Raw genomic sequence first — 72089 nt, 5'->3', positions numbered from 1 at the left:
CATTTGGTTCCCTCATCCAAATCATTGATATATATTGTGAATAGCTGGGGCCCAAGCACTGATCCCTGCAGTACCCCACTAGTCACTGCCTGCCACCCTGAAAAAGACCCATTTATTCCTACTCTCTGTTTCCTGTCTGTTAACCAATTTTCAATCCATGCCAGTATATTACCCCCAATCCCATGTGCTTTAATTTTGCACACTAACCTCTTATGTGGGACTTTATCAAAGGCCTTCTGAAAATCCAAATAAACCACATCCACTGGTTCTCCCTTATCTATGCTACCAGTTACATCCTCAAAAAACTCCAGTCGGTTTGTCAAACATGATTTCCCTTTCATAAATCCATGTTGACTTTGTCTAATCCCGTTGATATTTTCTAAGTGTCCTGTTATCACATCCTTTATAATAGACTCTAGCATTTTCCCTACTACTGATGTTAGGCTAACCGGTCTGTAGTTCCCTGTTTTCTCTCTCCCTCCTTTTTTAAATAGTGGGGTTACATTTGCCACCCTCCAATCTGCAGGAACTGTTCCATAATCTATAGAATTTTGGAAGATGACAACTAATGCATCCACTATTTCCACGGCTACCTCTTTTAATACTCTGGGATGCAGATTATCAGACCCTGGGGATTTATCGGCTTTCAGTCCCATTAATTTCTCCAGCACTATTTTTTTTTACTAATACTAATTTCCTTTAATTCCTCCTTCTCACTAGTCCCTTGATTCCCTAGCATTTCTGGGAAGTTATTTGTGTCCTCTTCCGTGAAGACAGAACCAAAGTATTTGTTTAATTGCTCTGCCATTTCCTTGTTCCCCATTATAAATTCTCCTGTTTCTGACTGTAAGGGACCTACATTTGCCTTCACTAATCTTTTTCTTTTTACATACTTGTAGAAGCTTTTACAGTCCACTTTTATGTTCCTTGCAAGTTTACTCTCATACTCTATTTTCCCGCTCTTAATCAATCTCTTGGTCCTTATCTGCTAAATTCTAAACTGTTCCCAATCCTCAGGCTTGCTACTTTTTCTGACAACTTCATATGACTCCTCTTTGGATCTAATATTATCCTTAATTTCTTTTGTTAGCCATGGTTGGGCCGCTTTTCCTTTTGTGTTTCTGTGCCAGAAAGGAATGTACAATTGTTGCAATTCATGCATTCATTCTTTAAATGTTAGCCATTGCCTAGCCACCATCATGCCTTTTAATGAAGCTTCCCAATCTATCGTAGCCAATTCACTCCTCATACCTTCGTAATTCCCTTTGTTTAGATTTAGGACCCTAGTTTCGGATTGGACTACTTCACTTTTCATCTTAATAAAGAATTCTATCATGTTATGGTCACTCTTCCCTAAAGGACCCCGCACAATAAGATTATTAATTAACCCCTTCTCATTGCACAATACCCAATCTAGGATAGCCTGTTCCCTGGTTGGCTCCTCAACGTACTGATCTAAAAAACCACCTCGTACACACTCCAGGAATTCATCCTCCACTGTATTATTGCTAATTTGGTTTGGCCAGTCTATATCTAGATTAAAGTCACCCATGATTACTGTAGTACCCTTGTTACATGCATCTCTAATTTCCTGTTTGATGCTGTCCCCTACATTACCCTACTGTTTGGAGGCCTATAGACAACTCCCACCAGTGTTTTCTGCCCCTTGGTGCTCCTTAACTCCACCCAGACTGATTATACATCTTGATTTTCTGAGCCAATATCCTTTCTCACTATTGCTCTGATTTCATCCTTTACTAATAATACCACCCCACCTCCTTTTCCTTTTTGCCTGCCCTTCCTAAATATTGAATATGGATATTCAGCTCCCAGCCTTAGTCACCCTTCAGCCATGTCTCCGTAATCGCAATTATATCGTATCCGTTTACATCTATTTGTGCTGTTAATTTGTCTACCTTATTACGAATGCTTTGTGCATTCAGATACTGTACCTTTAGATTTGTCTTTTTAACATTTTTAGACATCTTAACATTTTTTTGTACTATGGCCCTATTTGTCTTATTACCATTTTTTCTTACCCAGACCCCATTTGTTAGTGCACTCTTTTGTTTGTACACTCCCTGACACAATCTGGTTATCCTTACCCCAATCACTTTCCTGCACTGCTTCTTTGTCTTTTCTCTTTAGCATTCTAGATTTCTCTCCACCGGGACCCTTCCCCCCCTCTATTTAGCTTATTTGCCAGGTGTAGAATGAAATCTTAATTTAATGTAACCTACTTCAGAATTATGTTCTTTATAAAGGCAGATTTCAATTTCAATCACTTTATGTGCTGTTCCCTAATACCCACATGCACCATCTCAGTTGTTGTTCATTTGAAGCTGCTTCAATTTTTACTTTTAACCAAGGCTGTCAGCAGTGTGATGATTTGAACATTTCCAATTGCTGCACTTTGGAGAGTGGGAACTCCTTTTGGATGCAGCGAATAGATCAAATCTGAGAGCAAGGAAATGAAGTTCTACTGTGGAGTGTATATTCATGGTTGGTTTCTATAGCATTTATATAGCACCTTTCATGATGTCAGGATGTCACAGCCAATGAAGTACTTTTGAAGTGTAGTCACTGTTATAATGTAGAGAAACATGGCAGCCAACACACTCACAGTAAGGTCCCACAAATAGCAGTGTGATGAATGACCAGATAATCTGTTTTTGGTGGTGTTGGTTGAGGAATAAATATTGACCAGTCGCTGGGAGAACTCCCTGTTCTACTTGGAATAGTACCATGGGATCTTTTGCATCCACCTGAGAGGGCAGATGAGCCTTGGTTTAACATCTCATCCAAAAGGCAGCACCTCCGACAATGCAGCACTCCCTCAATACTGCACTGAAGTGTTAGCCTAGGTTATGTGCTCAAATCTCTGGAGTAGGGCTTGAACCCTCGATCTTCTGAGTAAGTGGTGAGAGTACTACCACCGAGCCAAGGCGAACACTATTTTGTTAAAATACTGAGGTAGTAAAGGACCCTTATTCTGTAAAACAGCCCTGACTAAACTTAACTAACTCAGCATAGTTCAGGAATTGAACCTCTCTGCCTGCATGATTCAATATCACATCAGGCAGTGTATTTACCCAATGATCCACCAGGAGAGCTATTTATGCTGACTATCTAAAGAACGCAATTAAACTTGGAAACATTTCTTATCCATCAAGACACTACCAGGAATCTAAAAAGAAAAGAAAAGACTTCCATTTATATAGCAATGTATCGCATCTGTGAGAAATGTCTCAAAATGCTTCACATACAATGAATTACTTTGAAGTGGCACTGCAAATTGTTCCCTCTCCTCAGGAACTGTCCCCCTCCTTTTTCAAAACTGCCAGGATCACATGCCTCCTCAAAAAACTACCCTTGACTCCTCTGTTCTTTCAAACTACTGCCCCATCTCGGACCTCCCTTTCCTTACCAAAGTCCTTGAATGTATTGTTGCATAACAAATCTGTGTCCATGTCTCCCATAACTCCCTGTTTGCATCTCTCCCATCAGGATTCCATCCCTCCCACAGCAATGAAACAGCCTTAACCAAAGCCATTGTGATTGTGGTGTATCATCCCTCCTCAATCTCTGGGCAGCCTTTGACACGATCAACTATACCATTCCCCTTCAACATCTCTCCTCCATTGTCCAGAACATACGACTGCCCTTGCTTGGTTCCAATCTTACCTATCTGATCATAGCCAGAGCATCACCAGCAATAACTTAAATTCCAAGCCTCGCACCATTGTCTCCAAAGTTCATAAGGATCCATCTTTGGCTTCTTCCTCTTCCTGGTTTCCTTGACAATATCACCCTCAGACAACAGGCCAGCTTCCTCACATATGCTAATGATACCTAGCTCTTCCTCTCCACCACGTCTCTCAATCTCTCCACTGCCTCAGTTGTCAGATTGTTTGCCCACCATCCAGTCTTGAATAAACCACAATTTAACCCTGCTGAAAATTGGGAACACTGAAACCATCGTTTCTGGCCCCCGCCACAAACTCCATATCTTTGCCAACAACTCCAAGTCCCTGACTGAATCAGACTGCTTGCAACCTTTGCATCCTATTTGACCCTGAGTTGAGCTTCCAACTTCATATCCTGTCCGTTACAAAGATCGTCTACTTCCACCTCTGTAGTATTGCTCGCTTCTACTCCTACCTCAGCCTGTCTGCTGCTGAAACCTTCACCCATGCCTTTGTCACCTCCAGACTGGACTATTCTAATGCTTTCCTGGCCGTTCTTCCATCCTCCACCCTATATAAACTTCAGCTCATCCAAAACTCTGCTGCTTATACCAAGTCCCACTCACCCATCACCCCAATGACAGCCAGCATGGATTTGTTGAGGGAAGGTCATGTCTGACGAACTTGATTGAATTTTTTGAGGCGGTAACAAGGAGAATCGATGAGGGTAGTGCATTTGATGTAGTCTACATGGATTTTAGCAAGGCTTTTGACAAGGTCCCACATGGTAGAATGGTCAAAAAAGTACAAGCCCATGGGATCCAAGGGAGAATGGCAAGATGAATCCAAAATTGACTCAGTGGCAGGAAGCAAGGGGTAATGGTCAATGGGCGTTTTTGTGATTGGAAGGCTGTTTCCAGTGGGTTTCCGCAGGATTCAGTACTAGGTCCCTTGCTTTTTGTGATGTATATTAATGATTTGGACTTAAATGTAGGGGACATGATTAAGAAGTTTGCAAATGATACAGAAATTGGCCATGTGGTTGATAGTGAGGAGGAAAGCTGTAGACTGCAGAAAGATATCAATGGACTGGTCAGGTCCATTGGGCAGAAAAGTGGCAAATGGAATTCAATCCGGAGAAGTGTGAGTTAATGCATTGGGGGAGGGCAAACAAGGTAAGGGAGTACACAATAAATGGGAGGATACTGAAAAGTATAGAGGAAGTGAGGGACCTTCGAGTGCATGTGCACAGGCCCTGAAGGTAGCAGGACAGGTAGTTAAGGTGGTTAATAAGGGATATGAAATACTTTCCTTTATTAGCCGAGGCATAGAATATGAGAGCAGGGAGGTTATGCTGGAACTGTGTAAAACACTGGTTAGGCCACAGCTTGAGTACTGCATACACTTCTGGTCACATTATAGGAAGGATGCAATTGCACTAGAGAAGGTACAGAGGAGATTTACGAGGATGTTGCCAGGACTGGAGAATTTTAGCTATGAGATTGGATAGGCTGGGGTTATTCTCTTTGGAACAGAGGAGTGATTTAATTGAGGTGTACAAAATTATGAGGGGCTTTGATAGAATGGATAGAAAGGATCTATTTCCCTTAGCAGAGAGTCAATAACTGGGGGGGTATAGATTTAAAGCGATTGGTAGAAGGATTAGAGGGGAGCTGAGGAAAATGTTTTTCACCCAAAGGGTGGTAGGGGTCTGGAACTCATTGCCTGAAAGGGTGATAGAGGCAGAAACCCTCAACTCATTTAAAAAGTACCTGGATGTGCACCTGAAGTGCCGTGACCTACAAGGCTACAGACCAAGTGCTGGAAAGTGGGATTAGGCTGGGTGGTTCATTTTCTGCCGGCGCAGAAACGATGGGCCGAATGGCCTCCTTCTGTGCCGTGAATTTTCTATGATTCTATGATTCTATCATCACTGACCTACACTAGCTCCCAGTTCCTCAATACCTCCAATTTAAAAATCTAACACTCATGTTTAAATCTCTTCATGGCCTCACTCCTCCTCATCCTCCAGCCCTACAAACCTCTCCCTCCTCCATTCCTCTGACTGTGGCCTATTGTGCATCCCCCTCCCTTCATCCCACCATTGGCAGCCGTGCCTTCAACTGCCTAGGGCCCACACTCTGGATTTCTTTCCCTAATCTTCTCCACCTCTCCATCTCATTCCCAAGTTAAAAACAGTGGATGTCCAAAGGGATTTAGGGGTTCAGGTATATAGATCATTGAAGTGTCATGAACAGGTGCAGAAAATAATCAAGAAGGCTAATGGAATGCTGGCCTTTATATCTAGAGGACTAGAGTACAGGGGGGCAGAAGTTATGCTGCAGCTATACAAAACCATGGTTAGACCGCACCTGGAGTACTGAGAGCAGGTCTGGGCACTGCACCTTTGGAAGGACATATTGGCCTTGGAGGGAGTGCAGCGTAGGTTTACTAGAATGATACCCGCACTTCAAGGGTTAAGTTACGAGGAGAGATTTCACAAATTGGGGTTGTATTCTCTAGAGTTTCGAAGGTTAAGGGGTGATCTGATCGAAGTTTATAAGATATTAAGGGGAACAGATAGGATGGATAGAGAGAAACTATTTCCGCTGGTTGGGGATTTTAGGCGTAGGGGACACAGGAGTGAGATTAGAAAACATTTCTACACACAAAGGGTGGTAGAAGTTTGGAACTCTCTTCCACAAATGGCAGTTGATACTAGCTCAATTGCTAAATTTAAATCTGAGACAGATAGCTTTTTGGCAACCAAAGGTATTAAGGGATATGGGCCAAAGGCAGGTATATGGAGTTAGATCACAGATCAGCCATGATCTTATCAAATGGCGGAGCAGGCACGAGGGGCTGAATGGCCTACTCCTGTTCCTATGTTCCGATGTTCCTATTTAAGACCCTCCTTAAAACCCACCTCTTTGACCAAGCTTTTGATCACTTGTCCTAACATCTTCTTCTTTGGCTTAGCATCCTTTCTTTGATCACAGCACTGTGAAGCGCTTTGGTACATTTTTCTATGTTAAAGGTGATACATAAATGTACGTCGTTGATGTAGGCAACCAACATGACATGGCTGCATATATTTGGATACATTAAACTATTCACTGATCATATATTACATTACTATTGGCATGGTAAAGCAGCACTTTTTTCAAACATTTTATACTGCAACTTGTTAGGTGTATATATGGAATCAATATACAAAACATCATGGAAAATGGTTATAGGCAAGTATTGGGCACTCTATGGGCATTTCTACAACAAACCATTAATAAAAAATCATAACTTGTTTCTGTTTCACCTTGGAGATATTCTATTAAACTGACTTTTTTGCGTATCAGCAAGTCCACTTTGTTTAAGAGACTTACCACATTAACATCCCTATAGTGAAACAGTAACATTCTGCTTTTATTTTTGGGTAACATATTCTGGTGAGAGTTGTTGAATTTCAATTCATAATTTTTTTCCTTTGCACAGAATTTTATTTTTTCTTGGTTAATGCGTTTTGTTCTCTGAAAAAGCAAAAAGAGATCTAATCCTCAGCCTATGCCAATACTGCCCGATAGCCAGAGGAGGGTGAGCACATCCTGGTGAGCAGCTGCTCCTCTAATTTCCCAAAACTCTCAGTGAGGAAGCTCCCGCCTCTATTCGACATCATGGTCTGGGAATTCAGCATGTGGAGAGCTACAAGCACAAAAAATCCCTATATCCCACCACTCACTCCCATAGTAAATTTAATTCTAAAAAGCTTGTCGCACTGCTGCCTGGGTATGGAGGCTGCATATTATTTTTTTCTGCTTTTATTTCTATCAGTGTTATAAGTTCCAGGGGATCTTAGTTGATGCATGGTAACTCTTTAATGTAAATGAACAATTTATAAATCAAATTGCTACATTCAAAAAATGAGAAAAAATTGGTTTGATCTTTTTCTGTACACCATTCGATACCACACACTCGATGAGATATGATCATTAACCAACGCGTATGGATGAAGCCATAAATGATAAGTGATGAAGTGTGAATCATTCTCATTCACTTGCACTGACACACATGGAGATATTTCCAATATTTCCACACGTCAAGACGCTGGGACCACCATCACATCGTTTACACACGATGGGGCAGTCACAGTGTTCATGAAGACAAGATATATTTCACACATAAAAAAAATACAACTAAAACATACGAAATGTGTGAATCCTGCTGTATTTCGACTACATAAACTCATTCAGGATTGCAATGCTCAAGAATTATGACGACCGATAAATATATATATATATTACCCGAAACATCGATGCTTGTAAAGAATTATAAATACATGAGTGTCACTCTCGGGGCGGTCGGAGTTGGGTGAGTTTAAAACTCAACTCTCTGCGCTGTGCAGCTTTGCAGAGTTTTTATACCTATCTGTACAACGAAGGCGCCAACTAGCGGCAATACGGTGTCATTAGCGGCCAACAATTCCAAACCAAAGGGAAACATCCCATTTAGGAAATAACACTGAATTTTATCTCCTGCATACAGACTAAATGATCCAACTCTATTATTTTGTTGCAAGTAACTTCTAAATGAATATTTCAGGGGGAAACAGTTGTTATAATTGCAACAGCATCAGAATCTCACTTGCGGAATAATAAAATTCATTATAATTTGAGACAATTTTACCTTACATATTAAAATGCTGGAAGATTATCTGCCTTACTGACTCTAATATCTGATTTTTTTTAGGTGTAAAATACAAAAAATTATTAGTGCAAGAGATGCATTTATTGTTAATGTGAGACCTGTTTACCTGTCCCTTGTCAGGGAGCAGCTCCCATGAAACTCAGCCATGCTGAGTGAAAGCGGTACCGTGCTAAACCCAGCAGACTCTGGCGTCTATTTCAACCTACACGGTACAGCATTGAAGAAAATCGAAAAAGGAAGAAATATCTCTGGCTTTCAGATTTACCTATTGACCTGTGGCGATTTTTATTCAGAACAGAACGATTTTGTAAAGACCTAGAAGAGAGTCGAGCCTGAAGCACGGATTATTAAATAGTAACGGGAAATATATTCCTGACAGCGTGATATGTTTGGATAGTTTGGGAAGAGGAACAAAAAAGGGAGCTGCTGAAATGTGTGGACATTTTAGAAATCGACAGAGTAGAGTTATACCGAATAACTTCCCATTCGATCATTCATGTGACGGTTTTAAACACATTCACTTTTAAAGTCAATTAGATTTCTGGATCAGAAAGATTTCACGAACAGGCTATCTGATGCATTGTGGGATGATCATAAATCTACATCCAGTTCAGTCATTTTAAAATCAAAGTGGGAAAAGATCGGATTTTTTAGGCTTATTTTAGTGGAAGCTGCTCGAAACCGATTTGAGGTGTTAGTTCGACAACTTTAAAATATTGACGTCTATCGGTGTCTGTGAATTCGAGCAGGAAAACATGTTTTCGTTAAATAAATGTCCATCACATTTTTATTGCAAAATCAGGGGGTATGTAATAGCTGTATAACGGTCCTATGAAAATCCAACACATATTCAACTAAAGACAGAGACAGTGAGACATGAGAGGAGCTCCTGCCCCACCGGCTTAGTACGACCAGCTCACCGACAAAATGCCCTCTTTTAGATATTTCGTTGGTTACCATGTATTAGAATTCTGTGAGAAGGAGTAAATGGTTAATAAAAGAAACTATTGAGCGAGTCCTTAGAAAACAGAGGACATACAGAGTTTGATGAAAGACTAACGCTTCCGTTTTCCCCTGAAAACCAAAGGTCTAAACAGTCCTACTGGAGGGTGAGAATCTCTCTCTTTGACAGTAACCGCCAGGAGCGGAGTTTTTGTGTGGTGAATACGATTGGGAAACGGAACAAACGAGGCGTCTGTAATTCCAAAATTGGGATGAATAGTGGCTCAGATTCCAGATTTTGTAATCTTCAGAAAAGCGCTATTTAAAAAAAAACCGTGTTGAAGCCAGTGCTTCCTGTAGTAACTTGCATTCCAATAAGCAGATGAAAACAGTATCAGATCTCGTCAAGTACACGCAGTATATGAAGAATGACAACGGTCACCAGTTCCTTATGATCTCAGCGCCAATAGCTCTACAGATTTCACTGCATTGCTGCATGTGGCTGTGGCTGAGAGAGAGAGAATCCTGTCAAGAAGCGGCTTATGGCAAATTCTTGTGGGTATTTTATGGTGAGGGTTATTGACAGGTCTTACACCGCACTTAAACAATCTGTCACCATTCTACAACCCTACCTGTCATTTCCAACAAGGAGCCACATACTTTGAAAACCCAATATCGGTTTAAAGGGTCAGGATGTCCTTGTTAGATGGACTGAGCGGTACTTGGAAAAAAACACAGTGGATATTCACTGTAAACAGGCATTCGGAATTAGTCTATTAAATAGAGTGAAGTTTGATATCTTCAAAGCTTAATTCTAGTGTTAATAGTATCACTGCGACCTGAAATAATGTAACTGAACAGAATCAATTTCATTTGCACTATTAGACTGACTATTCCACTGTCTGTGAACAAATCGTAAGGAAAAATATGTATTTTTCTTTTTGCTGATCAGTTTCGCCACTTAAATAACTTCAATTTAAATTATTCGTTTTACAAAGAGAAACTTAAGCCACTCTGATGGGATAGTTCAGTCCCCGGGCTTTCTAAATATAAACATAATTTAATAAAAAGATTCAGTAAAAACAAACCCTTTGATTTCCTGATTACAGTTTTGCAGAAATTGAAAAGAATTATCCTTTACTTATACAATTCTGACAGTACTGTGTGACGATTATAAATACTTTGTCGAGGCTTGATTGGGAATATAAAATGCGGTATAAATGTTATTTTTTGTAAAAGGAATCCCATTTATACAAACTGATTCTGCAGGTGACCAAATAAAATCAAACCGCAAAATGTTATTTAAATAGGAAAAAAAAATCTGTTTACAGTTCTTCTACTGACGCAAGATGCGAGTTTCTATCAGACTTGATTCAAAAATGTATTAACGATCATGGATATTTTATTTAATCAGTACCGTGTGGTGGTTTTGTATGATATTATCATGCAGAAGAAATCACAAAAGAATCGAATCTGACACATGCAAATTAATTCAGGGCACCATGCACCGAGATAAATGTTTGTTTCCTGAACGGACGATAAATATAATGTTCGGGCTATCACATTCCTGGAAGGATGCTTGTGATTGTTTAACTCCCCTCCCCCACAAATATTAAATCCACGTAGTTTTGCTGGTCGTCGCCTGGTTGTAATTATGACACCTTAATGATCCCCATCACTAATGGAGTGGGCGGCTTTATCATTATTAAAGTTACACCCATAATAGTTTCAAATTATGCCACCAACGCATATGCTAAAAAAAAATAATGGCGTGCAGACAAAATGTCCCCACAAAAGGGGGAAAAAATCTCGACTGAAACGAATCCATCCAAGCCTTTCTATGTTCACATTTATAATATATACGCTTGGTTTTACATCGCGTGTAAAAGGCGTAACTACCTGCTTCTGTAAACACATGTAGCACAAGTATAATCATAAACAATAGCTTTCAACCATTTATAATACTGCATATAAAAGAGTATACATGCATGCATTCCATCTAATCTTCTATGTTCATAGAAATCCACACATTGTACAGATAATTCTAGGCATACTTGGGATTGCATATTATCGCTCCCTGCCTGATCTATCCATACAGTTCTTGTTCTCCAAGTTGTAGTAGTCATGTTGATGTCAGCTTTTCGTTGAAAAACAAACAAATCCCATTATAAACAATACTGGCTTGTCAATCTTTACCCGAGGAAAGTACTGTTTGTAATTTTCTGTTGAGCTATGTCAGCTATGTAAACATATTAATAAAACGCAAAAATGTTCAAGCATCTGAACGAGGTTGGGCTCAAACGTGGAGGCGGGACCCAGGGGCAACTCAATCTACTTCAGGGCGAGACCTGCGCTCATTGGCCGCAAGAGTTTCGAGCGCAACAGTGCAATATGTGACTGGCTAAGAGCGCTGTCACTCACTGCCAGCTCCTCTCAGGTTAGGTGACGGAGGCTGTATATTGGCAGCTCAGTACACTTCCCTGCTCTAATCAGCAAGCAAGCAAACTTTCTGAAAGAAAACCAAGGATTTCAGTAATTTTATGTGGAGATTCGTCTAGCCGACTGCAACCTTTAGGAATACTGTAAAACACTTCTTTTTGTTGCATTTTTTTGAAACGCTCCACCGCCGTTTGTGAGCGCGATTGGAGGTGGCCAGATCTGTTGAATGATAGACGTTGACGGGGCTGCAGTGACATTGAAAGTGATCGTCGCCTCTCTGGGTTGGCGCGGCGTGTGGAGTTAGAAGTGAAGGCTTCACGATATGATCACTGCGAGCTACATGGGGGGAAATGGTGTTCAGTCGCTTTGAAGTTGCAGAACTCTTGGCTTGAATAGCTTGCTGAATCTGAGGTCGACTGCAAAAACTCTTGGCACCAAACACGGATCCTCATACTTCCGAGTGATCTATGGGCAGGAGGAATGGACTATTCAGTATCTCAATAAATAGGAAGGAAGCAAGTTAAGAGTATCTGGAACTGAAAAGACATTTCGATTGGCGATCTGAAACGCGATTGCGTTGACTGAACAAAAAAAAAAGTTGATCGTAGGACTTCAGTTTTTTTTAAGAAGTCGGCTTTCGAAAGAAAAGACGTTTTCCGCATTAAAAAAAGACGGAGGGTTATTTAACCGCAGCCACTAATTGAAGCGGCCGATTGCCGTTGTCTGAACCCTCCTTGTTGCTGTCCTCTAACCCGAGTGTTGTGATGCGTATTCCCGTAGATCCCAGCACTAGCAGGCGCTTCACTCCTCCCTCCACCACGCTGACGTCCAGCTCGGGGAAGATGAGCGAACCGGTGTCACTGACACAGCCCAACCCAGCAGGGCTATCCCGAATCCGGCCCGAGCCCCGCTCGATGGTCGATGTCCTGCAGGATCACGCTGGCGAATTAGTCCGGACTGACAGCCCCAACTTCCTCTGCTCGGTGCTGCCTTCACACTGGAGGTGCAACAAGACACTGCCTGTGGCATTTAAGGTCAGTATCTTTTTTTTTTGGTTGAAACTTTTTGTCAAATTAGGAAAGTTTCTGCCGCATTATAACCACAACCGCAATATTTATATGCAGGCCGGTGTCTGTGTAGGAATACAATAATGACAAGACCATAATCTATAATATTCAATTAAAACATGCGAGATTTTTATAAAAAAAACCTTGCAGTGCTGCTATAAATGTAACAATATACACATAAGTGAACTTTATATGTTTACACTGTCCATGCAAATAGAGGTCCTATTAGACAGTGCTCCTGACAATTAAAGTGTAAATTTATTTTGATTTAAGTTTACACAATATTGTTCTATAATAAATACATTTTGTTACTAATCTAATGGAAACCTAACATTTTAGCAATGCAAGAGTATATAATTGGACAGCAGTACCAACACGCAGTACAGGAATATAATGTACCTTATATAATGTCTAGTACGAATATAATTTTATACATCAACACAAGAATGCAAGTGCAAGTTCTATGATAATTCTATCCTGGCTATATAGTATAATCTGTACTGTAACAGAATGTGCCAAAGCCACACAAACCGGCGGTGAAAACGTCCACGGTACCTTTTCATCATTTTAAGAAAATACACGTTGGATTTTTTTTCTCTTTTTTATAGATTTAAGCGAACATTACAAGTGATTGAAATATTCTTTGTGCTCCACTGTTCTGTTTCTAATCATCAGCCCCCCAACTGAGCAGGATGTCCCAGCAACTCCTATAATCAAAAAGTGGGCCCAGTCGCTCTCTGCGGTGTTAAATACCATGCGAATGTAAAACTCAAACTATGGTATTGTGGAGATGTGAACAAGGTTGAATTTTGTCAGTGTGAATTATGCTATGTGTATAACCAGCGCGTAAATTCTTTGACGCACAAATTCGACGCACAGAATTTTCAGATATCTAATATCAATAAAGACGTTCAGTAATTAAAACAGAAAATAATGCATGAGGCAAATTGAAATTATTTGAAAAAATTCAAATTGTGCAAAAAGCCTACCTGTAAGGTTTGAGTGGAGTTCAAACTGTTTATGCGGGTTTTCAGCAATCCGCGTGCTAACAAACTAACATTTAGTTAGTTAAAATTTGAATATAATAATACCATAACCCTCATACACGTCCTAATATAACAGGAATGATTTATGGAAAACCCAATCTGGATGCTGAACGAAAGTGGAGTTTTCGCAAAATTTAAAGCAATAGAATGACGCCAGAGTTGTGCATTAAAATACAAACTAATTCACTCCATTAGTGCCTCAAATAGGATTCAAATCTCTGGATAAGATTCCAGTTCTTTGAAATTGATGTCCTTGTTCAAACATAAAATGTCAAATTAATTGTATTTTACTCTTTTTTAATTAACGATATATATACACACATACAAACATACATTAATGCACCGAATATAAAGTTGATATCACCCCTTTTTGTAATTTTCTGCAAATATTGTTAGGGGAGTCATAATTAAATCATCACTTATACCTAATGAGTTGGAGTTGGGTTTATTTCAATGTAAATACATAAATTGCAGTGCATTACCGTGTGGGCAGTGTTTCCGAGCTGTCAGCGCGTTTTGTGTGTGGGTTTCAGTTATTTTCGAAGTGTTTAACCCGAGCAATGATTCGGTTGTACAGGTCGTGGCCCTTGGAGATGTTCCTGATGGAACCCTGGTCACTGTGATGGCTGGGAACGACGAAAACTATTCGGCAGAACTCCGGAACGCTTCGGCTGTCATGAAAAACGCAGTCGCCCGATTTAATGACCTCAGATTTGTGGGAAGAAGCGGACGAGGTATTTGCAACAACAACAAAAAAAAATGATTTGTGGTTTTTGGGGGTTCGGGGTTAACAGTAACCTCTTTTTCCTCAACACTAGGTCGCCGCACCAGGGAATTCTTTTTAGTTGCTTTTGTTTTCTAATCAGTAGCTATTTAATTTGTGTACTTTTCTCCACCGATTTGAGGATTTTAATTCATTTGTAATCATCTCATACCACAATTCACAAACGATTTGATCGCACCAAATCCATTCTCTACTTCGCAGGGCTGTGACGACCCAAGATTTAGACAAATCTCTTATTTTCCCCTCTCTTTTCTCATTTTAACTCTTCCAGCAGCATTAAATGCTTCCATTTGTAATTTTTGAATTTGAATTAACATGAATTTTTCATGAATTATAGTAATTCATGTTTTCGTATCCAATTGCAAATGCCTCTCAAAAATTCCCATTTTTTCTGACGCTTTTTAAACAAACAAATTATCAATGTTCCCACCCTCAAACAAAACCCATTCGAGTTATTTGCTTTGTCGATCTTTTAATTTTTTTTCTTCGCGAGTTAAATTGATCAGAAAGACGAGTCAGGCTATTTCTGAATTTTCTATTTTAATAGCGGCTGGCCCGCTCTCATTTTTAATGTAAACTCAGATTGCTTACACGGTCGTGTAGCATTTTCCTCTTGGCTTCTTTCCCGATTTGCAGATTTTCTGAAATTTCTAACCATTTGCAGAATGGGGAAGATTTCCTTCTGCGAGTTTGTATGAACTTGCCCTACTGAACTTAATTATAATTACAGAGAAACTGATGATTATTTTGAAGGGAGAAAACGATGATTGAGCCGGTATTCATATGCATATTTTTAAAAATCCACTTTCGCCTTTGAACAAAACTTAATTCAACCTAGGCGGATTTTTCGGTTTTCATTTAAATGTGCTCACCTTTGTTCGATCCCTAACGAATTTGCCGCCTTTACGTCCCTTGATCTTTTGTAAGCGGCCCCATTGTCCGTTAGATTTATATTTTTTCTCAATAACTATTGAACAAAATTATTCAGTTATACAAGAGCAAAAACATTAAAAGGAGCAATAACACTGAAGTCCCAATGTGAAATCCAATGAAAACCCAATGAAATCACAACAGAATAAATAAAAGCAGCACGTTGTCTGCTGGACGTAAAAGCAACTGCATGATGATAAAAGCCAATTTAAAAATAAACGCCTGTACTTATCTTGAACACAATTGTCAGAAAATGTTACAATTTATTCATTTAGAAATTAATCTCTGGTTACGTTTTGCACTATATATTAATTTTTGCATTCAAAATAGTCAAGAATGACCATTCACAGTTACCTCTTTGAGGGACCACCCATAATAAAGTAGCGTTCACAAACAAAACAGATGCTCTTAAATAATATAAACCGTCACCATTCATAAAAATAAATACAAATATGTCATTCAAACCTTACAGACTCAATACCCTTAAGGCACATAAATTTTTGGGTGTCTTAAGAGCATTATCTTCAATCTGTTTCCATGCACATCTATTTGTTCTTGTGGAAGATTTGAACATTTGCAGCAAAGGCCATTTAAGAAAGCAAGAATAATTCAGGTTATTACTGAAAAAATAAATTGGCATGTGATTTAAGTCATTAATGTAGTTAAGAAAATAATTAAGCAATTATTAAGCAATTAAGGAAGGGCAATGTTTTATTAACTGGATAACACAATGTTAGGAGACAATATCCTTAATAAAAGCTCTTTGTAGACATCATTGTTTCACTAGCCAATTGTGCTGATGTAGATACATTTATTATTACACTATACTCTGGTAACTGTGAACCCAACCTTAGATGTTGCTTCTGCTTCTTAATTCTTGGTACCTATTTTAGAATAGTCCTGTTGAACCACACCTGTTGTTGATCAGCATTTCATTCACAAAATGCCACACAGGCTTAAAATGTTACTGATTGTACTACTATCTTATTTTCACATTCACATAAACAGAAGGTAATGCAACCCCAGGTTAGATTCAGACTTTTGTTTCCTCCTATTTGGGGTTTTCATTGCTTCATGATAGCAATTTAATTCTGAAAACTGGGAAGGATTTAACCACATTAGGACAATTTTAAAATTTACTCAGATATTTTAAAGGTCTGATCATTATAAAAAAAAAGCCCTTATTGATCATTGAAAAATGCTTTAGATTTGTGCCACAAGATGTATTTTGCAACTAAAACATTGGAAAATAATTTCAAAAGTCTTTCCAATTGCAGGAAGTGTTGTAGAATTACACCTTTAAGGTAATTTTGTTCAAACTAAATGTAAGTTTGTGCTCAAGAATAGGTCACTGGCTGGTATTTATTTTTAGTACGTTTGTGTACTTTCATTCTGGTTGATTTGAACATATATATGTGATGGAGGTAGTGGCCTTTTTCACTGTGTTTTGCTTATTCTACCTCACAATTCCAAATCTCACAATTGTATCCATAGAAAGTAATTTAATATATGTATATTTTGGAATTGTAAAGGAGATTCAATTCTAATGAGTTGGCAATACTTAACAAGTGTAATTCTTTTAATGGTTAGAAAAGTTTTTTTATTCCATTCCAAAACAGTAAAACGGATTTAAGAGAATGTGGCAAATATTTTATTTACTTATATAATTATAAATAGTGTTTAAACATAATGTGGAGCAACTAGTAACTTGGAAAAACAAAAACTCCAGGTGAACACTGTATAAAAAGCACCTAACCTGCAATTGTATAGCATAAAATTATACACAGCAGGAAACTTTGAACAATCAATTGAATTTGACATAGAACAGTTTCAGCAATTAAAATTATTTGTAAACAGTGCTTGATTTCTTGGCTCAAAAGTGGGTATTATTTTGTAAAGTTGAAGTTAGAAAAAAAACCTTCAGAAAGCTTTCAAAGAGAAAGTGTAGGGATTGTTTCTGCTTTTTGGTAGTTCTGACATTGAAAAAAGGATTGCTTTTCCTGAACTTTGTTCTTTCAAAAGTAGCCTGTAAATGAAGATCCAGTTGGACCTTATTATTTTTTAATGTAAAAATTGCACCAGTTAAAAATCTATCCCGATGCCAATTCTATTCCATCCACCCAGGATTTTTGAAACTTGTAGATACATGGAACAGCTTTCAAGAAAAAACTGGATTGTGGTACAATTTTTAATATTCTATTCTATTATGATTTCAATAGTCAGCTTCAATAAATTAATGTTCATAATGGCATTACAACAAGCAGCATCCTGCCAGAGTGCAGTTATCTGTAGTAAACACAACATGCTATGTTAACACATACCCACTCTTGTAGTCCTAAACTTTATATTTATAACAAAAAAAATCTGTCTACTTAGAACCCATCATATTTCTTGTATAATATATAGGGCTCCTCCAAGATGTTTTAGTTAATGTGAATCCTGGGATGAATACTGAAACACTCTAGTGGCCTATTTTCTGTGGGTTTCGGCTGGTGACGATATATGACGCTTCATACATTGCATCAAAAATAGAAGCCAGTTCCTGTTGAGTGGAACCCCTGTTTACCACAACTTAACACAAGCTTGACGGCACTTCAGCCAGTTCATTACAAGTATATAAACTGATGAGTGAATATTTCTGGTAATAGAATTGAAAATGGAAAAGGTGCCAAACTCTTTCAGTCCATACCATTTGTAGTTATTAAATTTGATTCCATAGTTTAACTGTACATTTCTGTCATGTAAATGGTTTCCCCCCTCCCCTAGCCCATGTTTACAGTTACACTCCATCTTACCTGCAATTACATTGGAAGAACCTTTTCACAGCATCTACCAGAATACAACAAGGTCACAATAAGACCACTTCTCACTAAATGTTGTGTTGTTTATAGTTAAATGAGAAAGCTGGCAGTATTTCGGGAGTACAAAGATTGATTCCTTTTAGTGGAACATTTTCTCAGGCATCAATTTTATTGTCAATATTTTTACTTAAAAGGAACAATGTAACATGCAGGACAATTTCACTTCAATCAGGTCAAACACTACCAGGCTTACCCATAATTATACTCATGCCCATTGATTGTCCTATTGACGTCTAACAGGCTCTGTTCGAACATTGCCTTCTAACATCTGCCGTTGTCAATGTGAAAAAACTGGAAAAAAGATAACAATAACGTAGGTAAATGCTATAACCTTTGCAGTTGGCTACATTATGAAAATGTCGCAAAGGAATGCCCAAACTAGTATTTCCCTCCTAATCTGGTTATATTCATATTCCTGATCAGTGAGTAGGAATTGAGTCGTTAAATCTGACTACAGTGGAATGGTTTGTAGTAAATATAATACTATTAATAAAGTGAATGTCGACTCACAGCCAGTTTGAACTATTTCTCACAGGCCACAGTGAACCACAAGAATGTCCCCTAATAGTAGTATGCAGTGAACCACATCACAGGACTGGGTTGAGCACCATGTCACCTCTATAAGAGTCAAGTACCCACACCTAAATTTAAATTTGAAAATTTTAAGAAACAGTCCTTTAAATATCATGAAAATGGGAACGCCTGTATTTATACTAACATCTTAATTCTCGCGTGTTATCTGGAAAATCAATAAAACAGTTCAGTTTGAATAATGCAGCATTACGTGGAATGCAATGTGTTTTAAAAAAACAAAAGAAAGAAAATAGGAATATGGTTGAATAGTAGATAAGCTGGACTGGTGTAAGGCCACTGAAAAACTGTAATGTTGCATTGGCCTCACACACTGTGGATTTGGATTGAACACTGAGATTTTACTTGCATTGTGTACTCTCTTTTTCAGTAGCAACAGTTTCAAAAATATTTAATGTTTAGAGTGTGTACTTTTACTGAATCAAAATTTGTGATGGTCTAACAGAAGTCGATTTCATCCCAGTAGTTGAAATATTGTGGTTATTCTCAGCTGCAGTCACAACACAGTGATGAATCTTTCCAGGCTTTAAAATGCATCATAGTATCAGAGTAGGCAGAGCTCAGGAGGAAGCCATTCGGCCCATTGTGCCTGTGTTGGCACTTTGGAAGAGCTATCCAATTTGTCCCATTCCCCTGCTCTTTCCCCATAGTCCTGTTTAGCTTTTGTATTTCCAATTTCTGTTCTTTAGTGATTATTCATTTAACTTCTTGACCTTTGGAGGTTAACGTTTTGGGGAAATGAAACAAAGAAAGATATTCTTGTTTCTCGGGGATAACAAAAGTTTATCAACTGTAAGAGTTAAGTGGGAATGAGGACTAGTCCCCACCTCCAGATGCCCTATGTAGGAAAGTTTAGCTGATTCTTTCCAGTTCGATAACGCAAGAAGGGTTTGTGGGACTATACCATGTTATTCTCCGATCATGTCTGTCAGCTATCAATAGATTGGTTCTCTAGTTTAAAAGTTACAAGATGATTTTTATTGTTTAACGATATTTACTCTTTGAGTACATAGATTTCCTTTGCAACTTGAAAATTACACACATGCTTTCTATGATACAGTATCACAAGATCAATATTCAGTGAAGGTGAAGTGCTGAGCTGAATGAAGAGGAATAAGATGAACCCTTATTGATGTGTTTATCTATAACATTCCCTTAATAAATCAGAATTTTTGGTTAATCATTTTTGGTGTAAAAAAAAACCCCACATAGCCAAAGTTCTCAGAATAATATATTTGATTAAAGTGCACCCCCTTTCAGAATACTGGAGTTTGTATAGTCCCATGATAGGCTGCACAGCCCTGTTAAACTAATATGAATGACACCTGTATGTGAAAACAGGGAATTGTCTCCTGCAATGAATAGACACTCCTGAATGGCACTGACAAATTAACTTGATGTAAATGGTGGTTGCAACCTCAAGTGAACTCGACCAGAAGATTTAGTTGAATTCCTAAGGCTATCTGCATTTCCCACCCACCGCTCTCAGCTGGGTGACTGATGGTCATCACTGCTGAGGCAGTTGAGGCCCATTGTCCTACTGTGGGCATCCCCCTCATGGGAGCAAAAAAAAGGACTCACAGAACCCAAGTTGCCCTGTTTGAATCCCACCTCCAAATGACAGATCGTGGAGTAGTAGTGATGGTGGCCATGTGACAACTACTGCCCAGAAAGATCCCACCTTACTGATGGAGGACAACTCTGAGGGAGTGGGGGTGGGGGGTGGTGAAGTGAGGACAAATGTATTTGACAAAAACAAGTTTCATAGTTATTCATTTTATTTCATTGCCTCCCCTTTCTTTAAAAAAAAAGCCGAACATAACTATTTACTTCTATAAATCGTGCTTCAGCCGAGGACAGTGGGGAGCTTTGAAAACAAAGGTCTTAATGACCGTTGCTAGTGCCAAGTCAGGAGTGGCCAAGAGGCGTTTTTGGAGCAAGTTGAGATAAGGCGAGTTTATTAGTTCTTCACTCGCAAAAAGTACTCCCATAGAGGTGTAGCCTGCAACTAATGAAATCCATCCCCAATGTGACAGAAATATTATATCCATCAAAGTTTATTTCATAATAAACTTTAGTTTTCTGTGTTTTAAAAAAAATTCATCAGCAGTGGACGGCTAAGCCGCTCTGCATCAACAGGCTGGGGAATGTTGTCCCCTCTCGTGTTCCCTTTCCTTCCCCAGTCTGCAATGCTTGACGTGTCTGACAGAAACATGGCAAAATAAACAATATTTTCTATTTCTCCCCTTGTAGGTAAAAGCTTCACACTGACAATCACTGTATTCACCAGTCCTCCTCAAGTTGCCACCTACCACAGAGCCATTAAAGTCACTGTGGACGGACCCAGAGAGCCCCGCAGTAAGTCAGAACTCATTTTATAAATATGAAACATAGAATACATTCATTCAGGATTAATTATCATCCAAGATCAGTGCTTTAATCAGCAGTAATTACTGAAAGTAAAGTGTTCATGAATAGGTTTATTCACTGCTCGAAATGCGATTGCTGAGTTGTGTTGTACAGTGATATCAATTATTATATATTTACACTGAAAACTTAAATATATGACATAAAGATAACATGGAAAGTATTCATGCAGGATTAACAGTCATTTCAAATCAGAGGTTATAATCAGCATTATTTAATTACAGTATTTAACCCATGAATGGCAGTGCTAAAAATACAACTGGTCCCTGAAGTATTATTCAATATTTTTATCAGTTATTTATGGAGGATCTGAAGCTATGGATATTTAATAATTAAAGAGGAATCCCATCTGGAGAAATGATACACTAATCAACATGCTGTACAGCTTGTATTTTTGGTTATGGAATTGGTGTGAGGCACTGATGTTAAGTCGTGGTTGTAATCAGAACAAGTGTGACATCGAATGGTTGATTTGACCCTCGGCAGTAGTATCTACATTTTAAATATTCAACTTCTTTAGCTGAATAACTTGATTGTTGTTCCCTTATTATCAGTAAACGAATAGAAACAGATAAAATAGAAGAATTTTTTGGGCTCAGCCAACTTGGATCCATGCAGGCTATAGTCCTTACTGTTGCTGTGCTGGTTGAGTTGACCACAATGCTTACTCTTTATGTTCAGACATTTAAAGCTGTTGTGCTTTGCAGCCAGAGTTTTGGATCTAAAGATAGAATTTATTTATTTTTTTAAAATCACATTTCAGATATGCTGGGTTAGAGAAATGTTGTACTTCTTGTGCAACAGTGACTGAACTGTAGAACCATGCAGTTTATTTACTAACTGGGCTGAACTCCCCTCTTCATTGGTAGTTCCTACTAATCAAAGAATCAGGAACTGACAACAAACAGTAGAGGTCAGCACCATTAGTGGTGAGGTGAGAGTACAATCTCTCCTACAAAAATTAAAATCAGGAATTTTTAAATTCATCATCTTCAAAATATGATTTTTTTTTGACGGTAAGTACACAAACTTGAACATTGGGAAAAAAAAAATTTGCGTTTGTCCATTTCTTTTTTTGCGTGATCATTTCTTTTTTTGCAGCGCCTGATTTGATTATTTGCTGCAGCAAAAGAAAGCCCAGTAGCAAACATCTGGAAATGGTCACATGCTACCCACTCAACGAGTTATGTGCAGGATGACTTTAAACCTGATTAGAATAAATAGAATAGGGCACCATGGGTATACTGCATCATTTCAACTTTGTTCATGTCACTCACAAGGAAGAGCTGAAAACTATGCGGGTGAAATATCCTGTTCATAATAATAATAAAACACATCGGGTCAGAATATGTAGTCATTTAGGAAGGGATGAGAAGAGAGGTTAGGAAAAGCATATCTCCTTACCATCACAGAGGAAGGTCTGAAGATGCTTTTTTTGTGAGTGCCGGTGCTGTGTGAGATGAAGGAAATGCCTCACTTTTCACTTGGATGAAAGAATGCTTGGAGCAGACAACCATCGATGAGAAATTCTGTTTATTCCATGGTTTTCAGTTGTGGTTTGAGTGCAGAACCTAAATTATGTTCAGTGCTGGTTGTGGGCTGGTGACCGTGATGTGATAATTCGATGGAAGGGACTTGATTTAACCCGAGTGAATTATTGCTTGCCTGCCCAATGAAAATAATATTTAATCCCTCAGGATTAAAAAAAAAGTGAAATTTCCTCTGTTCTATTGTGGAATGTTTGAGAAATACTGAAGGACTTGTTGAGTAGTTTAGGGCAGTACAACGCTTTTCCACATGTGATATTAAATAAACAACATTGTAACTATATGGCAGGTGTTCATTCCTGACTAATTGCCACTGAAGATCAACTCTGTAATTAGCATTAACTATTTAATACGAGGTTCCTATGAATGGGTATATTCAAGTAAGAAGGTGCAGTCTGTGTGACTAAGTTCCAGCTACGGAAAAGAAACACGAGAAAACTATCAGACTGGCTGATGTGTATTTGGTGCCTTACGTGAGAAGAAGAAAGTTTCTGAGCAGGCCCAACTACATCTGGGAGCAGCACCTAACTCTTTAAAGTGATCCCCAAGTTTGAATAACTGGTGATGTAATGCTGCTTGAAAGATGAAAGAGAACCAGGTGTCCAAAGGGCCAATGACATTTGTTAAAGGGATATGTTATTGCTGCAGTGGGGAACTTTGGGATGGGCTATGGTCCCTGCAAAAGCCAGGAACAAGACACGAATACCATTTAAATTTGCATTATCTAGCTTTGTTGTAAATGCATTAATTCTTTTATCCGTTGCTTCAGAGACATTTTAGATTTTGATAAAGTACAGTTATTCTACCATAATGGCTGTCTATTCTGCTTTATTTTTAAATTGAGAAATGTCTGGTGAAAGTCCATAGATCAAGAACCCATCAGGGATAAAGAGTGTTAGAGAGAAGCTAAAGTAAAATGAGAAGTAGTGATTCAGTGACACCAAGCTTTGGTTTTAAACGCCTGTAGATTGTAAGGGGAGGGTAAGACTAAGGGAGGTAAGAAATTCCAGAGTGTTGCTGCCTTGAGGTCTGAGCTAGAGTAGGAGATCGTGCAGCAAGTCTAGGGGGAGATTTTGAGTCCGCCCACTGGGTGGAAGTGGGGCAGTAGTGCCCCTAAAATGGTGGGGAATGACTTGGTGTCCCATTCCCACTGACGATGTGGCCGACACCATCTTCCCGAGGGCCTGCTGCTGGGCGGCCAGAGCGCAGCCCGAGTCAGGTGGTGGGCCCTTTTAATATGCAAATCGGGGTCTTATGACGTACATCTGACCTCGGTTGCCATTTTAGGACTCAGCCAATGGAGCGTGCGCTGTGCACGTTCCGCTCAGTTTCAGCTGGTGGTCCGGCCGAAGAGGAGCCCAGAAGATAAGATTTAAATTATTTTTGTGGGGCTAAGAGGAGAAGAAGTGTTCCCCTGAGCTCCACAAAAACAACCTGAGCCATGAACCGGGTTCCCCGCTCCCCCTCGTCCCAAGGACGGAGCTTCCCCACAGACCTCTCTCTTTCCGGGCCCGGAAGCTGGCCAGGCTGCCAGGGGGAGCATGCATTTTTCACCCACAACCTGCTGGCCCTATATTAATGAGGCCCGGCCCTCAAAATACACCGGGCGGCTGGTCAACTTGCTTGCCGGCTGAGCACCCAAAAACTGCACAGAGGAATAATCTGCCCCTAGATTTCAACATAGTAAGAATGCAGAGGGGAGGAAGAGCTCATAGAATTTACAGCACAGAAACAGGCCATTCGGCCCAACTATGCCAGTGTTTTTATGCTCTGCACGAGCCTCCTCCCACCTTGCTTCATCTAACGTTATTTAGGTTACAGAATTTAGAGCTGAGGGATAGGAGAGGAACAATGGCGATTGTAGTGTCACTAAATTAGAAAGATAAATATAATTCAGATCCCGGTCTAAAAATGCATTCTATTCACTCCTGTTAGAACTTGTGATGAAAAGACAAGCCTTCAATACAAAATCCCACACATAAAATATTCCTAATTATTCAGACTTTAAAACCCATCCCACTAAACACAGCTGTTATTTTGCCAGAATTTACTGTATGATAGCAGTACATTTTGTCATGTAATCTTACTGCATATAATAATGCAGCTTGCTGTGATTGGAGTACTTGCTGTTTTGTGTTGATAAAGTTGCTGTATGAATGATTAAATGGGCCTTAACACAAATATGGTATTTGTAAATTGGCTGTTTTTTTTCCTGTCAATTTCTCCTCGCTTTCATTCCTCTCCTGAATGTATTGACTTCTTGCTGGGTATTGGTCACCCTCTGGTGAACCATTATTCATGATTTAGCCCCGAAAGCGAGCTATTTGCAGCACGACCAGCTTCTGTCCTCACCTGACAGCCACATAGGCGCATTTTCAGCGGGAGGAACTGAATAGCAATCAGGAATGGAAACTCTGGTTGATTTTCCCCTCCATACCCCAGGATATTAAAGCTAATTGTTGCCCCAGTGGAGATCAGATTACTTAATGTAAACCAGGGATTGAACCTGGGACCTTTGTTAAAAATGTGTTCTCGAGATGTAGGTAATGCTGGAATGGCCGGATTTATTGCCCATCCCTATTTGTGCCCGAAGTCCTTGTGATGATGGTGTTCCCCCAATTGTGTTAGGTAGAGAATTCCAGAATTCTGTAGTAGTGTCCTTGAAGGAACAGATATATATGTCCAAGTCAGGATGGTGTTTGTCATTTGACTGTATAGCTCAGGTTATAAGTGATCACTCACTGAGCCATCATTGGAGTAATTTTTATCTTCATCTTTCTGGAAAATTCTGATCCAAGCACAACATTTCTTGGCTAAATAGTTATTGCTTTTATCAGGATTTAACAGGCTGAGGCTAATTTCTCTAGAAAAGGGAAGACTGAGGGGTGACCTAATAGAGGTCTTTAAGATTATGAAAGGGTTTGATGGGCTAGACATAGAGAAGACTTTTCCACTTGCGGGGGAGATCAGAACTAGGGGCCATAAATATAAGATAGTCACTATAAATCCAATAGGGAATTCAGGAGAAACTTCTTTACCCAAAGAATGGTTAGAATGTGGAACTCGCTACCACAAGGAGTAGTTGAGGCGACTAGCATAGATCCATTTAAGGGGAAGCTAGATAAACAAATGAAGGAGAAAGAAATAGAAGAGTATGTTGATGGTGTTAGATGAAGAAGGGTGGGAGGAAGCTCGTGTGGAACGTAAACACCGACTGGCACAGGCCTGTTGGGCCAAATGGCCTGTTTCTGTGATGTACATTCTATGTAAAAGGGAAGTAAATTATTAACAGCAACAATTTCCTTCCTCATACATCTGACCAATTGGGGATATTCCTGGTTTTAACAAAATGCCTGTCACATGATCTTAATGTGGATTTTTTTTAATAAAGTTTTTGCGAACAGGTTCATAGCACAGAGGGAGTTCTCCATGCATGTTGTCCTTGTTCTCTGCATAAGTTGAAGTGAGAGTGCAAGCAAATAGGGTGCACTGATTTCGGGCTGCATTTGTGAGATGGTTGCAAAACATCAGCTGTTTGCAATGTGCAGGGCAATATTAAATTAGGTGAAAGCGTTGCCATTTCAAGCAATCAAACTGATAACAGCACCCACTTCCACTATTGTAATATCCACAAAGCTCAATAGCCTGCCTCACTGGCCTGTCTTTTGGCAGCTGTGAAGTTCACAGTTCTTTGATACAGTGTATTACCCGTTTCACATTTGTAGACAGACTACAGGACAATTAGAAATAAGTTACTCAAGGAAGCACTGAAAATTATAAACAGAGTGAGGACAATTTGAAAAATCCCAAATAGGCTGACCATAATAGTGATAATAGTTTAGAGTTTAGGCATGAAGGTGGTTATCAGCCTGAGTGATACAATTCAGCTCTACTCCTGATTATGGTCTCACAAACCATGTTATGGGTATGTTTATCTTCAGTGAACTACTTTGTTCCACATACCAATCATTTGCAGAATGTTACATACTTTTGAAATTGTACTGATTTAAACAAAATGGATACTAGTACATAGAATTGCACACAAACAGGCCATTCGGCCCAACAGGTCTATCCCAGTGTTTATGCTCCACACGAGCCTCCTCCCGCCCCTCTTCATCTAACCCTATCAGTATAATCTTCTATTCCTTTCTCCCTCATGTGTTTATCTACTTCCCCTTAAATCCATCTATGTTATTTGCCTCCACTAATCCCTGTGGTAGCGAGTTCCACATTCTAACCACTCTTTGGGTAAAGAAGTTTCTCCTGAATTCCCTATTGGATTTATTAGTGTCTATCTTATATTTATGGCCCCTAGTTTTGGACTCCTCCAAAAGTGGAACCATTTTCGCTACATCTACCCTATCAAACTCTTTCATAATCTTAAAGACCTCTATCAGATCACCCCTCAGCCTTCTCTTTTCTAGAGAAAAGAGTCCCAACTTGTTCAATGTTTTGGATTATCAGTGGCATTAGGAGAGATTCTCAGTGTGTTTACTATGCTGGTAATGGGGCTAAATCATAATCATGTGGTGATCTGCACCAGTCTTTCATGAAACATTCCTAGACAAATAATGTATTTAATTATATCCCATCAACCAAATTAATAACTGAATATTCTGCCAGCGCATCTACCCAGATTTGCTTGGTACAGTTACTTGATATTAGACCACTGAGGGAGTTCTAAATGAGTGGCAGTCAACAAGTTTAAAACACTGTGCTAAACCCAACAAAATAGAAGTATTGGTGCTGAGTAATTTGAACTGGTAAAGGCAAGGATAACATCATTTTCCTTAAACGTTGAAGCCAATAGCAGTTTTGAGTCAATAATGACCACCTTATGCTCAGTAATGACTATATTGTCTGAACAAAATGATGCTTTCGCTGCATTGTGTCATTTGGTGGGACCCACAAAGACCAATCCCCATCACACAAGACATGAATTAAAATTGCACAAGCCCGCTCACTGACATAAGTATAAATCTTTTAAAATGGAAAAATTAAATGGCCCCTTGCTGGTGAAGCATATGATGCAAGATAATGTTCAACTTCAAGTTTCAGAAGAGTTTAAAAAAAAATTGAAGTGCACGGAAGAGCAGTTGCAGACGTAAAACAAGAAGTTTACTTTTTCTTCGAGCTTATTTAGTGGCTAAGAAATATTTTGTGATCTTATTTATATTTCTCCAGGTCTATCAATTCTCAAAACTGTAAACTGAAAAGTAGAACACTGCTCGAATAAATGTGTGACAGAACAAAGCGTGAGAGTATTTTTGAAAGTTGCCAATCACACTTCATAGTAAAAGGGTTAAGTATGTAACATACAGATATAAAGAAATGTTACTCTGAATGTGACATATCACTTTGAGGCGATGATTATCATCTATGTTTTTCCGTTAAGAAACCGCACCTGCTAGTTTTCTTTTTAAACACTGAAGTACAAAGTTGTAGTAGAAAGCTACTTAACCCTTTGAGCACTGTAGTATCCTTTGCACACCTAAATACATGCCACACAATTACAGTGTAGCCTGTTGGTGATTTGACAGTATACAAAGGAAAGCATTCTCCACTTGTGTAAACTCCTATTATCTGATTTTAAAATATTATTTTCAGATGTTGTACCAGAGAGAATGCCAGTGGTTGCAAGCTGCACAAGGCTTTGCATACTCATGGGCCCGAACCCAGTCTTGGAGATTAAGCACTTCCTGGTGACCTCTCACTGCTGCAGTATTGATGAAACTGGCTATGAACCAAAAATAAAAATAGAAATTAAAGTAAAATGAAAATGAATCCTTTGAGGGCTTCATGGTATTTCTGCATCAGTGAGCTATTATCTAAGCAGCTGATTGAGTGAACAGTAAAAGTTGGTTATAGTCAAACTGCTGTAACTTAAGAATGGCCAGACCATCATTGTCCTAAGTATGGAACAAATTAGGACTCACCAATGATGTGTTTATGTTTGCAGTTTGTTTACATATGATTTGCATACAAGTGCACTCCGATTTATTATACACCTATGCATAAATAAGAGCCCAATAAACCTGGAAGTCTCCTCTGCACTTAGAAAATCACCTGATTAAAGACTTTGCTTAAGGCAGTAAAACAATAAGACAGTGTCATCAAACCTGCTCCAACACCAAACCTGCTCTGACAGTTTCTTTAAAAGTTTATTTGCTGGTTGTTTTGAGGGAAGGACTGAGTGACGCAGTGCAGCTAATTCACAACCATAACTTTTGGTGTATAATGCATGCTCATATATAACACCCATTCCTCATATTTTTGTCAAATAAGTTCTCATGCTGCATTATTTGGATTTTATATCTATTTTCCAATAATGCATGCTGTGTGAGAAAAGTCACTGGCAGGTCTATTTGGTTCATGTTTCCTCACATAATATGCACCATGGTTTCATTTTTCAATTAATTCATTTTTAGAATGTGAGTTCTTTATCTAAATGAGGACCATGGTGAAGTGTGTTGTAACAAGGGGTGAGAATTTAGATAAATTTGAACTTTATATTCAAAGCCACCGGTTGTGGGGGGGGGGGGGGGGGGGGCGGAGGGGAGGAGAGCATAATTTGGATTCTGTCAATTTGACCTTTCAACAAGAAACCAGTGGTGAGATCCAGGGAATTTGATCATAGATCATCAAGGACTCACATATATCAACTACAATTTAAGATGTAGATGTATCTTCCTCAGTAGGACTTCAGGGAAAATGGATGCATTCCTGCACCCCAACCATGTACCAGCATATCAGAAAATATGGACACATAACCAATTATCAGAAAAATGAACACAAAACCAATTAAACCACACAGATACAACTGCAGCTAAACCACACAAGTAGAAACTCAACTCACCATCATTAACACAAACAAAAGCCCAACTAAACCAACAATTAAACAATCAGAACTCCAACTTAACCATTACAAAAACAGAAAACCAACTAAACCATTCCTAAAGCACTAATCAAACTAACTATCAGCTCCAGTTGTACTGCCACTTTCATGACCATGCAAAACAGTTTAAGGTGTACATTCATGTGAAAGTAGCAATATATCTAAGGAATCCAGTCCCAGTCTGACTCTGGAGTACACTAAAGCTCGGTGATGTGACACCCTCTCCATATAACATGGGCTTCTTGTAAAATGGCAGACAGCTCCAAATTGATGTGAAGCCAGAACTAAAAACTGTTGTAACAAATCTGTTGGATCTCTGGGCACTTTATAAACGTAGAATTGAGTCTATTTGAAGAAGAGTGGGAAGTCTTCCTGGTGTCCTGAGCAAAGTTTTTCCTCAAACCAACAGTACTAAAATCTGATTAAGGTAGTAAAATGTCCCAAGGTGCTTCACAGGAGCATTATCAAACAAAATTTGACACCAAGTCACAAGGAAATATTAGGACAAATGACTAAAAGCTTGGTTAAAGAGGTAGATTTTAAGGAGCGTCTTAAAGGAGGAGCGAGAGGTAGAGAGGCGGAGAGGTTTAGAGAGGGAATTCCAGAGCTTAGGGCCTAGGCAGCTGGAGGCACGGCTGCCAATGGTGGAGCGATTAAAATCGGGGATGCGCAAGAGGCCAGAATTGGAGGAGCGCAGAGATGTTGGAGGATTATAGGGCTGGAGGAGGTTACAGAGATAGGGAGGGGTGAGGCCATGGAGGGATTTGAAAACAAGGATGAGAATTTTAAAATCGAGGCGTTCCCAGATCGGGAGCCAATGTAGGTCAGCGAACACAGGGGTGAGGGGTGAGCGGGACTTGGTGTGAGTTAGGATACGGGCAGCAAAGTTTTGGATGAATTCAAGTTTATGGAGGTTGGAAGATGGGAGGCCTGCACATTGAAATAGTCAAGTCTGGAGGTAATAAATGCACGGATGAGGTTTTCAGCAGCAGATGAGCTGAGGCGGGGCAGAGACGGGCGATGTTACGGAGGTGGAAGTAGGCAGTCTTGGTGATGGAGCGAATATGGGGTCGGAAGCTCATCACAGGGTCAAATAGGACGCCAAGGTTGCGAACGGTTTGGTTCAGCCTTAGACAGTGGCCAGGGAGAGGGATGGAGTTAAAGGCTAGGAAAAGGAGTTTGTGGCGGGGACCGAAAACAATGGCTTCGGTCTTAATATTTAGTTGGAGGAAATTTCTGCTCATCCAGTCCTAGATGTCAGACAAGCAGCATGTCAAATTAGAGGCAGCAGAGGGGTCAAGAGAGGTGGTCGTGAGGTAGAGCTGGGGGTCATCTGTATACATGTGGAACCTGATGTGTTTTTGGATGATGTCGCTGAGGGGCAGAATGTAGATGAGAAATACTGTTTGTGGGATCTTGGTGCGAATAAGATGGCTACCACATTTGCCTACATAAGAAAGGTCACTGCACTTTATGTAATTTATAGTGTGACGTGACAAAACATTGCTAAGATGTGGTAAGGTGCTATATAAATACAAGCCTTTCTTTTTTTGTAAGGAAGTAGACATTGTAAGCCACATTCTCCTGTCATTAAAAAAAACAGCTACATTAGAACATCAGCTCTGTGCATAGGTGTAAATATATGTGTGTACAGCTCTCTTCTAATGGACAGAGTGGGAGGTGCAGCCCACATTATAATGCGAGTTTTGTCAACTGTACTTTGCAGTCAATAGCTATCAGCATCAATAGTTAGCGTTTTAATAAGTACAGCCTAAAATAAGAGCAGAACCATCTAAATCATAACTGCTGTAAACCCAACAAAAATAGGTACATACCTACCAAACCACTATAAAAAAATGGACTTAAAATGGCATTAAAACACCATGAAAAAAATCACAGCTCACTGTTTAAACCCCTTAGTTGCTAACATCAATCCTGATGCAAGAAATAAAAGCATCATATTTAGAGAGAGAAAAACACCCCAGTAAATAGTGTACATGAAGGGTGCCATTTTTTTAAAGGGCCAGGCACAGCTAAATGTGAAGTGTTCTAAATTAGTCCATATTTGAATTTATCAGAATAAACCACTTCAGATTTGCATTGCCTCTGTTAGAACAGTATACTGTCACCTCAGAGATCTGGGTTAAAATCCAATCACAATGGGATGAAGAGACGATAGACAGCCTTGTCTCTTCAATGGAGGAGGGGATATTTCAGTGCTATTTTTCAGAATATCAAGAGTAAGTCTCCCTGCTACATCTATTATTATGTCTCACTGAACAAAGTTTTGAAGCTCACAGAGTTATTCTTCACCTTAATGTGTACTTATATTCCCAAAAATCACTGTATAAGCAGCCCATTGAACAAGCAGTATCAGGGATTGTGATCATTATTCACCACATGATGCATTCTTGATCTTAGCTGTGCTTTTGTAGGGAATCTGCAAGTAGATACCAAATGTTCTTCGAGTGAGAGAGAGAAAAGGTCAGAGGTAGACTCACTATGTGATCACCTTGATAATCACAGTGGGTGAGCATTCATTTTTTGTGATCATTTAGTTGGGTTTGAACATGTTTTCAAGATGATTTATTTGAGTTTGCTTTTTGTGATACATAGGTATAAAATACTTTCTATCTTAATTTATTATTTACACAAGCCCAGCCAGTCTCACTTCATTTCCTGCTGCCCTATCTACAAGTAGAATGGTAGATGTGAGGGAGCCTGTCACCTGTGTCCTGTACTTTATGTACATACACACACATACACACTTGATTGACAAGTTAGTGGTAAATTTAGTCTCAGCAATTATACCAATGAAAGAAAGATCCCCCTGTGAGATATTGAAAATTCTGTATTGATGGAGTACATGAGCCCAGAAAGCTGCTGTTACTAATTCTATTTTATTACTCAATCCAGATTTTTAAAATTTGCATTCCACAATCAACTTGGCACAAAGAATAAGAAGCAAATAGGGAAAATTATGTCATTGTGGACTAAACTTGGAGATTGGATAGTGAAATGTTCCCCTTCTTCCATCCCATTTGACCTTGTGGTTTGGAGGCAGATGCTCCAATTCTATGGACCAACATTATAGAAACTAAATCTGTACTCACTACCACATTCCCAGCCTACTGGGGTTCATAATCTCTCTTTTTATGAGTCTTGACTAGCACATTTCCATCACACTCCAAATGTCACACGTTGCTACAGATGCACGAGAGAAAGAAAGCCAACTCATTTCATGTTGAGTTCTTCTAACCTGAAGCCAGAAATTTACAAGATCTGACAATTACCCTCTGATTGATCCCAGGAGTTTATCAACAGCTCCGACTGGCTGCCTTTATCTATTTAGACACCTTCCTTACAGAGAGTATTTGAACAGTGACGTTAAAGGGGCAGGCCAGGTTAGAAGCTAAACGTCACACCATGATCAAGACCTCAGGTTACTCTAACCCACAAGCAATACCAAGGGAAATCTGCGATTATAGGATTAAATGCACCACCATGTTTGGTTAAGCTTATCTTATTTCGCCATATATTTTAACTGTTTGTTTTGAACTTAAGAAAAACAAGCTGAAGAACCTGTCCCCTTCTGATCTAATTTCTTTGCATCGTACTTACATGCAGTTCAAAGAATTAAGATTGTATTTGGTGGTGTAAGGTGGCAAGGCTGGAAGCATGATTGAGACTTTGAGGGCTTCTTACTTGACCAAGCAAACTCCACCCTTAGTTAAATGACATCAACTTCAGATTTGTGCAGCTGCGGGCAATAACAGATTTTAATGGTTACAATATACAGTACATAATGAAATGCTTATGGGGAAATAAACCAAACAAATGATACCCAATCATGCGTGAGCATTGCTAGTTTAACTGAAATACTGACTCAATTAATGAGATACTTTATCTTGGTACTTCAATTATATACCATATTTATAACGTTTACCAAAAAAAAATGGACATTTTCACATGAATAATTCTGTGTGCAAAATATTGAATTTAATGAAGTGATTTACCACAATCCTTGGTGATTTTTGTTACAATAATATTAATTATACTTCAGCGATCCATTCCACAGTTTGTGCTGTGGCAGATGCTGAGAAAACTTCTCTTTAGTTTGTTTGTGTTGTCCCTAACAATGTTCTGGTTATTTCTTTATCAAAAGGCAGCACCAAAGTTTTGCGTAGTGACTTATAGGATGCATTCACACTCCACAAGTTTAGCGCTCATGCGAAGCAGAAAGTGCTTGGCGTGTAGATCAGGTGGCAAGGCCCTAAGCGACTCCTCCAGAGAGTTTCACTCAGATTCTTTCTACATTTAAACTGTAAACTGCAGCATTGGTGCAAAGCCTAACTGCTTCACAACAGCCTTACAGTTGGAGTGTGAATGCATTGAAAATTTCGAGTAATCACAAGAGGGGAATTGTGCAGTCAATGGAGGCAACACAGAAACAAAATCCCTGGTGTTTCTGCACATGTGGTATTACCTACATTCTTACATGGTGAGGCTTCTATTGTACTTGTTGCAATGCCACCAGCTCATTTAATACTGCCCTACTGCAGTTCAGCAGCAGCACAGCAGCAACAGTTAACATCAGCCTTTTGCATCATATTAACATTTCATGAAGTCATACTTTGGCGAGGCCATAACTAGCAAAACCCTTGACAATATCTAGTACCAAGTCTATTGTGCATTTATTAAAACTAAATTATTGGCATTATCCTTCAACTCCCCATCAAATTGAAAGTTCAGCAAAGACTTAAATTTACAGCCAAGAATTTGTAAAAAAAATAAATAAAATGCATGCTGAGGTGGGAAACAATAGTCTCTCAATTCACATTAAAATCCAGGTTATAAGTCTTACCCATGTACAGGTCACATCCACACTTTTTACAATAGTTACTGCAGTAAAAATGTGAAATGATGTTTCAGTGTACAAACTACTGCCTTATACTGAGGACATTAAATATGTCACATGGTGTGACTGGTGCAGCAGATGTTATGGGGCTCATGTTTAGATGGATATTCCTCCCCAGCACAATGGATGCTTTGCCATGGAAATGCCACAGAATTCTGATCTAAAGAAAGAATTGCATTTATATAACACCTCAACATATCCTTAGGAAGCAGCAACATTGTTGCTGTGTAGACGAACCTAGTAGGCAATTCACGCTCAGCAAAGTCCTACAAGCGGCGAATGAATGAATGAATGATCGGATAATCTGTTTGGGCAGTGGTGTTGAGTGAGGGAGGAATGTTGGCCGGTACCCCTGGAGAACTCCCTGCTCTTCAAATAATGCCATGGGATCTTTTATGTACACTTCAGCAGACAAATCAGGCCTCAGTCGAACATCTCATCTCCGACAAGGCATCACTCCCTCAGTACCGCATTGGAGTATTGGCCCAGATTATGTATTCAAGTCGTGGAGTGGAGCTTGAACCCACAACGTTCAGGCTCAGAGCCAAACTGATCAGGCTGATAAAAAAACATTTCAATGAAACTTTTAATGTTTTACACACCTCCATTGTGCAAAGCAGTGCAAAATCCCGCATCGCACCCCCACATGAAGACGGGCTAATCATGTTGTGCAAGCATTAACCCAGATTCTCCATATAAAATCGGACCCATTTGCTGGAATGGGTTTTACTGGTAAAGTTGAAAGATATGCCTGGAGGCAAAAACCTCTACAGTCATGCTGGTAAAGCTTGTTTTTCCCAACAAAACAGATGATGTCACTGTGAATGTGAGTTGTTTGGCTGAAACATTCCCTCACTCACACATTGTGGCTAAAGAAAATGTTTTAAATAGTGGAGTTGGAGGGAGGTTTTATTTTCAAACCTTGTGCTCGTTGAAAGAAAATGCAAAAGAAGAAATTGATTTCCCCATTTCTTCTCATTTTACTTTGAAATACTTTGTATTCAAAATTAATAACATCTATTTATTTTTGCCAAGGTGGCCTGACTGAATATAAGGAGATGCCTTGCAAACTGAAAGGGCTCATCAGCCTCCAAAGACTGAATAAATCAGATATTAATAGTTAACTGTGAAGAAATAGAGAAAATGATTTTTTTTTTAAAAGTTCTCCTTCATTGTGTAACTTTTTTCATTCCTGACTCCATATACTTCCTCTGACTGGCAAATGCCTTTCATACTGAAAGAGCCAGGACACACACAGCTCATATAAAAACAACCACCCACCCAGTTGCACAGCCTTCATACCCAGAAGGTCGCACAGAGCACACACAGTGCTCACGGAAAGCCACCTATCCAGGGCACACAGCTTTCACACTGAGAGAGTCACACAAGTCTTACTGACTGCCACCCAGTAGAGCTGCGTTTCATACCGAGAGCTCTGTAAGTGCACATACTGTTCATGAGAAGATATGCAGACAACTGGCTCAGACCCATGTTAATCTTAAACCTTCTGCTAGTAGCTATCTCAGAGTGATGTGGATTTGTCTTGCCATCCGCCATCCCCCACCCCCCCCCACCTCATCAGGGAAGACACTTCTCCAGCTGAGCTGAGGTACTCAGTACAGGGAATCACTGCCCAACCATTCAGTAGAGCAATCCAATGTGCAGCCCAGAAGGGGCAATATTTTTGTGTAATTGGCACTTTTACAGTTCACTACAATCAATCAGAGAAGGAAAAAAAAAGTGAAAGACACAAAGTTTCTGTGAAATCTTAAATTCAGCAGATTTATCTTTATCCCTGGTGTCAAAGTCAAATCCTCTAACATGAAGGAGCCGTCTTTGAGATGAGAGTCAATGTGCCTTCACCTTACTTTAGAACACAGGTTCAACTCTGGCACTCCCCTTTAATTCAAACTACTGTCTTCAGCCATCAATTTCTTCTTGGAATTCAGATTACAGTTTCGGCTCTGACACTCCTCTTTAATTCTGAGGACATCCAACCCCTGCATTCACCAGTCAGTGCATGCTTTTATTTTCACTGCATGCTTTGCATATCGACAAAGTAAACAGTTTGTAGACGTGAGGAACTAGTTTTATTGTTGTACTTTGTTTTAATGCAAATTAAAAGTAGCTAGTCAACTTGGGTGTCTTCATTACAAGAGACCTGATGCACATAAATAATGTCTAGACTGTAGGCATCAAGTAAAATTCTATTTACAACCAGGAGCAGGTTGAGCGGTAGAGCTGGTCTTTTGGCCAGTGTCTAAATGTTCTTAACTGTGGATAGGAGACAAGCTTGTACATCACTGGCCATTTGCTGCTTTATTTTTTGTGAGTTTGTAACTGGTGAGTCGCACAATGGAAAGGAACATTTCTTTGGTATTTAGTTATTGGAACAAATTGATTATCTCCCTTCTTTCAGCCCTAATTAGTTTGGTTAACTGGATTGCACAGTTTAACCCATTTGATTCCTTAACACTGGCAAGAAACTAATCAAGACTCATTAACCCTTTAGCCACTGAATGATTTGAAAATACACAGTTGCTTCATGTGTGAATAAGTAGAATCAGAGCAAAGTGCAGAAGCACAGAACATCCCTTCATTAAATCAATTATGTGGTGGCATTTTGTATTATTTTTATTTCTTCCTTTTTGTGCTCATCAAGGTAAAGGATGATAGTGCTGAGCAATAGAACCACCTTCACTTCAGGGAGCCACTGTCAGGCATGGCACTGAGACAGAGTAAAGTTCCCTCTGCTTTGCCCCAACCCTAGAAGAGCACCCTCTACTGCACCAGTGTGACATTTTTTCCACTTCGCACACCACCCATCCTGAGGCATGTCTGAGTGATATATCCGATTAGTGCCAAATTAGGACAGTTTAGTGCTGTAGACCCATGCACACTGGGAACTTGACTGAGGCTGCCCGAACTCATTTCACACAGGGCTCTTACAACCAATATATAAAGGAGACTTCATTCCACTTGTCTGGGTTTAATTTGAACCCATATCCCAGAGATGAAAATCCATTGTCCACCCCACTGCTTCACCACCCAGTTCCCTTATGTATAATTTTATTTCAGTGCATGAATGCTACTGACATCCAGAGAGTTAAGGTACAGATCAGCCATGATCTAATTGAATGGCAGAACAGGCTCGAGGGGCTGAATGCCCTCCTCCTGTTCCTATGTTCCTAAAGAGTCAGCCTGGTAAATCTCTTCCACTATTTATCTGTAAACATGACTGACAGTAGTGACTTTAAGGCTACAGTGATAGATTTTTTATTAAATTGATTGTTTCCAGTACTTACATAACAGGTAGGGGAGCCCAGGCATATATTTGTATAGCAAGAGATTGGGGGTGAGGGTTGGGATGCAGGAAATGCGAGTAAAATATGATTTTTGTTTTATTCTACAATTTCCCTTCTCAGAAATCATTCAGTTCCAGACAGCTTTCTTCAACCAAGAGGGTTATTACCACAGTCAAAGATACAACATGACCATTCAGCAAGGTGAAAGACAATAGAAGACAGTCACAAGACCTAGGCTCAAGTATTTATATTATGTTCATGTGTCCCAGGCCTGACCAGACCAGAATTTATACAGCACATGTAAATGTAGGAATGGCTAAGCCAGCGCTGACAACTGAAGTTGTAATCATAATGGATATCATTTTTTATTGATATATATATCTATATAAACAGTAAAAGTGAGATTGGGGATTGTTATCTATGTGGCTGCACCAGTTTGCTTTTCCAGTTAACAGCGCTTGCTCAGGGTGAAGTGATAGGTGCAGCCAAACTTTTCAAACACATATCAGATTAGCAAAACTGCTTTATTGGCCAATGCAACTGTACGTATTGCAGATACTTTAGCTTGTGCTGTTTGAAGATGCGTCCAAAAGACTCTCAATGTAACCAGAGACAGCCTAAATCCCTCAGTTGCATGCGAGAATGTCAATGTATTTTTGTACCAGGCTTGGTTGAACTGTGCTACTGAAAATAGATTAGATCACAGGTAGGCTTCTGGAACTGTGTGCCAAGCCTAGGTGTGCCATGAAAATGCAGCTCTGGGCAGGGTTGTATATCTGCCATTACTGTGGCATTGAGTTCCATCCAATAGCTTGGCTGAAATTCAATGAAACTTTGCTCTCAAATGCAGCAAGGGAGGTACAGTGATCAAATTCTAACTGCCTGGTTGTGGAAAAGTGTACCAGCACTGTGCTATAGAATGAGTTGGAGGATGGGGAACAATGGCCCATCAGAAAATTAATTACATTTTACAATCTCTCTCCAGGCTCACAGGGAAAAAAAACCTGTCTCTATCTCTAAATTTCATGTACCTTTACAAATATTAAGTAATAATTTATATTTGCAACAAGTGCTGCAACTACTTTAAAATTATGAAGGGCTACGATAGGGTAGACCATAGAGAGGATGTTTCCACTTGTGGGGGAGGCCAAAACAAGGGGCCATAAATATAAGACAGTCACTAATAAATCCAATAAGGAATTCAGGAGAAACTTCTTTACTCAGAGTGGTGAGAATGTGGAACTCACTGCCACATGGAATGGTTGAGGTGAACAGCATCGATGCATTTAAGGAGAATCTGGATACGTGCATGAGGGAGAAAGGAATACAAGGATATGTTGATAGGGTGAGATGAAGTAAATTGCGAGGAGGCTCATGTGGAGCATTAACACCTGGCATAGACCTGTTGGGCCGAATGGCCTGTGTCTGTGCTGCAAATTCTATGCAATTCTATGTACTGCAACATGTTGGGATTTACATTATTTTAATTTTTTCAGCCTAGTTATGCTTTATCACCTCCACAAATAAATCTGCACTGTTTGCCAGCCAAGGCAGTCGGCTGTGGCACCTCTATTGGCTGCAGGCCAGATCCTAGTCGAAAAAGAAACCTCATTCCTGAATTCCTTGCTAACTTGTTTGCTCTGCTCACAGACAAACAACAGGAAGAAAACCATCAGCTGGAATTTTATTTTACAGGTGCACCTTTTGGTCAACTTTATTTACACTGCAGTGTTTTAGTGTCTTTGGATATACAGTACTCAATCTAAACAGAAGCGATTTGTATCATGGGAGTTTCATCAATCATACCTAGTTGCCTGTAGTGAAGAGCTTTCATTACCTCAGAGTGAATAAATATGCTGCTGTTCACATGAGCTGGCAGAAAGCCGTCAAATAGATACCCTGATGGTTCCCTGAGGCAAGTAAATTATGGAATATACGATCAATTCTTACTCATTTTTATTTCTCTTCTGCTGTTTCTCTTTTTTAAAGGTTCTCCACTGCTGCCTTCCACTCCCTTGATTTAGAATTCTTTTTATTGACAGATCTAAGAGAAAAAGCCAAGGTCCATAGAGCAGTGCAGAACATCACCCTGGTAGAAAACGGTAGAAGCGGAGGTAAATCAAGAACTAGTGATTGGCTGATGCCAAACTTGAGTTTTAAAAACCTGAAGATTGTAGGGAGAAGGAAAGACTGAGGGATGGAAAGAGTTCCGCAATTTACATCCTAGCAATAAGTCAGAGGAGCATACAGTGCGGCAAGTCTGATTCAACACAGTGACGCTGGGTGGGAGGAGGAGGAGCTTGTAGGAAGGTGCACTTGCAGCTTGGTGGGAAGAAGAGAGGAAAGTTAAGAGGAGCACTGACCACACTTCTATTGATAAAATAGAGAAAGGGGAGTCTGTGCTGTGGGTTTCTTCCCGGTCAACCACAGTGGTGATCTGTGGTCAGCCAGTAGGAGGTGCACTTTTGCAGGATAGGATTGGTATTGCACATTGTCCTTTTCATTGTTGCATTTCATCAATGACAACCATGACCATCATAATTTTCCCAAGGGCAGCAGGAGAGCGTAAATGTTATTCTAGACTTGCATCGATACATCCCTAGGGAAGAGCATTTTTATATTTGATCTTAGAATTAGTTTGGCATCAGCAACTATACATTGGTAATTGGGTCATATACAATTGATCGCTGGTTGAGCTAGTTACATTTTAGTGCAGCCTGTAGTCACATGTTTACAATATATTCCTGTGTCCTAAGCACATAGGAAAGGTAGATTACAAATGATTGGATGAATTTTTATCATTATTAATGGGCTAGAATTTTCTGGCAAAATAATGGTGAGTTTAATGTGCACACTGTTATTAGTGTGTAAATCGTCCAGCAATTTGTGGCGATGAAGAGATACCCCATGAGTTGCGAATCGCCACAAATTGCTGGACGATTTGCTTCGCTCCGCCGTTAGCCTCGCGAAATCGACAGCTTGCCCTCAACCTCCCCGTGAGTTTCAAGAAATTGCTGCATTTGCGCATTAATTACCGATTAAACTTACCGCAGAAAGTTAGGGCTGGTACTTAACAGCGTAAGAACCCTTTTCATTAAGAGATTTATGTTCCTGCAATGCCACTCAACCTCTCCGGCCCAGAAAGGGAATAATAGAATCAGTGGACTTTCATTCCTGCAGCTAGTAGATTGTTCTTAGAGATTTTTAAAATTTAACGTTTTAAAATGTTTTTCTTTCTTTTCCTTTCTGTCACTTTTTTCACTCTCTCTTAATCCAATCTTTCTTTCCCTTTCTTTATTTCTCTTTCTGTACCTGATTTGACTCTAACTCACCCTATTTCCTTCTCCGTCATTCCCCTGTTTCTTTCTCAATCCTTCAATCTCATTGATTAAGGAGATAGGCTGTTGGTCCCATCATTCACCAAGGACCCAGATGTCCTGTTATGAACTCACACTACCTGCAATTTGCAGCGCAAAAACTTTTCAAGCTGAAGGGTGAGGGGAAAAAGTCTAACTAACGGGGAAGGCCACGAGATGCCCCACTCTAGCAAATTATGGACCAATGTTTCAGTGCTCTTTCTAACATGCTTATGTGTGTGTGTGTGTGTCAATATATTACATTTTTTGCTCTAATAAAAGTATCTTTGGCACATTGTTTCATTAACACGCCAGGTTGGAAATTGCTTCACATAAATCATTAAAAGATACAAAGACCTGATTCCCACATGGCTTAATTAAATTTATCCAGTGAGTAGTTAAGCCATACAGATCAGAAAAATCCTAGTCTCAATCCCTGGTCTGTGCTGAGTTAGCTGATCTCAGCTAGGTTGGTAATAGGAGTGATTTAATTGCCTATGGTGCCCCTTGGTTAGGTAGGGGAAAATCAGCTTGCTTCTGATTACTATCCATTCTACCCAGCTGGAAAAGCTCGTGTGGGTGTCAAATGAGGACAGAGTTAAGTTTGGTGTGATGCCCCAACAGTCAAATATCCTGCCAATGCCCAATCCTTGGGCTCACGGGTGAAGAATGGCCATTTGGGAAAGGTATCAGGCATCACGGTCCTGTCGATCTGTATTGCAACAAGGAGTTAATGCTCGCAGGTGAAGTGAAAAAATTCGTGGAGGAGAAAAAAAATCAATGAAAAAGAAAGGAGAAAAGGAAAATATACAGAAACCTTTTCACCCAGGGATAGGGGGATGTAGGAACAGCAATAAGAGATCTGATTAATAAAAAGGCACCAAGGGCATTGTGCCACACCTTGCACTGAACTAATAGCCTTTTGGTTACAGAAGTGATATGGAACGATTATGGACCAGTACACAGAAGTGGTTGTATAAAGAGAGCTAACTCTTGAGTGCTTGTAAGATGTACTGAGGTCCAATGCCATTAATGGGTACCTCAGACTTTTTCTAACAATGTTTCTTTGCCATAAATCTATCGGGATTTGTTTGCCTTAATAAAAAGGAGCGACACCACTGCTTTTGTGAGAATCTGATAGATCACTGGGCAGCCAGACCCCGTCTCATTTAAAGGAATGGAAAATATTGGTTACCTAAGAGGAAGAGCCATGTTGCCTCCTGGACATGCCCACCTATTACAATTGAAAGAATTGGAAAAAAGGAAAGGGTGCCTTGGAGTGTTACATCCCAGCACATAATACCTTTTCTTGCAGTGGGAGAGATAACAATACGAGCGTCATAAAGAGTCCAGTTGCTCAGCACTTCCTCCTGTTGCTCACTATATAAAAGACCATGATGAGGAACATTATAAATGGGGCTCAATGTTTTTTTTACGCACATGCCCGTCAGCTAATGCTTCAAAAGTTTTACATAACTGAGTCCACATTTTACCTGTCCACATTAACAAACAGTAAGCACCATTGTTTTAATCATTTCCTTCTGAATTAAATTCAAGGGTCCAAATGTGGCCTGTGCCACCTAGGGGTGGTAATGCACACACATCACTGGTATAGAAACAGGAGACAGAATCTGAACTTCACTCATTGTTTTCCGTACTTGCCCGCTCCATACTCCTGATCTTTCTCCTCCCTAATGTTTTACCTTTGATCTCTCCTTTTGCTCTGACCTAACTCCACTCCTGCATCTCATAACTGTGCTGCCAATGTCCCATGCCCTGTGTAGGTTTCAGAGATAAATTAATTTGAATACTTTGGTGGTATTTACATTTCTAAAATCGATCTTACCAAACACAAATCTGCATCAAATGCTTGGAGTGTTGGAAATAAAATCTGTTTTCTTATACGCTAAAGTGATCTCTATGATAATAATAATACTGGGAGCAACTGGAAAGTGTTTCATTTCAAAACAATATCTGCTGTTGTTTCCTAGAGTCAGCTTAAAGAAGCAATGTCTCCATTTTGCCCAATGCCACTTGGGTCTGAAAATACCCCATTCAATCCCTCCTGCCTGATGTGCAGGGGTGAAATAGGCTTACTGTTTGCAGTTCTTACTCTCAGATTGAGAAAGGTTCAGGAAATATTGTTGGGAGGAGATACCTTACAATCTGAAACCAGTCTATTTTCCATTGTGGTAACAAGTCTGTTGGTCTCTGCGTTGCATTCCCACAATCTCATTTAAAAGCAGACTTAGAGCAGAAGACTTTTTTTGTACTGGCACCCCTCAGGTGGATTGGACATTGGGTAGGAGAGAGACTTGGAGAGACATCAAGCACATCCTGTATCCCAGGTGCCCTCCAACATGATGCAGGTGCCCAGTGCACCAACATCTGCTAAATGTCTAGCCCTCATTATTAATAGTTCAATCGCTCAGCACATGCTTCTGTTGTTGACATTAAGAGAAAGAGAGTAATGGGTGTTTCCTCAACTATTGGGCTGCGCAGCACATGTTCATTCCACTCTAGAAAGAGTGTAAGGTGTTTTGTAAAAATATAATGGAATGAGTGTGCTATAAACTGCTCAGCTCGTGGTTGTGTTGCTGACAATGAGCGTGTGTTATAAATGTGTTATCAGGGTGTAACCTGTGAGTTATAAACAGTAATTGTTCAGCTGCTGAGTGCACATTCCTCTTAGTTGCAATAAGAGAGCGTATTACCTGTGTTTTCACAGCATAAGAGGGAGAGTGCGATGGATCTGTTATATATGTTCAGGCGTTCGGTTCATGTGCATGTTGCTCACAACGAGAGAGCATTACAGGTGTGTTATGCGTGGAACATGCATATTATAAATAGTTCGTCGGCTCAGCATTTATTCCTGTTGCTTGCAATGAGAGAGGCTACTACAGGTGTGGTATAACAGTGTAACATATGGTTTAAAAACAGTTAAGCAGCTCAGCACACGTTCTAATCCTTGCAGTGACAGTATTAGGGTAAGGGTGTAATGGGTAGGTTATAAGAACATAACAGTGTGTTATTAGCAATTCAGCTGCTCAGTGCAGGTTCCTTTTTCCTCGGCATGAGAGAAAGCATTACGACTATGTTATAAATAGTTCATCTGGCCGCCACAGACTTTCATTACTTTCAACAGGACAGAATGTAATCGGTGTGTTATAAAACTGACTATTATGCTTCCGACTGCCTTTGCCTTCTGTGTAGTTCTGGACTTCTGGAAACTTTACCTCCACATAATCAACATCAGGCCTTTAATGAACATTTCTCCCACTGTTCTGACTAAAGGCAGTCCAAATCTCTCAGACTTCAGCAGCTGACATCCCTCTGCCAACTGGATGCCAGCCAGCCTATTTCCCTTTAAATGGATATTTTCTTTGCGCCTTTAGAGGCAGCCAATTCATCACAAGTGTAATATAACCTTAAGCAATATGAATTATTGTAGTGTTGGAATGATTCTTTTTTTCTTGCCCTATATTTGTTAAAGCTGGTAAAAAAAAATCTGAGTGAAGCACAGACACTTTGGCTTTGGGGTGGGTTTCTTTTTTAAAAGTTGATATTTGGAATGTTGTGGGGAGCAGACAGTAGCTGCAGTGTTTAAGCAGCACAGAGTACAGCCAAGGCAAAGACTTGGCGTGACTGGATCCCTTTCCAAATGGCGCAAGCAAGCCAACTTCAAACATGTGAATAATAATCTATCTGTGACTGCCTCTGTAAGTCGCTAGAAGAGTCTGTTCTCTCCTAAATATTTCTCTGGCTGTTTATGCTGGGTCTTGTGGCTTTTGCGTGTGTTCAGTTCTAAGATGGGCATCTGTGTTTGGGGCTTTTTTTAAACTGAGTTTTAACTGAAAAATTTCCTGAATAAAAATAAAAACCAAAGCACTAATGGTGCAGAGGTATGAAAACTGCCAAATGCAAGGGTGTAACTGTTAACATATCAGTTAAATTTTGGCAATAGGAATCAGAAAACCCCTTTGTCTACTTTTTCTGACTGATGAATATATACAGCATATTGCTGCTTTGCAAATATTACCTCATCCCTATTTTAGGTGAAGTTACTCCTCTTCAGCGCTGGAAATGTAGGCATGCATCAGAACTGAGCTGCTTTCTATTTTAGATAGGGGAACCAAAAGTTAGCTCAATGTTTTTTGTGGGGGAGAGGGGGTTTCTGCTCAATGGAGGACAAGTGGTACAGAACATAAATGTCTCCTTGTCAGGCAATTAAGTCAAAAAAATACAAATTTTTACCAATAGTAGACCAAATAGCAACTGTTGCTGGATCTTCAGAAGGTTTATCACTTTGTTAAAACCCCAGAGTGTATGGAACACGGAGGCCTGGTGGCAATGTATTGTACATTTGATTGGTGACACAGCTATCATGGCATGGAGTGCTACAATTTTCCACGTGGTGATTTCCCAATCTCAGCTAGACCATTAGGTGGAGAAATATTATGGAGACAAGGTACTTCCCACCAGACGGAAGGAGGAAAAAGTTGGAGGGTGAGTCATCCTAAGTCGATCTCCTGGGAGAGCAGTATTAGTAAATTCCCTCAATTACATAGAATCACATAGAATGTACAGCACAGAAACAGGCCATTCAGCCCAATAGGTCCATGCCAGTGTTTATGATCCACACGAGCCAACTCCCTCCCGACTTCATCTAACCTTATCAGCATATCCTTCTATTCCTTTCTCCCTCATGTGTTATCTAGTTTCCCCTTAAATGCATGAATGCTAATCGCCTCAACTAATCCTTGTGGTAGCGAGTTCCACATTCTAACCACTCTCTTGGGAAAAATGTTTCTCCTGAATTCCCTATTGGATTTATTAGTGACTATCTTACATTTATAGCCCCTAGTTCTGGTCTTCCCCGCAAGTGGAAACATCTTGTCTACATCTACCTTATCAAACCCTTTCATAATCTTAAAGACCTCTATCAGGTCACCCCTCAGTCTTCCCTTTTCTAGAGAAAAGAGCTCCAGGCTGCTCAATCTTTCCTGATAGGTGTAACCTCTCAGTTCCGGCATCATCCTAGATGGAACCATTTCCCTTTGTTATCTGTATTTGTCAGGTGCCCCTCTGTTTTTGAGCTCCCCACACTTTGGTGTCTCGCTGCCATTCCACCTCCATTCTGGAAGGTTAGGCAGTTGGTTTCAGTGCTGCTTGGTTGATGAACCTGCAGGAGGTGCCCTTCTTTGGAATGGTTTGTCTTGCTAGTTGTATTTCTCCGTAGAGTTTTCCAGGATCACAACCCTAGCTAAGAGCCAATTAATGTTGCTCAGTGAAGCCAAGTGAGTTCACATGATGGTCAAGGCTGTAGATTTGATTTTGTGTTTAGTCCAACACATTCCCATGGCAGCTATTGACTGTCCATGACTGTCCACTTCAGTGTGTATTTTCATGTTTTTTTAAGGTAATTATATATAAATGTAATTGTCACTTATCCTGCTGAAGCCTAATTTTTCCAGATTAAAAAAAAATGACTGCATATCAAAACCCACAGTTCAAACATGACCCTCATTACTGCATTGTAACACCATAATGTGTTAATGGGTTAATTTGGGGATTGGGCTGATTGCCTGTATTTTCCATTGCTTGTTTCTTTGTTAAATGGTTCATGTCAAAAAGTGTGCCCAACTGTGTTTGTTGTGCTGAATTGTCTTCAGTTCAAAATGAGCAAAAAGCACTATGAACATGCCTTCTCAAAGCAGCCACTGATTGTTTCCCAGAATACACAGCGAGCGCAAAGAACCTGTATTATGAAAAACAGTCGCTAGGTGGTAGAAAATTAAATATATTTTAAATTTCAAGAATGTGGTTCAAGCTAAAGAGGAGGGTGCACACTGGGACATCAGAAGATAAATAAAAAAACAGAGATTCTATTCAGGAAATTGAACGCTGCTGGCTTTTCACCATATGATTAATAATAATTCTTGCATTTAAATAGTATCTTTTCACGTTGAAAAGTCTCAAAGCACTTCACACAATGAATTACTTTGAAGTGCAGTGCCTGTTATGTAGGCAAATGCTGCAGCCATCTTGCACCAGCAACGTCCCCAAATAACAGTGAGATGGATGATGAATTAACCTATTTAATCTGTGCATTTAGCTATAAGCTTTATAAAATCTTGATTTATGCAGCTTTGTTGTCTCTTACAAGAAATATTTTTTCTTAAATTGATATGAGATGTTTCAAATCATTATTAACTAAGTCAATTCAGAATTCAAAATATGCCTTAATTGCCAATTTATTAAGCATTGCAAGTTAGGATTAGTTGTCAGTGTGTAATTTCATCTCATGCCCAAACTGATCCCTCTGTACATTAATTAGCAATTAACACATTCCTTCAGTTTTTCTGTTGCTTAATCTCATAACCAGTAGGATGGGCAGGAAAGTACAGTAACATTCAAGTAGATTGCTTAAAGGCTGTTGGTGAAACTTTTTATTGCAGCAACTGGGCACGTTTACAATATAAAAATTTTCAAAGAGATTTTTGTCGTATTTCATCTCTCAGCTACATACAGATAAGACCTGGCTTCTGCCAACCCAAATCCTTGTCTAACTGCTTGTCTACTTATAAAACACGTTCAAAACCAGGCATCATTGCACACTGGTTCCAAAATAAAAATTGAATGACAGCTTACTGCTTGCTGTAGTATAGCACAAGATAACAATACTGTAACTAAAAGGTTACAGTAAGGTTACTTTTAAGAACCATCTTATTTTTGAAGCTGTATAGCGGCTACAGTTATATGACAGGTGCTGCTTTGAGATTCGTACCTGCTTCAAGCCATACGTAGCCTACAAGCCACAGTTATACTGCCAAATCCATATTGCTCGTTAGCCAAGAAACAATAAGCTCTGAGCATGCAGGGAGTACTGGCGAGTGTTTTGCTGAATCTGAGGACGTTGTTAGTCAAATGGAAAGGTTACCATAGTGTATGATGTTTCATGTTATCACACTGTGGACTTATGGGTTGTTGAAGAACATGCTTACACAGGAAAGCAGACTGGAAAGGTTTACAATGAACTCAAAGACATTGAAAGCACACTTGACTTTGAAACCCTTCCTTATCGTTCCTAGTAAAATCAGGGGGAGAAAGAGACGGTTATAGCGTGTTCAGTTGAGCTGAAGTGGCTATCGCAAACTATCCATAGGTACCTTGTGAGACACACTTTGGATGAGATTGGTTTTGAGCTGAGAGGTACAGATGATGCTGTGGTCACAGACAGAGTTGGAAGTAAGGGTTTATTTTCCGAGTTTATGCTGCTGGTGGAGAACCCGGCCCACTGGCTATGCACAGCAGTGAATCATGGGCAGCATACCGACGATTTCCTAGCATGCACAGTCGAAAAGGCTTCCCCGACATCACAAACTCATAAAATCAGCTCCAGAGTCCAAGTGGCGTAATTGACTTGATAGAAATCCTAGATCATCAATTCTCATCGCGACAAGGTGTGAAATTGAATTCAATAAATTTGTTAATTTTCGAGAATGAAAACTGCCAGGCTGTTGTAAAAACCCAACTGGTCCTTCCCTTCAGGGGAGAGAACCTACCATCCCTACCCAGTCTGGCCTGATTCCAGTCTCACAATACACGATTGACCCCGAAGTGGGCCAGCAAGCCAGTCAGTTGTGAAAACAATTGCTATGAAACAGAAGGCTCATTACCACCTTCTTATTAGAAGGCCTTCTTAGGGCAACAAGGCATGAGCAGTTAATGTGGCCTTCACAGTGTCATCCACATCCCACGAACAAACAACTAATTAAAAGGCCAAACCCAAGTCAATACATTCCCACTGATCGCATGCAGACCTATAATACAAAAAAAACCTAGACACTAAGAACAGGTGTTTTTGCTGTGGCAACTTTAGATCATCCCTCACATTCACACTGCCACCTAGGCACGCAACAAAGTGCGCAAATCTCATTTGTATGGCTGGTAGATAGTGCTGCAGTGCCAACTTACCCTGGTGCCCAATGGGGCAGACTTCATGGAAAGTTTTCAAAGCTGAAGAACCAGTGCTAAATCACGACAACTACCAGTGACTTGCTAGATATCATGGGGCTGGATTACTGTGGGGTTCTCCAGCTTAAGTGCAGTACCTTTGGACGAAGAGTTGCGGAAACCGGGGGAAAATGGCATAAACACTGTTTAGAATTATACTTATCGTTCGATCAAAGTTTAATGAAAGGTTTAATAATGGGATTTAGTAACAGCAGCTTGCATTTCTACATCACTCCTCACGCACAGAGATATGTCTTGGAACGTTTTTATCTGGAACTAGAGCAAAACAAGAATTAGTTTGACCCCTTCCAGTACTGACATGTTGCACAATCTTTCCCTTCGTTTAACATCTGTAAAGATGACAGTACATTTGTGGTTGGTAACTGTTATAAAGTAGAACTAGAAAAATTACTTAGTTCATAGTGTTTAAGAAATTAGATATAATTTTCTTTTGGTGCAGAAATAAAGTTCGCAGTGCTGATTCATTTTTGAAACTGAATAAATGGAGCACATGATTCTTAGGAGGATATCTGAATCATGATTATGCTGATTGAAATTATCAAGTTTAATGGATTTTACTTTAAGAAGTCAATGATATTCAGTCGGGCTCATCAGCGATAGGTGTTTCGGGAATCTCAGTGCCTAACTCAGGCAGGATTTGTGGCTGTGTGCAGCATAATGAACATGCCACTAGTGAAGTACTTATACCCAACAAGGTTATGAAACATCAATCAGTTCAAAATAAGGGAGGATGTTTTGGAAGCACCCGTTTTACTGGTGGCCATGGGTTTGTCAGCCTTAAATGCATAAGTTTTGTCAGTTCTCTACTGTAAACAATTTTACAACACCAAGTTATAGTCCAGCAATTTTATTTTAAATTCACAAGCTTTCGGAGATTTTCTCCTTCCTCAGGCAAATGTTTCAAGAGCTCCTTGAAGCCTACGCATTTATACATATTGAACAATACATGGTGTTTACAGACTGCCCCTGCAACTGCCCGTTGCCAAGGCAATCACCGTGTTCAGACAGAGAGGTGTCAGTTCTCTACTGGACCAGCAGATGGAGTTGTTTGTTAATGCTGCACTGGACTGATTCACTATCCTACCACAGACGATGCTATAGAAAAGGACGGGTATGGCGAAGTAGCCATTTTGAATGATAAGACCGGGCAGATATAGAAATAGGAAACCAATTCCCTTCCAAAAGACAGTAGACACAATGCAAGGTTGGTATATTTTGTTTGAATTGGGACAACAAAATGTCTGCCTTGCATCTGTCTTTAATTTCTGCAGCACTGTGTGGGATAGGTGAGGACCTGGATTTAACTTCCGCCCTCTCCCCCCCCCAATCCTCTCTCAAGCCAATTATAAAGATTTCTATTTCCCTTCACACAAAATTTGTACAGCAACAGGTTCAAAGTTAAAGGAAGGTTAGCTGGTAGAGGCAAACAGCAGTGTGGATGATCATGAATGAAAAGTGAAGAGACTAAACATTTTTAATGTATATTATCTTTTATTGCAGGGCACAGACAAAAGCTTGAAGACCAGACAAAACCAGGCACACTTTTCTCGGACCGTCTGAGCGAGTTGGAACGGTACCGCCAGACAGCGATGAGAGTTGGTCCATCAACACCCAGCCCTCGACCTCTGGGTGTGCCCACCCACTTCAGCCCACAAACCCAAACACAGATGCCGGGTAAGCAGAACATGAAAACACTTTAGGGAATATCTCTAGAAATCCTTACACCCAGTCAAAAAGTAGAATATTTCCATACAATCCTTCGTCATAAAATCAATGGCATTAATGTAGGGAGGGAGTATGGTCACAAGCTATAATACTTCTTATTTGTTATGGTCGTGAGAAGTTTTTTGACATTCCTGCACTGACTACACTGGTGCCTTGATTTCAAGTTTTCTTCCTTTACTCAAGTCCACTGTTTTCAGTGTAATTTAATCCATGCTCAGATTCACATTGGCTTCTTGTGACACCATTCGATCCATCTTTTTAGGGTCTGTGCAAAAAACACGTCAGACAAGTCCAGAACTGAACTATGTGCAGTATTTGTAAAAAGGTCCAATTAGGTACAGCAGGTGCTGAAAGCAGTGTAGAGCCCCCTACAGTACATTGTCCCCTACAGTACATTGTTCTTATCATACTTCAGAACAGTAGTTACTGAACTGAACAACAGCACACCACATCACTGAAACTATGCACAGTAACCCATTGTTCCAGCTCTCTCTGATATACGTCAGGGCTATATCGCACATTATTGATGGCCCCCTGGTAGAAAAACAACTTTATTATAACACAGCTATGTTGTGAGTTCTGGTATGAAATACATAATCTACGGTTCTCTGATTATTAAAGAAAGGACACAAAACAGCTTCATGATAATGCACCATCTACTATAACCCTGTGTTCATATTACATAGAGGGATTTACTGCATTACAGTGACAATTTGTAATGTATTGGTTCAAAGGTATGTAACCAGCACTTGAATAATACCTTGGTTTCACAAAGCTTTTGCAGCTCAAATGAACAAAAAGACTCATCACATTAATGATTGTTTCTGTTATGTCCACGTGTAACCATTTGTGCACATTGCAGGAAGCTGCATTTTAGCACAATAAAACAAACTTTAGGAATGAAATTCCTCCTGTGGACAATTTTACTGAGTCTTTTTTTTCCATTTGGTACTCTCACGGACTTTTCAATAAAATGAATCAACAGAAGGAATTTATCCCCCTTTTTTGAATTGGAAGTTCCAGAAATTAGCAAAGTATTTTCATTAATGTCTTTGTGAAAATGATAAATAGTATAAAAAGTGATGTCAAAAAGGAGGTATAAACCAAAGGTTTATGACCCAGGCAATTGTAGATGAACAGGTGCCCAATCCAACCAGAGAATCTCAACAAAAACAACTCCTTCCATCTAGTTTAGCAATCTAGAAATCAAGGTAGAAGCATCTTATTTACATCCTCCTAATCCAAGCATACAACTTGGCAGTCTACCAAATAATAAACCACTTCTGACCTAAGACTATGTCACAACTACTTGTACAGCTGCAGCGTGCGCAGCTTAAAGAAGATTTGCCATCATTTTGGATCTGAAAGAATTATTTCTTGGTTTTGGCATATTGCTGGACAAATTACATGCCATTACCACTTTTGGCGCATATTTATGATGTCTTATACAAGTGACGTGATGTTTTAATGACACAAATGACATCCATGTGCCATGCATCACATCACAGCATATTTAGAACAAAGTTGAAAAGTAATCCTGATATAAGAGACCTAACCGCCACTGGTGATTATCTATTGTGTATTCCCCGCCTTTAGCCTGTCTTCATGTACAGGCTGCTATGAAGGCTCAGTACTCATGATGCAAATACCCTTTCACAATAACAAAGTACAACATTTCCTGAAGGAATAAGTTAAGCATCATTAATGGACTTATGGGACAGTGTGATTGTTGATCTCGAGATATATTTGTAATGGAATGCTTGCTTGACTACTCATGCCCTGTCCATGTTGCTGTTCTCATACTGCCAGTAATATACGCCCACGCATGCATTTTTACTTAACGACAAACACACCCACTTTGGTGCTTTTCCAGTCAAAACAATTAGAATAGAAGGTGGAGATCAGACCAATTCCTTTTTACATAAAAAAACAAACACACAGCATTCCTTTAGTGGAGCAATACTAGCCCAAAAGAGAAAAAGGAAAAATCTTTTCAAATAAACCGAACAAAACAGACTAAGGCACACCTTTCTGAGGAGGCAAAGAGTGCTACAAGATTCATCCCATTAAACCTTTCTTTTGCATCATTATGAAAATTAAAATCTCAAGGAAATAGGAACAAAAAAAATCAAATAAATGGCCTCTGACATGGTCCTTAACACAGACGTTGGTTAAAATCGTTTGGCTGCCTGTTATTTGAATCTCTCTGCCTCTGTTCCAAGTGCATTTTCTTGATCAGGTTGGTAGATAAACAGATCCTAAGAGGGAAATGGAAATTGACAAAGCTTCTTGTCAACTGATCACAGAGCAGAATTGATAGTGGTCATGGAGAAGTGAGCTGCATATGGATCATTGTACCATCCACTGTCCTGGCAGCAAGTAGCTCCAGTAGGAAGTAAAGGAAGCAAAATCTGAGGAGTGGAGGGAACAACATGTTAAAGTCTCACAATGGAGTCCTCCATAGTGAAAGGACCAAGGAGAATGTTTTCCTTATCTGTACCCTTAGCCTGACTCGGTCTGTCTCCAAACAACAACAAAATTGGCTGGAACTGTATAGTGCTCTGCTCAGATCACACCCTTAAGTATTGGGTACAGTTCTGGTCACTGAGACAGGGAGACAGTTAAGTGCCGGAGGCAATACAGAGAAGAGCCTTGAGACTGATCCCCAGTATCAGAGGACTGAGTCATGAGGAAAGACAGGAGATATTTGGGCTTTTTGGACTTGAAAGGAAGTGACCTTAAAGAGATATATAAGATAATAAATATGGAAAAAGGTATTTCAAACCAAACCATGACATTAGCACAAGGAGACACAAATTCAAACCGGTCAGGAAATTCCTTTTCCCACAAAGGGTGATCAACACATGGAATGGACCTCTGTGTAGAGTAGTGAAGTGCAAAACCCTGGAATCTTTTAAGAAGCAGGTGGATGCTATGTTAGGAAGTCTTTCAGGATAGATGAGCTTAGATGAGCCAAATGGCCTTCCTCATCTGTGCGTATCTTGTGACTTTGCGCTTCGGTTTGAAAAAGATAAAAGCTAGGAATAATTGTTGCCAATCTTAGTGGACAAACAATTAACACATTTGTGTGGCGTTTCTCTGTTCATTATTTTAACAGAGATGTTAACGTGCTTGTTTTAAACTGGTCAACACCTGCTTTAAGATAGTGGACAGAGGAATGTCATGCAAATACATTATCTGCCTAATATTGCCAGGAGTAATGTCTAGCCTGTATTGGTTACTTTTTAACTGGGGGAGAGAAGTTTTAGATGTGGTGCCGGAAGCAAAAATAAAAACAGTATGCAGTTATGGAAATTCAAAGAACAGGCAGGGTGTTTGGCACGGGGCTGTGGTTATATTATGAAACAGACCAAAAGCTACATTCCTCGCAGCTCATAATAGTGATTGCATTACACTGTACTCCTATCGAGACAGGAATTAAAACACGGCATCATTCGAGCCATATTCCACAAATCCAACTTCAGGGTTCTTTCTCTGATATTTCGATTAGATGCAGCGCTGTTAATATTTGTGCTTTTTTCACACCCTGGGGTAATGCAGTACCTCCAAAGGCACATGCACCCTTTTTCAGGGCTTTTACTCTTTTGAGGTCTGAAAGTGGTTACAGGACAGTGAAACCTCATGAGCTGAGCATAATGTCAGCAAGTCAAATCAAAGCTATTTTCAGCAAGTCAACAATGCTGAAAGCCATTAGCACCAATAGTCTGGATCAGATTGCCCTGCTTGGCCTCTTGCTCTACCTGTGTACAGGTAGTGTCCCTCACAAATAAAAGGTAGAGAAAAAACAAATGAAACCCTGTGATAAACAGGCTGATATTTGAGATGGTACCAGGAATATAAATTTATTTTAAAAGTACTCACAGTAGAGGAAGTAATTGAGTGCGACACCCAAAGTCAATGTACCATGGTTTTACACCACGAACAAAATCAAATAAAATGAAACCCATCAGAAAATAAAAATGAAAGTCAGCGTGGGCTGAAGGTGGGGCTACCTCCTGCCCACATTAGTTACTTTGTGTGGTTACTTAGGATAATGACTGCAGATGGTGTTGATAATAGACTACAGTTCCCTTAAATTGCTTACTTTACCAAACAAACTTATTTGCCTCCTATCAACTGAACACGTGGAGAGTTTTTTTTTGAAATTGGATATAAATCTGCTCCAGCACTGCCCATCGACTCAGCTAAAGGAGAACTGGGGCAAGCGGCTGAGAGGTGGTAGGCAGTCGCTCGGGAGGGAGGACTGAGGGGGTAAGTGACAATGGAGAAAAAAGCAGCTGTTTGAAGATGACAGGCAATAGAAGGACAAGCAGGTGTGAGGTTAGAAGGTTAATGAGTGAGTAGCTGTGCAGTGTCAGACTGAGGGATTGTGTAGAGCTTGTGACCAGTGAATGATGACACTCTACTACCCACACTGCCATTTCCAATTGCATAAATACAAATCATAGAGTTCAAAGATGCAACTCCGGGAATGTGCTAACACATTATCCTCAACTGTAGTCGCAAACAGATGTGAAGTCCCATTTGGAAAAGTGAGCGTCCAGCCTGGTATAAAGGTAGGGTTTATATTCCATGTGTTATTACACTAGAACATCTAGTGCAGAATGGAATCCTGTGCTAGAGTTAAAATGTGCAGTGTTAGGAGGAGCCTTGTTCATGCAGAACGAGTTAAATGAATGATTCTGGTGTAGATGTTTGTGACTTTCAGAATTTTCCATTCTGTGAGTGCCTGCTGCAAATCCTCAGAGCAACAGCTGAGGTTGATTAAATGGGTACCCAGTAGTGCACAGCCATTGGCATGTGCAGAACACATCTCCAGGGAGGCCACCCACACTAAAGACATGGTTGAAATAAACAGTAAAACTACTGTGCCTGTTGTGCACGTGTAAAGTTCTGTACATACAGACTCAATCTCTAAGTAGGCACAGTATAGTGACCAGAGTGGGGGATTATACTCCTCCCCTCTTCCCCGCCCGGCAGAAACTAGGCGGAGCAGGAGTTAAGATGGAGTAGGTCAGTTTCCCATTCCATTTCCACCCTTTGGCAATTTCAACGCTGTTGTTTTATCAGAGGCCAAGGCACCTGCCTGAACCAGGCGGACTCTTCATACGTTTATGCAAATAGGAGTCCTATAACGTACAGACCGAGCAGGGCTCCCGCCGCGAATGCCCCGCTCAGTGAAACCTGGTCTGAATGAAGACGAAGCCCTGTAAGTTAAGTTTTAAACTTTCCTGGGCAGGCCTTCTGCTCACCCAGCCAGTATCACACCTGGGAGTTAAAACTTCCCCTGTTCCGGTGCTGTTCATTTCATCCTACCTATGAAGAAAATATTAACCTTTGTTTTACTGAATAAACTATAGGGGTAACAGAACAAAGACTAATACTTTAAAGGGGCAAAACCTTGATTAAAGATTGTTTACCAAACAAGTTTCTGTCTTACAAACAGTGAGGAAAATTGTGTTGTAACGTATCTCATTTCTGGTGCACAGGGCCTTTGTGATGGAAGTGAATTCTGCTTCTGCTTCTGCTTCCTCCAAATAAAAATTCATGAAACTTTCTTTTCATGAAGACAATAAATTATTGCTTGTGATATTAGCAGGTGGATTCTTGAGCATGTTGATCTGATTTTCTTTGTCCACTATTTTAGTGGAGATGCTAACTTATTTCAAATAAGAGGTAGCCTGCACTAAAATGGCAGAGGACTGTCATACAAACACATTCAACATTCATCCACTAATATCACAACAACACTTTTTAAGCTACTGTGACTTTAACGGTTAAGAGATCAGATCAAAGAAGAATCATAAAAGTGGATCGGCACTTGAAGCAGAGAAAGATGTAGGTCAATGGGAAGACAGCAGGGCAGTGGGATTACTTTTGGATTGTTCCAGCAAAGAACTGGCACTGACATGAAGGACTGAATGCTATAAATGTCTATGGTTTTATGATTCTGTAGTCGGGGTTCTGTCTTTACTTAACAGAGCGATCTCCCCTTTGCAGGTCGGTTTGCAAATTGTTCATTTTTATTATCACACAGAGGGTCAATATATATCTTCCAACCAACGAAGTTTAACACAAGAAATTCCTAGACGTTGTATTATTAGAGAACCGTTTTCTCACAAATCATTAATCCCACTTATGTGAGTGTTGTCAGGAATTATTTTCCTTCTTAACGACATACCTGGTGATTGATGAATGTGTCTGCCATTCTGTGAACCAGGCAGTAAGCCAGGTTTAGTGTTTGTTCATGCTAATAAAAGGAAAGAATAGAGAAGTTTGGTCAATAACTCGGAGAAAGAGGCATATCTTTCACAGCTAGTGCATATTGGAAACTCAACAGCAGCACCTTTCAACCAAAAGCAGGAACATTATTTAAAAATCTTCAAGCTTTTTCAAACCAGACCAATAAAATGTTACCAGCCATTCTAGCAACCCCTCCCCACCCTCATGTCTAAACATTTACTGCACACTTCGAGTTACAGTCACATAGGAGTGGGATGGAAATTAAGCTTATTCTCCTTCTCAAGATAGTTTTTCTTCCATCTCATGCCAGAAACACAGTGGGTTAAAACACTAGTCATCTCTGGAACCTTAATTTGAATTCAACCCAAACAGTGGGTATAATAGTCACCTCTCTCTGATGGTAGACTGGCTGGCATACTAAGCACTGTCTTCTCACCTCTGGGACCTTAGCTTGAATGTATGCTCAAAGTAGGCTAATGGTAAGCTGGGTAGCATCCTAAATACTGTTCTTTCACCTCAGGGATTTTGGAAAGGCATGGAGATCTTTTCCCTCCAAAGCATGTTAAGTATCCGAAGTAAAATGAGCTTATAAGCATTTACAGGACTAAAGTGATAGAACTGGGAGACCAGAGTTCAAATCTTGTTCTTGGCTGACATTTGGCCTCAGGCTTGCCAGGGGAAGAATTTGCCAATTTTGACTGATCAGCCCAGGGGTTAGAAAGAAAACTTTCTGGGTGGAGAAGCACATCGGGTGAATTCACATTCTACTCAAGGGCCTGTTCTAACGCATTGTCTGCTGAGCAGCATTAACAAGATGTATGGAAGTTTGGTGGCCTGGAATTGTATTTCCTCTCTTCTGAAGAAGATAGCACGGATACAGGCAGGTGTGTGTGTATGTGTAAAAGAGAAAGAGAATGGCCAAAAAGTCATTTCAGTTCTCATTGCCCAAATATTCCCTCAAATTAAACATTTACTATGACCAAAGTAAAATAAGAAGATTCAAACTAAAAATGAATACTTCTTGAATGTTTCTATGGGTGGGAACCAAAACAGTGAAATTAGTTGTCTGACTAAATACAACTCAAAAGGTTTTTTCTAAAATTGGGCTGGTGACCAATGTGGTTAGGTTACAGTTACCACCATGTTAACAAGTCCAGGTGAGGTATTAATGTCTTGGATTGTGTGAAGCTCATGAGGTAAATGTGTGTGGTGTGATCCAGTCAACAACAAAAGACATTTACTGTGCCAGTGCTAGGATCAGACTCATTTTTAAGCAACAACTGCATTGATTTTACCTTTTCTTGTGCTCAAACAACCAATTCCTATAATCTCATACTAATTTCCCTCTAACCTGGACTACAATGAAAAGGTATATTTTTTATTGACTCTTTAAGAAAGAAGAGCTTTGTGGCAAAGGATAGTTTCAGCAGAATTACCTACTGTAATCATACGAGATCAGTGCATTTAGAGGTACTCTCTTATTTTTCTAAAGATATCTCCGGATGTAAATTTGAGTCGAGCAGATTTCAGAAACGAGTGAGCCAGCTTGGCAAAACTACAGCAAAGCTCACTGAACCACCGTGTGTTGATAACGTGATTTATTAACAAATTGGCTTTGCATTTCAGTTAGTGTCGATGGTTTCCAAAGTTGTTTGTAGCTGAATGAAAGGCTCCCTTTGGAATGACAAAATTGTGTGCTTGCTTCACTGCAGAATAGTTCACTAAGAACCAGTGAATACTGGAAACATACAAGATTGTCAGGATTTCCATAAGATATGAAACACGGAAAAGGTATGGTGAATACTAAATGCAGAAAGTGAAATTGTGGCATGAAAACTTGTCAATTTTGTGTTGCGAAACTCAGAAAACACATGGAAAATCAATCTGTTTTGTAGGCAACATACAGAAAGACCCTACTAAAATGCATTCATATAGAATAGGCTGCATTTGAGCACTTACTTGTGACCCATATTCTCTAGTAATTAAAACATAAAAGATGTATCAAAACTAACAGAAACTGTCAGTTACAGTGTGCTCAGGTAGAGCTATCTCATATTGGAACATCAACATCAGGCATTACAGTTTCAAACATATTCTGTTAATGATTGTATTGCCTGCATGCCAATTTTCAATTATATTTAAATAAGGGATCTATTAAAAATCGGCCCTTCACCTGGATAACTTGTCATAGTGACTATGGTAACAATTGTAGGGAGCAGGTCAATGACCTGTTTGAGTAACAAATCTTGCCCACAGCAGAGGAATCTAATGGAGGTTTCATGCATCCCCACAGGGTGAGGAAGTTGGTGAGTGAGTCATCCCAGGCTGCTCTTGCACAGCCACTGAATATACAGCCAGGGAATGGCTCGTAGTACAGAGTGAGCTAAATAAAAATGTAAAGTTGGGAAGCGAGAGGTAAATTCATTTTTAAATAAATAACCTTGTTGGTTTTGTAAAACACATTGCCTGCTTAAAGACACGTGGCTGTTTAATCAAAGATGAAAGGGTTCACTGTAATTCATTGTTTCTTTCAGTTTAGACTTTGATTACTGAGAGCAGTAATTTTCTTTAAATTACTGCCTCACACCTACAGTCCACCCTAAAGCTCAGACTTTATATCATCATTTAATTATACTGTTGTAAACTGCCTCAAGTGTGCTGATTAACAGTCTGCCCCTGTGGCATGATGTGTACTTGCCAGAAAAGTCAGACTGAGGTGGTGACAAACTTGACAGGAATCATAGCTTTTACCGAGAACGGCACCTCAGGAACTCTATTTCTTACAGTGCACAAACAGCCAGCCTGTTTCTTTTTTTACTCATCGGGAGGAGTTGTTATTCCTTTTTTTAAGTTTCCCTGTATACTGTAGAAATATTGCTAAAATCTGATCTAAGTTCATCAGTTGAGCCGTTGTTTCTGGCTATGTTTTATTTTCACTGTAAGGAGGCTGTGCTGTCAGTTGAAAACTCCTCTTTACAAAATGTTTCAGCACTGGATTATTTCAGCTGATGTTATTTCACAATGCTCAAGAGCAGACATGTCTTTATGCGTAGATCTGCTGGCTCTATGGCAGCTAACCCTACTATAATCTTGTTGACCAACTGTGGTCTCCCACCCTCCCCTCTACACGTGCAATGGTCTCCCCAGTAATGCCAAACAAATGGCAACTCATTTAAAACTATCATGGAAAATCACTAGAGAAAATTCAGTGCTGTCAGTAGAGAAAGCATGCTTGAAGAGAGCAGAGATGATGGCTGAAACACGAGCCCCAATTCATGGCTACCTGCTTGGAGCTTGAGAGCACTGAATTTACTCTAAAGTGATTTTACTGCTTGCCCAGATGGGGGTGATCCCTCACAGACTTATTTATGTGGAACCTTCGACTTGGTTCTACTGTGTTGTGAACAATGCTAATCTATTGCAGGCTGTATATAATGTAAATAGAAATACAGTTAACAGTTTGTGGCATTATTTTTAAGTGTTATCAGAGTTCCTCAAGCCATAATCTTCTGCAAATCAATCTGCTTTCATCTGGTGTATTAACCAGATTTCACCCATATGCTGTAAGTACACGTGGTGTACAGGGGAAAACACTTCGGGGGTAATTTTAACCTAACACGCTGGTTGGGATACCGGAGAGTGAAATCGAGCGGGCTGTAAACCAGCGTCGTACCTGATCCCATCAGTTTCCCGATGGGTGAATTAGTTTAAAATTACCCCCTTCATCTCGAATACTGTAACATTAATGAACACAAAACTCACTGCAAAATCTAGTTATGGGAAAGTTTGCCTTTTTACCTCTCAACATCTAGAATACTTTATTTTTATTTCAGTATCGATCTGGAAATGCAATCACCTGAGAACTAGGTGGGGTTGAAGTGTTGTAATCTCAATTTTGGTTTTCCATGTAATCCAGGTGATGAAAGTTGAATACTTCAGATTTCTGATGATCTGAAGTATTCAATCGTGAGCATGGAGGGGGTGGAGGCCAGGGTGACAACGGCCCACATTATTCTTGTACACTCCGGACAAGCACTCCTGCTCCTCCTGGCCCCACAAAAGTAATTTTAAATTTACCATTTTTGGTCCTCTAATCAACTGTACCGCCAGATAAAATGCCACATGCTCTGCCCAGTTGTCTCTCAAAGTGGCAATTAAGATCCTATATAGGGCCCCGATTGGCATATTAAAAGGGCTTACCATCTGAAACAGGCAGGCACTCCAGCCGCCCAGTGGTAGGCCCCTTTCAGGATGGCGTCAGCCGGATTGGGAGCGGGAACAGGATGCTTTTCACCACAATTTTCGGGGGCGCTGCTGTCCCTTTTCCACCTGGCGCAACCAGTGGAAATCTCCACCCTGATTTATCATTCTGATTTCCTACACATTCTTGATGTTAAGGAAGTTACTGCGATAGGTGCACAATTGTTCAGATAGTGGCTACCCATGATGCTCGAAACCTGGAAATCTATAGGAAATCAAACTTGTTTATGGCATAAAATGAGATAAAGATATAGGAACTGGTTTGGTGCTTTTGAAAAATATAGAAATAAGCAGATTGAGATACAAAATGGTACAATATAATAAATAACCACTAGTTTTTTAAAAAGTCATAGTAATAAGCTGATGTATTTCAGTTCGTTGTTGTGGCCTGTTTGGAATCATGCCGGATTGATAGCATACACAGATCGTGCAGAATGACAGCTCTGTTGTAGTTGTGTAAGCTATTCCACATGGAAAATCATTGCAGTCATGGGGTTTCCAGCCGCACACAGTCTGTTGCTTGGGTTTGTGACTCAGCGCTTTGGCTGGCTGCTTTCCTGTTTGGGTTTAGCAGTCCCTCATTGACCAGTAGCGTTGCTCAACATTGAAGCAGTTTCTGATTGTTTATGCAGAGTTCTGTACTCACAAGGCTTTTATTCAGCAGCAGGTTATAATATAATATGAGCATGTTTGTATTTTTTAGAATGAGGCAGCTGGATTTTACAATCACTTCCAAATGGTGCTGCACTGAACACAAACAATTCGAGATAAAAAAAATAAGAAGCCTGAGCACATTCACGGTTCAGTGAATTGATCTTTTACTTCTTTATTTCTCCTGCTTTGAATTCATACTTTTCTGATTTAACCCTTTTGTGGTCATAAATTAGTTAAAATGTCTCTGAGACAACACTCGCCATTTTAAAGGGATTTTTTTTTGAAGCACAGTCACTGTCGTAGGGAAATGCGACAGCTAAATTGCACACAGCAAGATCCCACAAACAGCAATGAGATAAATGACCAGTGATGTTGGTTGAGGGATAAATACTGGCCAGGACACTGGGAGAACTCCCCTGCTCTTCTTCCAACAGGGCCATGGGACCTTTTACGTCCACCAGAGAGGGTTTAAATGTAAATCAATATAAAGTACAGCTTCTCTGACAATATTAGAAGAACTCAAGAGTTGAAATGCTAGTGCCATACAATGACCTATCATGCATTTACTTTAATTTGCTTTTCCCCATAGGAACCTCTGACATCAGCCCATTCGCAGACCCTCGCCAATTTGAACGTCAGTTTCCTGGACTGTCTTCGCTTACAGAATCCCGTTTTTCAGATCCTCGCATGCACTATCCTGGCGGTATGTCTGCTGCTGCCTTCACCTACTCCGCCACTCCATCCACAGGGGGCATTGGGGGCATCAGCATGACAGGCATGGCAGCCACAGCTCGGTACCATACCTACTTGCCGCCACCTTATCCTGGATCAGCCCAGAACCAAAGTGGACCCTTTCAGACCAGTGCCTCACCATATCATCTCTACTATGGCACCTCTGCTGGATCGTACCAATTCTCCATGGTTGCAGGAGGCGAACGCTCACCTACTAGAATGTTGCCTTCTTGCCCCAGTGCATCTAGTGGAAGCACACTCATGAATCCCAATTTGGCCAATCAGAGTGATGTTGTGGATGCTGATGGCAGCCAAAGCAATTCTCCAACAGCAATGACCACCACAGGGCGAATGGACGAATCGGTCTGGAGACCATATTAGACAACCAAAGATGTATAAGCAACAAACAGTAATTGTTCAAGAATCAAGAATACCTTCTCTCTGTGTACATTTAATTCATTCTAGCTGTAGTTGAGAGAATAGTGGAAAGAAAATATCCTAATATGTCCATGTACAGAGTATGATTTTGGCTAACCATACCTATTGTATATACGTACAGTAAAATGATGAACCGTGGCAGAAAATAATCAGCTCACCTTATGGTGGCCAAATATCCACCAAGTCAAAGTGACTTCCAACCAGAGATGATGACCATCTCATTTCACAAATAACAGGATTGGATATAATTAAAATTTTAGCCTCTTGCAACTATCATTTGTTGGTCAGTTGTAATTATATAGTTGCCATTGGCCATGTGGATACTGGATTGTTCTCTGCTATGGTGGGACCAGTGCCACATAGTGTTTCGGCACTTGTGTTTTTAAACTGAATTAAAAAGACAGTACATTCTCTTAACCTGCACAGAATTGCCACAGCTATCAAAAATAAGATAAGCCTCTTTCAATAGACTACTGTGTAACGATTAGAAGAATCTTGTGGTCTTACCTCCATTCTTACCTTTCTAACATGCACAGTACTTGTATGTATCATCAGAGGTTCAAACAAGCCATGCTAAAGTTCTCATAAAGACCAAAAACAGAAAATACAGGCCACAAGGCATTATCTAATGACTGTTGAGTAAACTTTGGAAAATTGTGTTTTGATCTTATTCTCTATGTTTTTTTTCAATGAGGCAGTGGCAAATGAGCCAGTTGATTTTCAAAGCATTAGACATTCCTATTCTATAGTCACCCAAGCCTGAGTGCTTCAGTTTACGGTCTTTGCGTGATGGATGAGGACCAAATCAAAAACTTAGGTCCCCACCGAAGGACGCACTTGGAGATGTTCCTGAAAACCCCGTATATTAGCTTAAGAAATATTTTAGACCAGTAATTTGGCATCCTTAAAGAAAACTATTTACATCTAACCCCCCCCACCCCCCTCACCACAGTGGGCAGGGCTATATTCATGAAATAACTGTGATTTCGGTATTGCTGCATTCCTCAGTGCAAGCTGTGTAGGTTGATTTGGAACACTGTCTTTTTAGCTGAAGTATTGCATACTATATTGGCAGAAACAGCTATTTTTAATGTTTGAGTTAATCTCCACCAATGAGCTGCAAATGTCTTTATGTCCATTATATGTTTATAAATAGCAGAATATTTCTTCATGCTCACCACTGAATAGAAGAAAACTAGATACATGCGCAGATGGATCCAGGAGTAGATTAAATCAGTGTCCAATTGATTATTTCACTCACTGTGGACTGCAACATAAAACGCACTGAAACACACAGTGCAACTGATCAGCCGGTGAAATTCTTTAAATAGTTGGTGGATTTGTGATAAGTATATGCTCTTATGGATATAGCAGGGTGACAATTTAATGGCACATCAGTAGAGATTGCCTCTGTCCTATATGAGCCCTTGCATGGCTGATGTGCATGTGTAGTACGTATTACAAAAGCAATGCTACAACAAAGCTTTTGGTTGGTCATCCATACTTTACATTCGGTACCCTGTGAGTTGTTGCACCTTTTTTTAAAAAAAAATGATTTGACCAAAATGTAAGTACTTTTTCAAATAATAATAGTGTAGCTTTGTGGTAATTTCATCAGATTTTTGATTGTTTACGTAAAAGTGTATAGTGAAGCATTGCTATTCATTTAAGAAAAAGCAATACTTCTGGTTAAGGTGATTTTTTTTAAAAAAGGTACAATGCATTCTTGGTCACCCAGAATAATTCTTATTGAACAGACCAGTAAATGGCAAACATATAGTCTAAAGAAGTCTGGGTTTCTTGAGGGGTATCTTTAAATTTCCTTTTTCATTGTATTTTTTAAATCCTAGCTGTGTTCCATCCAGTCCCATGTTTCAAATGTCTTCCCACCATCTCTTTATACTCAGTATAGGATATGATAGCATGATTAGTTATCCTCATGAGCCAGCCAGTGCTACACTTACTACATCACTCTCATAAGCCAAGAGGAAACCTTCTGGTTTCTTCATCTGCAGAGCAATTTTCTTCAACATGCTGAAGGTGTGTATGTACTTGTTCGTTTAACAGGGAATTAAGGATAGGTTTGTTAAATTAATAACTTGATGTGTAGTGACCATCCTTCAATCAACTGAGCTACCCTAAATTCCAATGTAAAGCACTCATGCATATGTCGTCGTTTAATTGGAAATTAATCTGTAAGCAGTCACTGGCATTCTACAAAATACAATTATATTAACTTGGGTCTACATCTGGGCCCTTTGCCATTAACAACTCACCTATGGGTCTGTTCTATCAGGGATTATTTGGATGATTAATGTGAGAAATTGAAAGCTTTGTTGCACCTATATTTTGAAATCATCCAGTCACAGTCGGGGAATTAAAATCTAACAAAAACTTTTAAAAATAATTGCTTGATTCTAGCTTCTTGATTTTTTTTGTTTCATAATGAGGCTTGCACACTAACAATGAGTAAGACTTTTTTTTATTAATGTCTCACTTAAAATCCAAGTTGATTAAATTGATATTTCTATGTATTTGTAAACAATTTTTAAGGTTAATTATAATTTGCCATTTTTTTTTGCTCAGCACAATTTCTTACAAAAAGATTGTAGTGTTTTTTAAATCTTCAGTTAGGTACGTTTAATGTCATCAAGTTATAAAACGCATGACTTTCATGATTGCAGTATCTCCCTGAACATTCAAGATTATGTCTTGGGAATTCAGTAAGGTACGGCTCACAGTAAGCATTCAGATAGGACACAGATGCCACTACAAAGTCTCTCTACCCGTTGCATGCTATGGACATTGTTGTTTCATGGCAAAAGAGCCTAAGCTGGTATACTTAGTCATATGTAGAGAGTGGGGAAGACCTCACTTAAGTGCAAGTAGGTTTTAAAGGTTTTGCAGACTGAACAGTACTCAGTATCCCATTGTTCCTTATTCCATAGGCATGGATCTAGACTAGGACTACATTTGCTAAACGGTACATTTCAACCATGTGAAAGCTATTTTGACATCCAAGATGTTATACAAGTAATATGTTCACCCACAGATGTTATTCGGTTGACATAAAGCAATACATTTTTAGCCAATGGTTTGTATTACATACCTTTGGTATAAATATATTTATTTTCCAAAAAGAGAAGCAAAATATAATCTTATTGATTACAGTCTTGTAGCTTCAGTGGGTCTATAGACGACCTGTCTCTTTAAAAAAACAGTGCCAGCTTCACTTTTTCCAGCTTATCTCTTTTAAGCCTAAAGTCTCCTTTGTAATTTATTTATTATGAGTGGGAGCTGGAAGCTGTCCACATACAGACGTTTATATTTCTGTACAGATGTATCTTATTTGGATTAAGCAGTAGCACTTATACAAGGGTGTCGGGTTACACGCTTTTAAGTTTGTGTCAGTGCAAATTCCATCCTATTTAATAATTGAATATATTTGTTTTCAAAAGATTAATTATCAGCCAAGCTGGTATTTTAAAAGATTGGAATATTATTTTTTTTTCTTACTAGAGAAGTGACAATTCTATTCTAAGCTGTGAGTTTAGGCTGCAGGCAGCAACCTGGAAAGCAAAGTACAATATCAATTTGTTCAGATGTATCAAATGTTGCAAACTTCATCCTCACAAGGGTTTTCCAGTTAGCTCAATACAGTGAGTCACAGTGGGGGCATGGGATAGGAATTCCCTTATTTTGTAACAGCCAATAGCCCACTGAGCCTAAAATACCTGATAGCCAAAGACATTGGGCTCATGGCCAATTAACAACCAGTCTGAAGCAAGTGTAAAGCAATCGCACATTTTGGCCACTTTCTGTTATCCTTATTTGGTAACCAGTATTTAATGGTTGCTAATCGCTGCCTGGCCACAGCTTCTTTCTTCTCCCCACTGTGACTGGAAATGTAATTTAATCAGCCACAGATCCGCAGAAATATTTAGATTAGAAGCCGCAGGACAGGTATTCAGATAATATGACAAATCATTTGTACCTGACACATCTGGTGACCATTACAGTGTATATGGGGGTGGGCTGAGAGGTTGAAGTTTTCTTCAGTGGTTCAATTCCACCTGAACAAGAGGGACAATCTCATTGAACCCAGCACGAGAATCAAGCCAACAAAGCAACATCATATATACGTCCAACGGAAAATGTCGTATGCACATATCTATTTTTGGGTCTCAATTTGAGTCTGTCACTTTTTGATATCCCTGAATATTTGCTTAGAACTTGCTATTACCTTGAGCCAAAAGTATAGCTCTCATCCAAAACATCCATATCAGGTTTGGCTTGCTTCTTAGGCCTGGTTCCCATGTGCACCCCTACCGAGAATCAGATCAATAAAGCACAATTATAGGTATCTTGTTTTCTAGGGGAGGAGCGGTAATGATGTGTAATTCTGTGATTCTTTTTTTAAAAACAAAATCTTTATTTTTGGTCTAGGTTTCCATGCTTGAAGATAACAACCTAAAAAAATTTTAAAAATTGAGGAGAATTAAATCTGTAAGATAAACATTTTCTGCGCATAAATGTACATTCTATAAACATAGCAAAATAATGAAATGCTTGCCATATATTACTGTGTGCAATTAAACTGCTGCCTGTTTTATTTTAAAAGTATACTTCCTCATGCCATTTCTGCCACTGCTCTATGCTTTGGCTGTATCAAATAGTTGCTTTCTTCTAACATTAATAAAATAAAAAGAACTCTGTCTTTAAAACTGCTTTTCATGGTTTGATATTGTAAAATAGCTTTAAAATATTGTTGAAATGGAATTATTGTACTTAGAACTCCTGTACAACATAGATTATATTCTATTGTCAAGATGTTTTTCATTTTGTTCTCTTGATTAATCACTGGAGTTAAGTCTTGTGCTTCAATAAAAATGGCCTTTTTCTGATGTAACAATGTCAGTGTAAGTGTATGAATTTAGACCCTTGTCTTTTAGAACATTGTGTACTTTTCTCCTTTAGTTCCCCAGAGCTGCTTTCATCAGCAAGCCAGATGAGATAATTTCCAGCACAGTTGCGATGGGTGGAATGGCCTTTTTCAATGCTGTATGATTCTATTAATCTGGGTAACTAATTTTTTTCACAGGCTCCATCAATTACATTTCATTGTCAAGTTGACAGGGGTTTGTTTCATTGTTGGGGGGGGGGGGGAAGGGGGGACCTGTTTTGGTCTAATTCTTCCGCACCTCCTTGAACACTTTATCTTAAAACCTTTTGCTGTTGGGTAGTAATCCACCAAATCTCCTAGCCATAAACTGAGGATACTTGCTCAATGAGAGTGGGTATGCTGAGACTGGGACTCCAATCTAGGACCTTCACGGAAGACCAGTGCTGCATTGTTGCAACTGATGGACCGTCCTGACATTTGGTACTTTGAGAACCAAAGGATTTTTTTTTCCTCTAACAATTTTTCTCCCCAAAAAACATTGCCAAATATTACAAGACTTTAAAACAAAATAAAGATAACAGTGAAATTGTTTTTATCTGGAAATTTACTTATGGTATTGGTCTCAATAATAGAAGGGTACCTGTTTATAAAGACCACCTGCCAACAGTTCCAAATGTGGTTGGTTGCTACAGGCAAGTTTATTCAAGAGGTGGAAGGAACTGAAAGATCTGAATCTAAGAGTACAGTATAACTGGGCATCTGGACCGATTTGTACTAAGGACCACCCAAAACTCAGAATGGTCAGAATCTGAAGTTCAAATAAAGCAAGCAGTTGTAAAAGGGAAGACACTCCCTAAACTACCAAGGAAATTACACATATACCCCCACAAGACCATCATAAATATCAGACTTCCCTCTCCTTCACCTTCTTAGACCACCGGCAAACTTGAATGGAGAAATGTTAAAAAATGCTAACAGTGACTTCATCCTAGCCACCATAGTCTGCCCACCAAATGTAGAGGCACGTGCTATTTGACACATGTGTTGAATATATGCAAAAGGAACAGGGAAAGACCAGCATGCCCACTATACAAACTTCACGCTATTCTCTTAAAGGCACAGACATAACCAAATCCAAGCAATCTGAAAAGGTCCAAAATGCAGATTTTTTCCCTTTCAATATCCAAATTTTATCCCCAATTCAGATTTTTCAACAAGGTAGATGGTTAAAAGTACCAGATGATAGCATTCGTGGTGTAACACTATGTAGTTCATGTTTATGCAGCAAGGTAAGGGTTACAGTACTAATCACAGCATGTGCTCTACTAATGGAGTCCCTGTACATTTCGCAGAATGAAAGGATTAACTGTTTAATATACTACTAGTCGTAACAATGGTTGAGTTCAGTGAATGAAGTCCGTGGAGCACAGTAAGGGTTAGCATAAAGATGAGTTTAAAAAGTGGCCGTTCAGTTACTTGCCTACCCGTATGATGACATTTAAAAACAAGGCTCAGCCTATTTAGTCCGCATGCACTGACTGCCACGTAGCCCTATGTTTTCTGCATACTTCCTGTTCAAGGATATAGAACACAGCCAGCTCGAGTACCACATGTCTACCATGGAGCAGCAGCTTGTTTGTGTTTTGAAGTATTAATCAGTTACAGTGCTCTTAAAAAGTACTGTACTCAGTGATGTGCAGTGACCTCAATCCCAGCTACCACAAAAATGCTTCTTTAAAAGAGAATAGTAGCATGACAATATTAAATTAACCCGCTACCACCCAGAAAGTTTCCAGCAAGAATTTTTCCCTGATTCTCAGAAAATGGAATGAGCTCAATGTGGTCAGTGCCAACATCCAGTAAATAAAAACTGACTCGGTTTAACTTTAATAAGCAGTAACAAAGCTTTACTTAACAATAATGTGGAGTTGAAACAGCAAGATAATTGGGCATCAAAATTAGAAACTATAATTTATACAAGTACATCTTGTGCCTACTTTGAGAGATTGTGTGATGATTGTGAATATTCTGGACTGGGGGAGAGGGGAAAAAGAAAAATGAATTGCTGGAAATGTGAAGCAGGTCAGTCAGCACCTGAAAGAGAAACACAAGCCAGTGTATTGGATTCGGTCCTTCAATTAACAGGCCAACTGACAAATTTTTCAACTGTGCATATAACCTAGAGCTTCCGAAGGGGAAGATCCTGCCTGATCAACCTCCTCAACTTCATTTCAAGTGCACTGTGGAAAACCTGATGATATGGTGTACCTAAATTTCCAAAATCTGAAACCAAAAATCTCTTCCAGGCCCAATAGTCAAGAATCCTGAAACCTGACAGGAAAACTTAGCCTAATTTTCCTGAGCATGCACCAGAAGCAAGGAGCCCTGCCAGCTGCTAGCGCCTATCAGAGAGCTGTGGGATGTGCTGCCTGTGATTTTCCATCCATGGACACAATATCACAGGCACCATGCCATTGATTTTCCAATATGTGCTAGCAGTGAGTAAGATTCCTCGTTGACAGCATATCCTTGGAAAATCCCCCTACCCCCCCATGTCTCATTTCCAGTGAGCAGCATCAATGTTGCCTGATTTTTTTCTCTGACAGCATTATCTGGCCTGTGCCAGATATACAATTTTCCTCTGGGGACCCACTGAAGTGGTACTGCATCAGTGATCACATCATGGAATACTGCTCTGTATACTAGTATGGTAATATATCTTGCAAAGCACTTTGATATAGTCACAATACTCAATTAATAAAAATACATATTTTTATATTGCATAAAATAATTTTTTTTAAGTGCTCTACCAACATCATTACCCAGCAGCTATAACTTAATACAGAATCACTGAAGTGATTACTAGGGACAAGAATGATATTGGGCCACACAGCCAAACCCACTCAAACCTGATTGAAACAATCATGTCACACCCACAACCAAGCTTTAATCATATCATTGCAGATTTAATTTTAAAAGTCAGATCACTCTTTTCTTCAAGAAATTCAAACCCGCATCTCAGACACCTTGGACCTGTGCCAAGTATTCATTTGTCCTACTCCATTTTAGTGATTTGGCTTCAATGGAGCAGAGTCAGTACTGGGTGAAACCAGTCTGAAAGTTTTAACTTGACTCCTATTTACTCATCCCTAGCAAACAATGTCCCGACAGTCTGGGTGCAAATTTTAGGTGTCTGTGCAGGAGCTTAGTTTTTAAAATCGGTTTACATTAGGGATTAACAAATGCTTAACACTGAATATGAACCAAGCCCAAACTATTAAAATTGTCATTCTTTGCTGTTGCACAAAGACAAGGGAACATAGTTCATCATCAAGTTTCTATATTGACAATGGGGGCAAAATGAACTAAAAGAGTCTGTACTTAATAAATGTCTGTTGCACCTTGTTTTTACTGAATCTAGCAATTCAAAGAATCCAGCATTTCAGGCCTGCATCTTAATTTCCCTTGTTGAAATGTCCCTTAAGCATTTTGGCAAGTTATTTTTACATCAAATTGCATTGGGCAGGATGGTGTTTTGACATAGTGCAACAAGATAAAGGCTCATCCCCGCAATCTTCCATACA

At 39.6% G+C, this 72089-nt stretch overlaps 1 protein-coding gene across 1 annotated transcript; it reads left to right on the top strand.

Annotated features, from left to right (window-relative positions):
- Positions 1 to 11769: 11769 nt before the first annotated feature.
- On the top strand, positions 11770 to 68526 carry LOC137342585 (runt-related transcription factor 3-like). The gene is made up of 5 exons (XM_068006576.1): positions 11770 to 12799; positions 14456 to 14612; positions 21298 to 21402; positions 51030 to 51203; positions 63022 to 68526. Exons 1-5 carry the CDS (start codon positions 12530 to 12532, stop codon positions 63543 to 63545), a joined length of 1230 nt encoding a protein of 409 aa, XP_067862677.1. The 5' UTR covers positions 11770 to 12529; the 3' UTR covers positions 63546 to 68526.
- The last annotated feature ends 3563 nt before the right edge of the window (positions 68527 to 72089 follow it).

The sequence above is a fragment of the Heptranchias perlo genome, chromosome 26 (assembly GCF_035084215.1).
Source record: "Heptranchias perlo isolate sHepPer1 chromosome 26, sHepPer1.hap1, whole genome shotgun sequence".
In the NCBI taxonomy this organism is placed as follows: Eukaryota; Metazoa; Chordata; class Chondrichthyes; order Hexanchiformes; family Hexanchidae; genus Heptranchias; species Heptranchias perlo.
This window is presented reverse-complemented; position numbering and strand designations above follow the sequence as displayed.

Coding starts and splice junctions, on each gene's coding strand:
- LOC137342585 (XM_068006576.1), top strand. CDS start 12,530: ATGCGTATTCCCGTAGATCCCAGCACTAGCAGGCGCTTCACTCCTCCC. Junction 12,800..14,455: donor CACTGCCTGTGGCATTTAAG/GTCAGTATCTTT, acceptor TCGGTTGTACAG/GTCGTGGCCCTTGGAGATGT. Junction 51,204..63,021: donor AACCCAAACACAGATGCCGG/GTAAGCAGAACA, acceptor TTTTCCCCATAG/GAACCTCTGACATCAGCCCA.